Source organism: Lactuca serriola, chromosome 4, assembly GCF_051521515.1.
Source record: "Lactuca serriola cultivar US96UC23 chromosome 4, Lser_US96UC23_V15, whole genome shotgun sequence".
Lineage (NCBI taxonomy): Eukaryota > Viridiplantae > Streptophyta > Magnoliopsida > Asterales > Asteraceae > Lactuca > Lactuca serriola.
This window is the reverse complement of record NC_136411.1, coordinates 337,075,479-337,147,567: the sequence shown is the minus strand read 5'-3', so window position 1 is coordinate 337,147,567 and position 72,089 is coordinate 337,075,479. Positions and strand designations below refer to the sequence as shown.

General features: G+C 38.1%; 1 non-coding gene and 1 pseudogene across 1 annotated transcript; both read left to right on the top strand.

Moving 5' to 3' along the window:
• Window positions 1–20,863: 20,863 nt before the first annotated feature.
• Window positions 20,864–68,967, top strand: LOC145099613 (ras-related protein RAB1BV-like; annotated as a pseudogene).
• Window positions 24,235–24,341, top strand: LOC145103624 (small nucleolar RNA R71). Its single transcript, XR_013706705.1, has one exon. It is a non-coding gene; the product is annotated as a small nucleolar RNA R71 (small nucleolar RNA).
• Window positions 68,968–72,089: the final 3,122 nt, after the last annotated feature.

Here is a 72,089-nt window from a genome sequence, read left to right as displayed (position 1 = left end):
ATGCTGCTATCTTAAACCTGCTGAAGTGATCCATAATATTTGTTCTCTCTGATGTTCTCTCTGAAGATTCTCAAGCTAAAAGCTCTATCTTTTAAGAATCAGTACGTCAAACCTCCTCACCCAATGGGCGTGCAATGTCAAATTCTGAAGAAAAGCCCAACTGCTCAAGATGAAGTCATTCATTGAAGATTCATCAAGTTCATCTTGAAGTCGTGAAGAATTTGAAGATTAATGCTGAAGCCATGCTCTCGATGAAGATTGACAAGAAAAAGACAACTACTTTTTAGGGGGAGCTTGTTGGGTTAATTTAGAAAAGAAAGTTATAAACCAAGGGGGAGATTGTTGGGTCAAAAATATGGTTTATACTTTGCTTTTCTAGGAAATTGTATTTTTATGTAATGTTTTTTGAGTTTACGGTCAGGTTTATGGCCAGGGATGTCACACCCCCAAACCAAGGATGGCGGAAACGTTCGGGGGTGGAGGACTTCATGTAGAGTATCACAACAACGAGTATAATAGTGCTCAAAGTAAATACAACCATCATAAATATAATTGAAAAAGTTACACCAAAGTATATGTTTACATGATTCGAATCAATTACATTATGATACAAAATGAACTGTTTGACGATTTATCGTCCCATCCTCAAAACGTTGTTGATTTCCTGTTTTCACTGAATTCCTGAGAATACAAGTAGTTTTGAAAAGTGTCAACACAATGGTTGGTGAGTTCATAAGCTTTTGACAGTAAGAGTTTGAAAATCGATCTTTGTATAGAGATGTATGTTACCAAGAAAAATCCAATATTTTCCTTATAAAAGTTATGTGGTCCTAAATGCCAGGTCCGAAAATGAACAAGTATTTGTCATACTTAAGGATGTAAATGTGGTTTTAAATTGGCGTAAAACCCTTTCTGATTTGAGAAAAATCCCGAAATGAATGATGCGTAGTCTTAAATACCAACACTGAAAATATACCATAATATCTGTAATTATTGATATAAAAAGTGATTTTAAATCGACATAAAACCCCTTTTGATTTATGAAAATCCCAGTAAACTTTATGTGTTGTTAACTCTCGATGTGAGCCGCTATAACCATACTAATGACTGAATAAACCTGCCACGACGTTTCTCAGGCGTCGCGAAACTGAAATGACACTTGTCACCTCAGACCTGCCGGTCTAGCTGTTGCAAGCAGCTCTGGTGTGGGTTTGTCAAACCCAATATAGATCTATACACAACTATCACGTTCTCCCTCCAGGAGACTCTGATTATAACTACCAGGAATTTAGATTCCGCACTCGGACGTACGGAAGAGATTGTCTCACAATTTAGGTTAAAAAGTTTACGTGTGGTGTGCATGAGTGTAAAACCTTTTTCTGTGGGAATAAAACCTTCCGAAATGTGTTTGTTGTGTTAATGGAAACATAAACCATACCTATTATAGTTTATCCCAAAACGTTTGTAATGTATAAGAACTCTTTTATGAAAACGCATTTGTGTTATGAATCCATAAACTATACTTATTATAGCTTAACATACGTGTTCTAAATGAATGAATAATCTTATCATGAATGACTAAGTTTCAGTTTATGATGATAAACTAACAAGGAAACACATTCAATATTTAGAACTTATTATTATACACTTTGCTCAACATAATACAAAGTGTTATGAAATTTATATGCTGTTAACTAAATTTAACCTTCCTGCACTGTTTTAGAAAAGTCATAGAAAAATCATACGAAGTCGAAAACTAAATCCGTAAATTCTGAGAGTTCCCAAAATGTGTCTAGTTTACTCATAATTTTTATCATGATTTTTAATGACCTCCAACTTGGGTGAAATAGTCCATAATCACAGACTGGTCCGGATTGGTGTTTGAAATGATAGGCAGATTTGTAAAAATCACCATAAATTGTATAAAAATCGTATGGAGATGTGCAAGTAGTCATTTTAAAGCTAAGAACTGGAAACACTTACAACTAAAACAGTTTTTCAAACAAAAATGTTTAAGTTGTCCTAAACAGTCCGTGAATGGAGTCGAACTTTTCCAATGAAAGCTGTTAGAAAATTTTAGTTATGTTCTTGGTGTTTTAACTTGTATTCCCCCCCCCCCCCCCCCTAAAAACTTGAGAAAACATGAAAATGTAGGGGTATGAACTGTTGAAGAAGAGAAGTATCCAACTCAAGAACACTTGAAGAATCACTTGAAGATTCGAAGATCTAACAAGAATGTGATGATGTTTGTGTAAGCAATCTATGATTTTGAGTAGGAGGATGTGTAATAATCATAAGAAAGATGAATTATACTTACCAAGAGTGTGAGAAAGCTTGATAATCAGCCTTGAATCTCGAATTTTAGAGAGAGAAGATGAGAGAAAGTGAAGTTTGTTCTTGATGGAGGAATGAGAGGAAATGAAAGAAATGTGAGGAGAGAGGAGGGTTTTCTTACCATTGACCAAGTGTATGGCTGAAAAATGGTGGGAAAAGTACCATGAAATGAATAGGTATGGGCTGATGGTGAATAGTGACATGGAGTGGGTATGGGAGTGGTTGCTTGTGTCATAGAATAAAGGAAAGTCAACACTCCACCTCTTGTACTTCACCTACTCTTCTTGGATAAGTTTATCCTTAAAAACGTGATTAATCATTCATTAAGGGGTCTTATATGTTAAAATAAAGTTTTGGGTGAAAATCCCGCGTTAAAATGATGAAAAACGAAGTTAAAATGAAGTTGTAGTTGAAAACCGGAAAGAATTGATCTTCCAGTGAGGCCTCTCGGATTGGGTCGGAGGTTCGGTCCTCCTGAGGCTAGGCGCGAGGCGAAGCGAAGCGGTACAGCGAGAAGAGTAGGCTCGGTCCGAAGCAGTCAGAAGCGAACTAGACCGAAGGCATCATGGAGCGAAATGGACCGAGGCTTCGGGTTCGGGTCTTGTGCGAGGTTCGGGCCCGAGAGGACCCTTCGGGTTCGGTTCAGCAGCCTTCGGATTCGGCTCAGAAGGGTTCGGTCCCTAAGAGGACTTTCGGCCCTAAGAGGGGTTTCGGGTCCTTAAGGGGGTTTCGGGTCCTTAAGCCTATTTTACTCGTTTTTACCCCGTTTCAAGCCGTTTTTGACCCGGTTAAGGGTCCGGATGGCCTGAATGACTTCAAAAAGTTACGGGAACTTTTGAGAGAGATTTGGGAGAGATTTCACATTCTTGGAGAGATTTCTCATACAAAGAGAGATTTGGGAGAGATTTCACATACTTAGAGAGATCTAGGAGATATTTTATATTCTTGGAGAGATTTCTCATACAAAGAGAGATTTGGGAGAGATTTCACATACTTAGAGAGATCTGGGAGAGATTTCATATTCTTGGAGAGATTTCTCATACAAAGAGAGATTTGGGAGAGATTTCACATTCTTGGAGAGATTTAGGAGAGATTTGACATTCTTGGAGAGATTTCACATACAAAGAGATATTTGGGAGAGATTTCACATACTTAGGGAGATTTGGGAGAGATTTGACATTCTTGGAGAGATTTCACATACAAAGAGATATTTGGGAGAGATTTCACATACTTAGAGCGATTTGGGAGAGATTCTCGATAAGGAGAGATAGGGTGAAAACGATTGAGAGCGTTTTCGTGTGTGACGAATGTGAGTGTCCGATTTTGCAATGCAAGGTCCGTAAACCCTGTTAAGCCTTGTTTAAGGATCTTACACACTCCCGATGAGTATGCAACATTGTTTTATCGGTTTGGCTTGCCACGTACCAAAGTTTTAGGTTAAGGAGATCTAGATGTACGTACTTTTCGATTAATGATCTCTCATTAGAATAGTGAGTTGTTTAGAAATTACATAACGTAAACTCTAGTACACAAGGGTTAGTTGAGTTGAGCGGTTTGACTTGTTGACTTTATTTGACTTTGAATTGACCAGAATTTGACGGTTGTCACATCATCCCCCTGTTAGAGGGAATTTCGTCCCGAAATTTGAATTTAGGCAAGGAGTAGGCATGAACAATCGAGCCAAGAAGTGGGGATACTTCCTAATCGACTGATTCTCGCGCTCCCAAGTGACTCCAGGTCCTTGGTTAGTACTCTAGCGAACTTTCACTAATAGGAAGCGGCGTTGCTGCATTCACTTGACCTCTTGGTCCACGGTAACTACGGTTCTTCCACGAAGGTGAGGCTCTTGTGGAACTCGATCTCTTCGAGGGGGATTACAAGAGTCTCATCGGATAGATACTTTTGCAAGTTCGAGACGTGTCGAGTAGAATGTACTTTACCAAGCTTGCGGGAGTAGATTGAATTAGTGAGTTATAGGGCTGATTCTGACAAGAATCTCGAAAGGCATAATTATATGGGGTTTTGGCTTTCCACGCTTTCCGAAGCGTACTAAGCCTTCCCAGAGTGAGGCTTCCAGAGGAATTTGGTCTCTTATTATGGAGTTCTAAAGGAATTAAGACGGTAGGTCAGCGAGACCCGGAATTTTGGCGTATTCCTGTCGACGGCTTTGGTGCTGACTGTTTCTCAACGATTTTGATCAATTGAAAGGGTCCTTAAGAATTTTCACATTGATAATAATGTGTCTTAGGAATTTGACTCCTCAATTCCAAACTCGTATCTAGAGAATTTCGGGTAAAGCTTCTCTGATCGTATTGCTTCCGCAGTTTGTTGTAGCTGCTCTCCTTGGTTTCCTTCTTACTATGAGGGTAGATAAGCAAGTCATTTACAATGACAATGAGTAACGGATCCTAGTAAGAATGGCATATCCTATGAATACTGCGAGCGGGTTGGTCTTATCCGAGGGGTATCACTACGGACTTGCAGCGTCCGCATCGAATTTGGAGGATTGTCCTCGGACATCCTTCTCCAATACTCACGACTGATGATATTCAGATCTTAGGTCCAATTCCTGAAGGGTACCTCGTTCCTTATGGTTGGTCGGCCTATTCGCCTATGCGAGGCAAATAGTAATGGTTTCTACTGGAGATATTGTCGGGGCCTCTGAGGTTGATGGGCCTATGAGCAATTTGTCTTTCTATTTGAAGAATAAGACCGGAGTTTTCCAGGGTGAGAAGCTTGGTTCTTCAATTTCATTGTTGATTAGTTCGACAAGTTTGACATGGCAGTTCTTGTAGCTCGGTAGGAAGCATGTGGGTCTGGTTTACGCGACTAGGAGTTGGCAGCATCTTTGAGAGGTACGATTGCTAATTGGTTTGTATTTGCATATATAGTTATTAGACTTATCCAAGTGGGAGACTGTTGGATTAGTGTCTAAGGCTGTAATTATATTTGGTAAGTATTTGACCCGGTTGAGCATGGTCCTTTTGGGTTGCCTTCACCATAGCAACTTGACAGGATGATTTATAATGAGAGAAGAAATATTATTAATATATTATGACAATAATATAAAGAATAATAATATTGTTATTTGATTAATATAAGTCATAAATTAATTATGAATTAATTTGGTGACTTAAGGAGGTTAATTAAATAAAGGGACATAAACTGTCAATTGTATGATAGTTGTATTTTGGGCTATGATTCCTTATGAATAAGAGGGTGGACGATTTTAGGGTTTGGAAGAGACTAGAAATTCTCCAAAGGCTTATCAATAAGGATATTGGATTGCTTAGGGCCTAAGTTATCCAATTAGGGTTTTAAGGGTGAAACCCTAGGAGGCTCACTAGTATATAAAGACCCATGGGGTTGAGGAAATTGGCACCTTTGTTATTGGAGTAACCCTAGCAAATTTCTCACCCTCCTATCTCTCTCTCTCTCTATTATCATCCTCTTGCTAGTTGGTGTTTATAAGCCATTAGAGGAGTGACAATTGTGACTCTAAGCTCCAAAGACAAGAAGATTCAAGCAAGAAATTCAAGGTATTCCTTTAGATCTGATTTCTTATGTTATGATATGAATGTTTACACTAGATCTATCAATAGAAGTCTTAGATACATTGCATGCTCAATTAGAGAAACCTAGATCCAAGCATTAGGGTTTGTATGTGCACATTAGAAAGTTCTTATGGCTCAAACCCATCAGTGGTATCAGAGCATTGATTGGTTTCTATTGAATTGATGCATTGGTTGATTGCTTGTTGAGTGCAAAATTCGATTTTTGTCCCTCTGCCTGATGAACTCGGCGAGTTCCATAGTGGACTCGGCGAGTAGGCCTCAACTCGGCGATTCCATTGTGGTACTCGGCGAGTTCGAGCGTCAGAAGGAGCTTGTTTCGGGATTTCTTGCTGTTTTTCTTATGGAAACTTACCTTAATCTTTATGGGTTAATAAAATTTGAATTTTAACATATATGTGAGTATATTCTTGACCTAGAAAAAGTGTAACACCCAAGTTTTGAGGACCAAGAAAGGAAAGAAAACACTACGTTTAGGGGTCGACTCGGGGAGTCCAAGGAGGGACTCGACTGAAGGGTGACCGACTCGGCGAGTCGGCCAAGGTGACTCGGCGAGTCTGGTCTGTGTGAGGAAAACCCTAATTCCGGGAGTTGTATCCTATATAAAGGGTGCTATGTCCCTCCCTCAGCCCCCATATCACTCCAGAAGACTTGTAAACCCTATAATTTGTGTGAGCTTCCATTATTGAGAGAAATAGCTTTGGGAGGAAGGAAACTTTGGAGAGAAACTTGAAGATCAAGAAGGTTGCTTCAAGGGAGGGGTGTGTGCTCGAGATCTACTTCAGTTTGTGTTCATCTTGGAGGTATTAAGCTGCCATTTTCCCTTCTTTGCATCTAGATCTATTTTGTCATGAGATTTGGGGGTTTTATGGTTGTTTGAGACCCAAATCGGGTTAGGGGATTTGATGTGTTGTTACCACTTCATATCTAGTGTTGGGTTGGTCCTTTATTTCCTAAAGCATCAGGAGATGAGTAGTTAGTGAAGCCCTTGTTTCCTTAAACCAAACCCTAATGTGTTTTGAGCCTAGATCTCTTTAGTTATACGTAAAGTTTGCAGCTTTACGTAGGGGTTGAGTTTTGGAAGTATGGATCTATGGATTGGAGTCCCTACATGACTCAAAAGCCCTCTGCATGTTGGGAGATCTGAATGGACTCGGCGAGTACCATGAAGACAAGGAGGAACTCGACGAGTGGGATGAACAGCTCGTCGAGTCGGATGAAGATAGGCATGAACTCGGCGAGTTGGATGAACAACTCGACGAGTTGGATGAAGATTAACGTGTGCTCGGCGAGTCTGTTCTTAGACTCGGCGAGTCAGGTCGCGTAGTCCCCAAACCCTTCGAGTTAAGACTCGAGTCAGCGAGTCGAGCAAGGACTCAATGAGTTGGACAGGACAGGAATCGGGAATCAGTAGGCTTGGCGAGTCAGGGGTTGACTCGGCGAGTAGAGTCGCGAGTGGGAGGACTCTGGACTTATGAACTCGGCGAGTCAGTAGGGTGACTCGACGAGTAGGGTTGACCTGGAAGGTTGACTTTGACCAGGACTTTGACTTTGACCAGGGTTGATTTGGTTGTCTTTCGGGGGTCAGTTAGACTCAGTGTTGCTTTGATATTGGTAGCCCGAGGAGCTAGTGGAGCAGGAGTTCAGAGAGTTGTCGGTCAGCGACAAAGGATTATCAGCAGAGTTCAGCAGTGCGAGGTGAGTCTCCTCACTGTTTGTATGGGTCTAAGGCACCAATGCCGGCCCATTTAGAATATGCATGAAAGACCAGGGGGCGGCTCCTAGCATACAATATGTTATTATGGATGATAGGAAGACCCGGGGGTTAGCCCTAGGCAATATGTATGAAAGAACGGGAGGTGGCTCCTGGCACATTGTATGCTAGAGATATGAAAGACCAGGAGGTGGCTTCTGGCACACTGTATGCTGTTTAGCTAAGTAGAGTAGTATGTACGGTTGTCTTTGTGATACTTGCATAGAAGACCAGGGGGTAGCCCTTGGCACTTGTCTGCAAGACCAGGGGGTGGCCCTTGGCATTTGTCTGTAAGACCAGGGGGTGGCCCTTGGCACACGTCTGTAAGACCAGGGGGTGGCCCTTGGCACTTGTCTGTAAGACCCAGGGAGCGGCCCAGGCTTGACCAGGAAGACCACGTGCGGCCCGTGGCATAATGGCAAGACTATGTTTGGCACATAGCACCTTACTTGGTTATGGATAAGTCAGTTATGTATGGTTCTTGGTTATGAATGGTTTGTATGGTATGTGGTATCTGGGGAACTCACTAAGCTTCGTGCTTACGGCTTTCAGTTTTGGTTTCAGGTACTTCTGGTAGCGGATGATGGAGCTCGGGATGATCGCATGGCACACACCATAGATTAGTCAGCCTGGGAATGTTTTACTCTGATAATGAATATGTGTTTTGAAAACTAATACTCTGTTTATGTTTTGAAATGATGATTTTACTTTAAGTGATACTTTATTAAAAGAAATTTTTAGTCTTGTATTTTGGGACGTTACAAAAAGATATTTACCAATTAGTTGAATAATAATTTCCTTATATGATATTAATTGATTATTTTAATTTGAATTGGTAAATTGTTTTGCAAGAAACATTTAAATAAATCAAATATGGATAATTATGAGATTAAATGGTTAATTTAAATTATTTGTTATTTGATCCCTTATGTTTTGAAAAAGTTTAAAACTTATCCTCAAGTTTTGAAATTTAAGTTTTGTGATTCAAAGTTTAATTTAGACAATTTAAATTTCAAACCCTAGAATTTTACAAGTTTAAAATTCAACCCTATACTACTATATGATTACAAGCTTAATATATATATATATATATATATATATATATATATATATATATATATATATATATATATATATGTATATGTATATGTATAATTAAAATGCTAGTCTTACCGTTAGTAGGCCTCATTCAAGAAGCCGGTCTATAAGGTGGGTATAAGGTTGCTGCCTATTAAATGACGCTTAATGGGTGTACACTCACACCCACCGCTTGCTTGATCGGTGGTGGGTCGTTAGCCGAACGGGTAGGATAGGGCAACCTTATCTCCTCATTAAAAGTATAATATTGAAATAGAAAGTAACTACATGTTTTTCAAATTCCCAATCCTAGTTACTTTAGGAAAAGTGAATTGATGCAAACCCATGAAATTACACTTTGCACCCTTGCTAAGAAGTTAGTGGAGCGTGTGTGGTTTACCGGCACACTAATTGGTTCTAAGAAAAGGTGGCAAAGGGTTATTCATTGTTTATCATAGTTCGGTGGAGCATGTGTGGTTTACCGGCACATCGAATAGGTGATTGTAACAATGAAGGCACCGTGTAGATTTGCATGGTTATTTACACCCACTTTGTGATCCTCGGCATCCCAGTCACAAACGAGAGCGGCATATCGAGATTTAAACATGCCATTAAAAAGTTCAATGAATCTCATCGAAATCTAGGAATTCTAAATAAAACTTAATGTTATGTTTTGTGGTGGAGAATTAGTGAATTATCATTCACTTACCTTCAAATTGTTTGCATGTTGGATTACGACATCCCTTTTCTAATATGTAAATAATGTTGTTGGATCCTAGCCCTAATTTTTCATATTGGGTGATAACTAGGGATTCAATTCTAATCAAACTTTGTCTTTTCTATTTGTAGATGTCGAACGCAAACAATGCTGCTGCTAGCTCGTTCACATTGATGAGCCTTTGCCAAAAGGTGACTTTCGATGGAACGAACTTTAGCGAATGTATAAGATACATTCGCACGATTGCTCGCTATGAGGACAAGAAGTATGTCCTTGACGAGAAGCTTCAAAAGATCAATCCAGAAATCGCTACTCCGACTGAAATGACTGCTTTTGAGACTCACGAGCGCGATGCAACGAAGGTTCATTGCATCATGATAGCCACAATGAACGCCGAATTCCAAAAGTCCAATGAGGACATGTATCCGTACGAGATGCATCAAGACTTATTGGAGAGATACCATCAAAACGTGAGGCATGAGCGTTACGACATCTTCACTAACATGATCACTACTGAAATGGGAAATGGAGAATCTCTAACCGTACACTTGCAAAAGATGCAAAGGTATGTCGATCGTCTTCGCAAGTTGAATGTCGACTTTGGGGAAGACTTGGCTATCTTCACTCCTTGCCTCCGTGTTACAACCAATTTAGGATGACCTACCACATGAACAAGGAAGATGTCACCCTAAGCAAACTCCAAGGGCTCCTAAGGGTTGCTGAGAGAAACCTTAAGGACAAGTCTGTTGCACAAACTCCCAATCCGTCCGTTGTTCCTGTTTTGGCTATAGGGCAGGGAAAGGGAAAAAAGAGGAAGGCTCTGTCAAAGAGCCACCACAAGGGAAAGTCCCGAGATGGTTCCTCTTCTAGTGGGACCAAGGTTGATCCTGCTAAACCCAACCCTAACCTAAAGGAGGCAGAGTGCCATCATTGCCACAAAATAGGGCATTGGAAGAGAAGCTGCCCGGAATATCTGCAGGCCATCAAGGATGGAAAGATCAAGCCGTCTTTTGCAGGTATATACACAATTAAATCTAGTAATTCATCCCACACTATTTCTTGGGTTCTTGACACAGGATGTAGTTACCACATTTGTTCTGATTTGCAGGGACTAGGAAGAAGTAGAGATGTGGAGCTCGGAAGAATAAATCTAACCATGAGGAACAAAAGATCGTCGCTTGTTACCAAGATTGGAGTGTATTCTTTAGGGCTTAGTAATGGATTGAATTTAGATTTGAATAACTATTGCTACTCGCCAGATATGGCACGAAACATCATTTCTTTTCATGGGTTGTTTAAACAAGGATTTAGATATTCATTTAATAATATGAATGGTTCTATTTATGCTTATCTAAATGGTGTTTTATACTTTGAAGCAATGCCTTGTAATGGAATTTATGAAACTGTTATGATTGTAGATAACCTAGGAAATGATGTGTTGTGTATGGATTCTTCCAATAGTATGGATAGAGCATCCTTGTGGAATTGTCGTCTTGGACATGTCAACAAGAAGCGCATAGCCCAACTCCAAAAGGATGGAGTGTTAGAGTCATTTGACCTTAGGGAAGATGACATATGCAAATCTTGTTTACTTGGAAAGATGACCAAGTCACCCTTCACTAGCACATGTGAAAGGGGTGAGGGTTTATTGGACCTCATACATACCGATGTATGTGGACCCTTTAGATCTACCACAAAGGACGGGAACCGCTTCTATGTGACTTTTACCGATGATTATAGTAGATATGGGTATATTTAATTAATCAAGCAGAAGTCAGAAATGTTTTAAAAGTTCAAAGAATTCAAAAATGAAGTGGAGAATAAATTGGGCAGGAAAATCAAGATGCTTTGATCCGATCGAGGAGGAGAGTACCTAAGTCTTGAATTCCACGACTATCTCAAGGAATGCGGAATAGTTTCGCAATTGATGCCACCTAGGACACCATAATTGAATGGTGTGGCAGAAAGGCGTAATCGAACCTTGTTAGACATGGTTCGTTCTATGATGATTCGTGCTTCACTACCTATCTCATTCTGGGGGTATGCCTTAGAGACTACCGCCCATATCCTTAACCGAGTCCCTAATAAGAAGGTTGCCAAAACACCTCACGAAATGTGGACAGGGAAAGCTCCCTCGTTGGCACATATCAAGGTTTGGGGTTAAGAGGCTTTCGTAAGACGAGATACTCACGACAAGCTCGAACCTCGTAGTGAGCGATGTATTTTCATTGGCTACCCGCAGAAATCCTTTGGATATCTCTTCTATAGGCCGAATGAAAATATTGTCTTCATTGCGAGGAGAGGGGTTTTCCGAGAGCGAGAACTCATAAGCCAAGGAGACAGTGGGAGGCAAATCGAGCTTGAAGAGATTCAAGAATCGATTGATGAAGGAACCTCTACCGCTGGCATTCAACCCGAGGAGGAAACTCCGGTTGAACCCGTTGACCAGTCCTTACCTCTTAGACGTTCCGAAAGAGTTAGAGTTCAACCCCAGTTTTATGGTTTTCATATTACTACCGAAGGGGACACATATATTAGTGATGGTACACTAATAAATCTAGATGAACCTAATAGCTATAAGGAAGCCATGGCAGGCCCAGAGTCTGCTAAATGGAAAGAGGCAATGGACAGCGAGATCCAATCCATGTACGACAACGAAGTTTGGAATTTGGTTGATAATGTGCCCGGACGTAAGACCGTTGGGTGCAAATGGATCTTCAAGAAGAAGACCGACGTGGATGGGAATGTACACACATATAAGGCGCGATTGGTTGCGAAGGGCTTTACTCAAACTCCTGGAGTTGACTATGATGAGACCTTCTGACGAGTTGTGAAGATAAAGTCTATTAGAGTGATTCTAGCTATTGCCGCATTTCATGATTATGAGATTTGGCAAATGGATGTCAAGACTGCTTTCCTTAACGGGAAGTTGGCTGAGGATGTTTACATGGCCCAACCAGAGGGTTTTGTTGATCCGAAGCATCCAAATAGAGTGTGTAAGCTTGAGAAGTCCATTTATGGACTTACGCAAGCGTATCGCAGATGGAATCTTTGCTTTGATGAGAAAGTCAAAGAGTTTGGATTTTTACGAAGCGAAGATGAATCATGTGTATATGTAAAAGCCAGTGGGAGCATAGTAAGCTTCCTCGTTCTGTATGTCGATGACATACTACTCATAGGAAACGACGTCCCGACACTACAAGAGGTTAAGTCCTGGCTCGGGAAGTGCTTCGCTATAATGGACCTCAGAGAGGCTTCCTATATTTTGGGAATAAGGATAGTGAGAGAACGAAGTAAGAGACTAATAGGACTTAGTCAGAACACTTACTTAGATAAAGTACTAAAACGTTTTAGTATGGAGAATTCGAAGGAGGGAGAATTACCGATACAAAGTAATGCCAAGTTGAGTAAGACTCAAAGTCCGAGTACCGATGCCGAGATAGCAGAGATGAGCCGAGTACCTTACGCTTCCGTAGTTGGCTCAATCATGTATGCTATGACTTGTACTCGCCCTGATGTGGCCTTTGCTTTGAGCAAGGTCAGTAGATATCAAGGGAACCCTGGCAGAGCCCATTGGATTGCGGTCAAGAATATCCTTAAGTACCTTCGGAGGACCAAGGAATGGTTTTTAGTCCTCCGAGGGAGTGATGACTTAAAGGTGCGAGGGTATAGTGACGCCAGTTTTCAGACCGACAGGGACAACTACCGTTCGCAGTTGGGCTGGGTCTTTACCCTTAATGGAGGAGCAGTAACTTAAAAATGTTCCAAGCAGGAAACCGTAGCTGATTCAACGTGCGAATCAGAGTACATTGTGGCAAGTGAAGCATCGAAGGAGGCAATATGGTTAAAGAACTTCATTGGTGATCTTGGAGTTGTACCTGCCATAAAGGAGCCTATGGAAATTTTCTGTGATATTGAAGGAGCGGTTGCCTTGACCAAGGAACCGAGGGATCATGGTAGATCTCGTCATATTGACAGAAAATATCACTTTATTAGACATCGAGTAGAAGAAGGACATCTTGTGGTTAAGAGGATATCATCAGAAGATAACCCAACAGATCCGCTTACGAAGGGACTGAGTAGGGTTAAACACATGCAACATGCTAGGAGTATTGGGCTGAAGGATGATATTAGTTTAGATTAGATAGTTTTAGAAACTCATAATAGATAAATGTAATTGACATTTGATGATTAAATAAAGGAGTATTATTCATGAGTAAAGTTACTGTCTTATGTAAATTGTTTAACTATTGTTTCAACTTTGCATGTTTTGACTTCCTGAATAATTAAGTTATTAAGAATAATTGAATTATTCAAATAATCCACAATCGTTCATATGTTGGAAGTAGATATGAAAGAAGATTGTCATGAATTGGTATGTAGATTGTCTAAATGGTATTAGACATATCAAATGTTTGCTGCAACATTCATGAGTGCTTATGAACTAGTTTTGAGCATTGGAACAAACCCATGTTTGTTGGAATCACTTTAAGGTATATATATATATATATATATATATATATATATATATATATATATATATATATATATATATATATATATATATATATTGTAAGTGATCGCAAGATGATAATATCATATGGTCTTAAAACCTAGATATATGGTTTGTTATTTGTTAATTGGTTGTACATTGATGATGCGAAACCGCATTGGTAAATTGATGTTATAAAACGCATTGTTGTGTATGATTGATTAGCGAATAAGTAAATGCATATAAGTCGAAGTTTATATGTTACTTTTATCCTAAGAGGGTAAAAGCGATATCTCGGCCGCTCGATGATTTGATTTGACTTATGTGCCAGGCCCGGTGAGAACTGAATTGATGTGTTCGATTAAGTTCTATGTCGAATAAATCTGAGATCGAGAAACTAAACACTGGACTATGATTATGTCTGCATGATATCTGAACAGAGGACTATACGATCCCTTATCTAAAGGACAGAACTGATAAGATAAGAGTTGGCAACATCTTTGAGAGCTATGATTGCTAATTGGTTTGTATTTGCATATATAGTTATTAGACTTATCCAAGTGGGAGACTGTTGGATTAGTGTCTAAGGTTGTAACTATATTTGGTAAGTATTTGACCCGGTTGAGCATGGTCCTTTTGGGTTGCCTTCACTATAGCAACTTAACAGGATGATTTATAATGAGAGAAGAAATATTATTAATATATTATGAGAATAATATAAAGAATAATAATATTGTTATTTGATTAATATAAGTCATAAATTAATTATGAATTAATTTGGTGACTTAAGGAGGTTAATTAAATAAAGGGACATAAATTGTCAATTGTATGATAGTTGTATTTTGGGCTATGATTCCTTATGAATAAGAGGGTTGACGATTTTAGGGTTTGGAAGAGCCTAGAAATCGTCCAAAGGCTTATCAATAAGGATGTTGGATGGCTTAGGGCCTAAGTTCTCCAATTAGGGTTTTAAGGGTGAAACCCTAGGAGGCTCACTAGTATATAAAGATCCATGGGGTTGAGGAAATCGGCACCTTTGTTATTGGAGTAACCCTAGCAAATTTCTCACCCTCCCCTCTCTCTCTCTATTATCATCCTCTTGCTAGTTGGTGTTTATAAGCCATTAGAGGAGTGACAATTGTGACTTTAAGCTCCAAAGACAAGAAGATTCAAGTAAGAAATTCAAGGTATTCCTTTAGATCTGATTTCTTATGTTATGATTTGAATGTTTACACTAGATCTATCAATAGAAGTCTTGGATACATTGCATGTTCAATTAGAGAAACCTAGATCCAAGCATTAGGGTTTGTATGTGCACATTTGAAAGTTCTTATGGCTCAAACCCATTAGTATGAACTATCCAGCCAGTTAAACGAACTTATCAACAAAGGCTTCATTAGACCGAGCTTCTCTCCTTGGGGAGCACCGATCCTATTCGTAATGAAGAAGGATGGATCGTTCCGAATGTGCATAGACTACCGCGAACTAAACAAGATTACCATTAAGAACCGGTAGCCTCTACCACGAATAAACGACATCTTCGATCAACTTCAAGGGGCAAGTTTCTTCTCCAAGATTGACCTGAGATCAGGATACCATCAATTACGAGTACATGAGGCTGATATTCCAAAGACTATTTTTTAGAACTCGCTATGGTCACTACGAATTCATAGTGATGCCCTTTGGTCTAACAAATGCACCTGCAGTATTCATGGACCTGATGAAGCATGTGTGTCGACCTTACTTAGAAAAGTTCGTTATAGTTTTCATCGATGATATACTAGTCTATTCCAGAAGTAAGGAAGAATACAATCAACACTTACGACAAGTCTTGGAAACCTTAAGGGCAGAGAAATTGTCTGGTAAGTTCTCAAAATGCGAATTCTGAATTCGAAAGGTGGAATTCCTAGTTCATGTAGTCAGCAAGGAAGGGATACATATTGATCCCTCCAAGATCAAAGCTATCAAAAATTGGGTGAGCCCAAAGATTCGTTAATTTCGAGGTCTCGCTGGCTACTAAAGCAGATTCACCAAAAATTTTCAAAGATTGCGAAGCCACTCAACACCCTGACCCATAAGGGCGTAACCTTCAACTGGGAGGAGAAACAAGAAACTACTTTACAGACACTAAAGCAAGCCCTCTGCAGTGTACCGATCTTGTCCCTCCCAAAAGGGATAGAAGATTTTGTAGTTTACTGCGATGAGTCAAAGCAAGGGCTAGGATGCGTTCTTATGCAACGAGGAAAGGTCATATCCTACACCTCGAGACAGCTTAAGAACCATGAAGTCAACTATACCACACATGACCTCGAACTGGGAGCAGTGGTTTTTGCTCTAAAGATCTGGAGGCATTACCTGTATGGTATGAAATGCACAGTCTTTACTGATCACAAAAGCTTCCAGAACATATTCGATAAGAAGGAACTTAACAAGAGACAATGACGATGGGTGGAACTACTCAATGATTACAAATGTGAAATTCGTTATCATCCTGGTAAATCCAATGTAGTAGCAGATGCCCTTAGTCGAAAAGAGTACTCGGGCCACCGAGTAAAGTCCCTAACTATGACTATCCATTCCCACCTATCCACACAGATCAAGGAAGCTCAACTGGAAGCCTTGAAACCTGAGAAGGTGACGGGTGAAGCCTTAAGAGGAATGGAAAAGAACTTGGAAATCAAGGGTGATGGAGTTCGTTATCTCATGAATCGGATCTGGACACCGAAGTTTGGTGGCTACAGAGATGCTGTCATGAACGAAGCCCATAAAACTCGATACTCCGTTCATCTAGGTTCAGAAAAGATGTATCTGGACCTTAAGAAACTATATTGGTGGCCGAACATGAAAGCTGGAATTGCTACCTATGTGGGCAAGTGTCTAACTTGCGCCAAAGTCAAGGTAGAATAATAGAAGCCCTCAGGTCTACTACAACAACTAGAAATACCCGAGTGGAAGTGGGAGCGGATTACAATGGATTTCATAACCAAGTTACCCAAGACAATGGGTGGTCATGAGACTATTTGGGTAATCATCGACAGATTAACCAAATCCACACACTTCTTACCAATAAAAGAAACTGACAAAATGGAGAATTTAACAAGGACGTACATTAAAGAGATATTACGATTTCATGGTGTGCCAATATCCATTATCTCTTACCGAGATAGTAGATTTACCTCATGGTTTTGACAATCATTGCAAAAGTCCTTGGGAACAAATCTAGACATGAGTACAACGTACCATCCTCAGACTGATGTGCAAAGCGAGAGAGCCATACAAATGCTGGAAGACATGTTAAGGGCTTGTGTGATAGATTTTGGTAAAGCTTGGGATACCCATTTACCACTTACTGAATTCTCGTACAACAATAACTATCACACTAGCATCAAAGTTGCACCCTTTGAATCCCTCTATGGCGATAAGTGAAGATCTCCTATGTGCTGGGCTGAAGTGGGTGATACGCAACTAGCCAAAAACCAAATACCCGATAGTACCCTAACAGGTCCCGAGATCATTCGAGAAACCACATAAAGGATTGTAAAAATCCGGGAACGGATGAAAGCTTCTAGAGACAGACATAAGAGTTATGCGGACAAACGACGAAAACCCTTGGATTTCCAGGTTGGTGACCACGTTTTGTTAAAGGTCTCACCCCGGAAAGGAATGATACGTTTCATAAAACGTGGAAAACTAAATCCAAGGTACATCAGACCATTCGAGATTCTTTCTAGAATTGGTCCGGTTGCTTATAAACTCAAACTACCGCTTGAACTCAGTAACATTTATCCCACTTTTCATGTCTCTAATCTCAAGAAGTATCTGTCTGATGAGACTCTTGTAATCCTACTTGATGAAATCGAGTTAAACAAGAGTCTACATTTCGTAGAAGAGCCAGTGGAAGTCATGGATAGGTAAATAAAAAGAACAAAAAAATACGTATACCAATAGTGAAGGTTTGCTGGAATGCCAAGCGGGGACCTGAATTCACTTGGGAACGGGAAGATCAAATGCAACAAAAGTATTCACATCTTTTCCCTAGTTCATGAGTACCACTTTAGAAACAAATTCTGGGACGAAATTCCTTCTAATAGGGGGACAATGTGGCAACCCGTTATTTTCAAGTCTGTAAAAGTCAATAAAAGTCAACCCAAGGTCAACAAAAGTCAAACATGTCAAATAAAAGTCAAAAATTTTGAATTGTTATTTTAACAAGACTAAATTAATAATTTTGATGTATATATTATTAAAGTGTTGCAAAAATTGAAAATGAAATCATAAGAACCGAAAACCTTCGGATTAGCCATTTGCCTCGGACCGCAAACTCCATTCTCGGCCGCAAACGTCCTCGCACCGCAAACCCCTTGTTCTCCACCGAAAACATGCGAAGACCATGTCTTCTTTGGAAAGAAAACCCTTTTTTGGCCAAAAACGTGCGAAGCCAACATAGAGTTCTTGGCCAAAATCACCTTCCTTGGGCTGAGTTCTCGGCCGAAAACCCTTAAGCCGCCTTATGTTTTCCTTCATACTTAAGCAACCAAAAAGTGATTCTTCTCATTTCCTACATGCAGTAAACGAACTTCCTTCATTTTTCTCTTAAATATTAGCCCATTTTCTTTCACTTCCAAGAACAAAAACAACTTCAAGAAGTATTTTGCTTCTATTCTATTACAAGTTTTAGTAAGTTTTAATTATAAAACTTATAATTATACAAACATATATAATTCTTGTATCATTTTAATCACCCTTTATTATGTGATTAAAACCATTAGGATAACAATATCCTTCCCGTGTCCTAGCCCGAAGTCATTGTTTTCTACCCGTTAACAAAACCGTTATCACACAAAAGGTGAGTTCATACCCCAATATTTTCATAATATTTCACTGTTTAGGGGGGAATACAAGTGTAACACAATAAAATTTGTGTTAATATCTAAATGTTTTCAGTATTTCATTAACTGTTGCCGTTGTTAAATATATATATATATATATATATATATATATATATATATATATATACATGTATAAATTATATAATTACGGTTCAACAGGCTTAAAATTGATAATTTGGCTCCATTTCCTGTTCCTTGTTTGGTTGTGGGCTTGGGTAGAATTATTTATTTGATTGTCTATTTAATCATAATTATATAAATATTATATTTATAAAAGTATAAAATGATTTCAAACTTGTTAAAAAAATATAATTCTTGCAAACTGTTTTAGTACCATTTTGACATAAATATTGAATTTCAAGGAATAAATATATTACAAATTTTACAATTTAAACAAAGGTTTTCATTGCAGTAAAACACAAACATATAAACTATAATAGGTATAGTTTATGAAACCTACATATTGCTTTCAAAGTTCAGATTACAATACAGATAACAAACATATAAATTATAATAGGTATAGTTTATGGATCATTTGCAATACTCTACATATTCAGAATACAATACGGAAAACAAACATATAAACTATATTAAATATAGTTTATGAGATATACATGCAGTTTATTCATTACAAGGTAACTTTTCATTATTCTACATGTAACTATCAATATAACATTTATCCGACATACTTCAAGTACTTATCTAAGTACCAACCAAGTCCTGAAATTATAACCAGAGTCTTCTGGAGGGAGACCATGACACCTGTGTATAGATCTATACAAGACTGACAATCCCGCACCTTAACTGTTGGTTACAGTTAGGCCGACAGGCCTAGGGTGAAAATTGTCGTACCAATTGCGACGCCTAAAAAACGTCGTGTTCAGGCCATCTTAGGTCATCAAGCATGGTTATGATAACTCACAGCTTGGTATTGAACAATACGATTAGTGTATGAATAAGTAAACAACTTCACATAGTTTTATTTAATAATAAAACTATAATACAATATTTTATAAATACAGCTGGTAAATCCAGGCACTTATAATTACATAGTTTCATACAAGTACAAATGTAGATTTCCATTCCAGTACAGAGAAAACATACTTTTCATGGTTTTAGGTGAGTTAAAACAAGATTTATCTATCTCAGAGTACTATAACATTCATACATTTTGATTTCAAGATATTATAATAGAAAATATAGGATTTTCTAGGAAAACATACTTACATTTACAAGAAACAAATAATATATTTCAATTCCAAACATGCTTATGAACTCACCAACTTAATTCTTGACACTCTTTTCAAAACAACTTGTATTTCTAGGAAATCAGTAGACAGGTACATCCACGAGTTTTTGAGAAGATGGAGCTTCATAGACTCATGTCTTTTAACTTTTGATATACATTTTGGTGTCATATATGCAATGACTTGAACACATATGTAAAAACTTATATTTTACCAATACATGGTTGTTTTACTTTGATTACTATTATGCAATTGTTGTGATATTGTACATGACGTCCTCTGCCCTTGAACGTTTCTTCCGTTTCGGTTTGGGGGTGTGACACTTAGAGACTGCTTCCCATATACTTAATCTAGTCCAAAAAAAGAAGTTTGCCAAAACACCTCACGAGATATGGACAAGGAAGGTTCCCACGTTAGCACATATCAAGGTTTGGGGTTGTGAAGCGTTCGTTAGACGAGAGACTCACGACAAGCTTGAACCTCGAAGTGAGCGATGTATTTTCATCAGTTACCCACAAAAGTCCTTTGGATACTTGTTCTACAGACCTAGTGAGAACGTGATCCGACTCAATAAAATTATACTACTACCAAAAAGGAACCCCTTGCTATGGTTTATGCTTTTGATAAATTCTGCCCTTACTTAGTTTTATCTAAAACTATCATGTTTACTGACCATTCTGCCTTTAAGTAAAGTTTTGATAAACAGAATGCCAAACCAAGATTGATATGATAGGTCCTACTTTGAAAAGAGTTTGACATAGAAATAAGGGATAAAAAGGGAATGGATAATGTGGTGGTCGATCAGTTATCGAGACTAGAAAACCCGGGATTGAAAGAGTTAAAAGACAACAACATAGGAGATGACTTTCCTGAAGAATATTTGATGGTAATAGCAGGAGAGGTGTCATAGTATGCATATATAGCCAACTACTTGGCTAGTAATTATCTTCCAAAAGGACTGACTCAACAACAAAAGAAGAAACTATTTTCAGAAGTCAAGTATTACTTTTAGGATGAGCCATACCTCTTTAGAAGTTGTGTGGATTGAATGATAAGAAAATGTGTGTTCGGGAAAGAAAGTTTAGAAATCTTGAAACATTTCCATAACGAGTCCACCGGAGGACTTCACGGATCACAATACATGACAAAGAAGGTCTTTGATGTCGAAATATTACTACACCTAATTTTACCTACTATCTGCTAGCTATTCGGCTAAAGACAGTGCACCTTTTCGCAAATATTATACGCATAAACAGTGGGGTATCCATCATAGGGAATGATTTTAATTAACTAATCTATCAACTAAAATTAATTCTAAGAAAAGCAAAAGTAAATTGGGGGTTTATCCGATTTTCAAGTTCAGACAAACTTATTCACTCAACTATCAAATTCAATAAATGACTAAAAACACTTATATTTAATTTGAATCCATTTCTCCTCAATGGTTAGCTACTAATTATGGATAATTCATGTTGGTTACCAATTATTATATTATTAGTAACTTAAGTCCAAATATACTAATGTTTAACTAATTCATTAAGAACTATGCATGGTCACACATAGTTTAACACATAATCAATTATGAATTATGAATGAAACCATGTAAGATTGATTAAACAAACGCAATTATGTTCATAATCTATGTTCTCCAGCACAACTAAATTTAATTACCTTAATTACTACTTATCTAAGATTTTATCGATCCTAGCTCTAGAAATTCAATGGTCACTAAATTACTAGGTGTCAAGTGTATGTAAATTAATAATCACTAAGCTATACAGAACATGACTTCAAGCAATTTAAGTATCAAGTATTTGCATGCTAGGTATTAACAATCAAACACAAGAATTTAACCAACAAGTAAAATCCATAACTAATAAACTAATCAATGAGTTGAAGTTTCATCTAGCTAATCAGAAGTAGCAAGATTCAGCTAATCATGGCTAAATTCAAACACACAAACTCAATAAATAAGAATATGTATAAATGTACCGACTTAAAGTAATATTTATGATATTTTATCACTTCTTTTTCCTTGGATGCTTCACACTTGAATTCTATGACTTATATTCCTTCAAAATTCGTCTTCTATACCCTTCATTCTCCAGAAGTCATCTCAAATTCGTAAGCACCAGGGATTTATATGGCTTGTTTTGGAAATTACACTGTATACGTCGTGAGATAGGGAATCTCACGTCGTGAACTTAGTCATAATCCATATCGAACATGGATTCTATCCTCTGAATGTTTATCTTCTACAATGTTGTTACTCACATCGTGAGAGGTTATATCTCACGTCGTGAGGTCATCTTTTAGCTAAAATATTCATCTGTTAAGCTTGAATCCTCCAAAGTTCTGAACCTTGTCGCTTTTGGTCCTTTTTCTTCAAGAATGCTCATTTTAGGTGCGAATTACAAACAAATCTGATAAGTACCACATATCTTTGCAAATCACCAGAATATTAATAAAAAGGTATTAAAATATTGCCCAAAATTTGTATAAATATGGCAATATCAAATACCCCACACTTATCTTTTGCTTACCCTCAAGTAAAACTAGTTAAATTGAAGTCAAACTCTCATTACCAACATTACATAAGACAATCCATTTTGAACTCAACCATTATATCAACACTGCAATGCACATATTTGTGTCTATAATCCTAACAACTTCCCAATCCTAAATACTTACAATCCTTATGAACCTTCACCCCTTAGCTTATACGACACTCATTTCTGCAACTCTCTGAATCAATACTCAGAAATCTTTCTTAACCTCAAGGTATTTTTCGTTAAGCTACACAAGATAACATAATCTAGAAAAATTACAAATTTAGATACCATAATGGAGCTCTTGGAATTCTTCACTTCTTTGAATAATTGATCTTTGATTTCTTTGACTTCACCACATTCTTGTTTGATTTTTTTGGTATCTTCAACTTTTGATTTTCTTCAGAATTTTTGATATTTGGCTCTTCATACTTTGATAGCTCCAAAAAATCTTTCAACTTTTTTGTAATTTCTCTCTCTCTCTCTCTCTCTCTCTCTCTCTCTCTCCCTCTCTATAATATAACTCACTTTTTTCGCTCAAATCCTACATGCCTAGGCAAGGGAGCTTAACTTCAATCTTTATTAGTTAGAGGTATTAGTCTAATTGCAATGACTACATAAGCTCTCCTGGATAAATTTCAGGTACAAGCTGCAAAACTTATTATGCTACTATAAACTACCAGATTCCCTTTCATATCTCATGACTTTTCACTAATGCGTGGGAAGCTACAAATATACTATAACATATGTTGGCTCGGCTAAACATTTGAGCTCGCATTCGATCATCCCATGCAACACTAGCAACTTAAGTTTAAATTATCACTAGATTCAATTTTTAGATTATTATTTCAAATCTATTAGATTTTTTTTTAAATTTTTCTAGCAATTTTCTTTTTTGCTCCCTACCCCACACTTATTTCATACAATGCCCTCATTGTATGCATAAAATAATTTAAAAGCAATAAAAGGGAGAAAAAGGAACAGACTCCCTTGGGGTAGTAGTGGCGAGATCGATTTCCGTACGGCGAGATCAATTTCTGTATGTGTGTGGAAAACTTAGAACATCTTGAATATGAGCATGGAACTCGGATCTTCAGAGAGAAATAAATGTGTCGGCAAAATGTGAATCCAAGACTTGAATCTCCAATAAATGTGGTGCATATAGTCTTGAAATCATATCATTCATCATATGACAACCACTCTATCTTTCGCTTTCTTTAATCTTAATCATATTTATCTCCACTTGAGTAACAAACTTGAGCCTTCTTATTCCCGTTCTCGTCCAAGTGGCAAATGTGGACCATTGCATCTTTCACAACCAACTTGCATAACATGTATGGATTGGTCCATCTTCATCATCATTTGGTCCATAGTATTTAGCATAGCTAAAACAACTGCCATATCTTCAGAAGTGCCACTCCTAATTCCTTTAGCTCTATCATGTCGAGGATTGTGATATTCACGCGAGTGCTTAGAAAACTCTTCAATTAATTCCTTGATTTCAACAAAAAATTTCTTTGTTAAAGGTTGTTGAGAATCAAGGAGTTGCCTTGTCATCACATTTACCCCATTGTAGAAAATTGATACATCTTGTTGCTCATTTAAATCATTTTGGGGACAATTTCTTATCAATCCTTTGTAGCGTTCCCATGCCTCGTAGAGTGACTCACCCAGTTGTTGCTCAAAGTTTATGTTGTCTTTCTTGAGTTTAGCAACTTTAGAAGGTGGGAAAAATGTTCAAGGAATTGTTCATGCATTTTCCCCCAAGTAGTAATTTCACCAGGTGGTAGTGCCTTCAACCAATCTTTAGCAGCTCCCTTAAAGGTAAGAGGAAGCATTCTCAAAAGCACCGTCTCTCTTGGAACATTCAGGATGTTGAAGTAATTAGATATGTCATTGAATTCATCAAGGTGCTTGTAGGCATCCTCATGATCTTTCTCGGAAAATGGGACTTCCTTAAGCGAGGAAAGAATATGTCCCTTCAGCTCAAAGGTTGTGGTGGCAGGAATTATAGGTTGCACGAGACCCGAACCGGTGTCCTCTCAGATTCTCTTCTTGTATGCTTCCATAGACATGTCAGCAATGTTTGCCATCTCGTTTTTCAGATCGGAAGACGAGGGCCTTGCGTGACAAGGTGGTGTCTTTGGTCAAGGTTCAGTGGCAACATCAAAAGAGTTCCAAATGGACATGGGAACCCAACATAGAGATGCGGGAGCGTTACCTTGAGTTATTCACATTAGCAAACTTCGAGGATGAAGTCCAGTTCAAGTGGGGGAGAAATTTAACATCCGTATATTTAGGTATTTACATTTTAACCCCTTAGAATGAGAATTAATTACAATTTCACCCTTAATATGAGAATTGATTGCAAATTGGTCCATAATGGCATTTTCATAATTATTAGGAAAATATCGCTAACATTGGGCATTCCCTCAGGAACTCTGGGCATTCGTACCAAAATCCCAAACACCAATATTTAGGGTTTGGACCATATTTAAACTTCCTTAAGTCCTAAGCCTCCATTCCTTCAGTAGCCTCTAGCTACAACTTTAATCTTTGCTAACCCTAATCCATTTGAGAACTTTTTGAACCTTAGAGTGTGTTTTGGTAATCTTGAAGGAGGGAGAAAGGAGAGAATATCATCTTGGAGGAGTGGAACACTTTGGATCTACAAAAACAACATCATTTGACACATTTTGATGGTAAAAAGCTCTGAACTTGATGAAGCATTGATTACATCTTTTTTAGCCATGAAATTATGTTCTTTTGGTCCCATAAGCATTGTATTATGAGTATAGATTACTCTAATCCATATAAGCTGTCCTTTCAGGAGCATCTAGATTCATAAAAATGTGATCTTCATGAGTTACAATGTCTTAATGGGTTAAGTAGTTATAGTTTTTGTGTTTGGGCACTTAATGGAAATGCAAGAGCATAAAGATGGAAACTTTATGGTTAAGGATGTTATCTTAAGGCTAGATCTGGAATACGGGCAAATAAGCTTAAGGATTAAGATCTTAATAAGAAGGAAAAAGACATAGTTATGAACGTTGGGCATTCGTGGTGAGTAATCGCATTTCTAGTCAAACTCGTGTATGCTAAGCATACAAGGTGAGTACACTAGATGTAATCAGCTGTGTTGACCAGGTTTGACCAAGTTTGACCTAAGGGTATTTTGGGTATTTTGAGTTATATTTGAGATTGGTCACTATCTCATGAATAGGTGATAGTGAGAGGCGATATTCGGAGCAGAGTCCTAATCATTTATTTGTTTAGAATGAGGTGAGTTTTCTTTGCTATACTTCTTGTTCGAAGGCACCAAGTCCGGCCCATTGGATTATTATCATGATATATAATGATTGATGATATATTGAGTATGTAGTAGATCTACGTGATTGTACAATGTCTGCTGATGTCCGTTAGCCTAGTAGATTTGTAGGACTACATGTGATTTCTGTCTATATAATTATATGTATGCTGAATATTCTTGTTATCTGTAATATGTTGACATGTTATATTGGGGTTGAGACTATTACTTTGTTCTGTCAATCAAAAAATCACGACAATCTAACCGGGAGGTTGTGGGCTAGGGTATTCCAACCAGGAGGTTGTGGGCCAAGGTAATCCAACAGGGAGGTAGTGGACCTAGTACGTGACATACATGGTAATCCAACCAGGAGGTTGTGGGACAGGGTAAGCCAAGCGGGAGTTTGTGGACTCATCATGCAAGATTGTATATGTTATATGTTGTGTGGTGGTACTTTAAGGGAACACACTAAACTTGGGCTTACACTTTCAGTTTATTATTTTAGGTACTTCAAATAACCATGGCAAGGCAAAGGAATGATCGTGCACATCCTTAACTTTTTATGTTATTTGGATTTTGGGATACTCTGATTATTAAAATACACTTTTGACACAATGGTTATTGTAACGCCTGCATATTCGGGTTAGTCAATTTAGAGATAATAAGCATTAAAGATGACTTTTTGATAGAAGATTATTTAGAATAAATAGCCTTAACCAGAGTACAATATATGTCACAAGGATTATGTACATATAAAGAATGTTGAAATCCGACATATAACGAAGAATTTATGACCCGTCAAAGTTTTGCGACAAAACCAGTATGGCTCCGCGTATCGTAAAAAGAAAATTTTTGAAAAATAATTTTTAGCCATAGCGATCTAAACAAAAGACATAGTTTATGTTAAACCGAGAGCGTGTATATAGAGAACATTCAAATCTTACTTCATTTGAGGAAGTTATGAAAATTTTCTAAGATTTTGCATAGCAGTATACAACCTGGAAGTCAAATTTTAGATCGTTTAATTTTTAGACGAGACAACCTAAACGATAATCGAAGATCTCGTTAATAGGATCTCAACGATATAAAGACAGTCGAAAACGGACGTCAGATGACAAAGTTATGAATTTTTAACGGACTTTAAATGTCTAAGCATGTTAAAATATAACATTAAAAATAAATTTAAAATCATCTGACGGAGTCTATATAAAAATTGTGGATCCCGTCAATACCTACGCATGGATATAAAGAACATAAAAAACAAAGCTCGTATGTGAAAGTTAAGGATTTTAGAAGATAATTAGTTTTTAGAGTAATCAACGAGTGACACGTGGCATGATCTGAGCCACTGCTTCTTCCCCACGCCATGCCACCATAAGGAGACACGTGGCCAATGAACGCCTAGCATTTATCTTGCATTCGACATATTCACAACCTATAAATAGAAGGGGAAAATCACTCCATTCTTCACACCTTTCCCATACATTCTCTTCCAAACACCCTCAAGCCCTCTAAGCATTTCCCTAGCACCTCCTAGGTGTTTGTAGCGAGTCCCAGAGCGCCAGAAGACACCGAGAAAAAGAGCCTTCAGCTCAGAAGTTATGTCCGCGCAGAGCCCAGTTCCTCACTAAACCCCATTGTAAGTGAGTTATGCTTACCATAATTTAAGTGTAACTTATGTTTATGTTCATTATCGTTATTACGAACCTATAAAAAAGATTTATTAGTGATTCCAAGTCATTATACTGATTGGTCTACTTACATGGATGGTGTCTAGGTTGTGATTAAGTTAGGTGTTTAAAGTGGGATTTCCAAACAGCGTACTTTGTATACCAAACGAACCCTACCTCCAATATGATCCTACCTACTTTTTCCTTACCTGATAGATCATGAAAGTAGACTTTGAGTTAATGATAAATCTAGACTAATAATTAGTTGCAATAAATAATAGATTAAAATGTAGTGATGATACTAGGTTTCATCAAAGGAAAAGATAGTTACAAGAAGTGAAACATTGTCCGAGTCTCGAGTCGTCACTTTATCAAGTGATTGCATAGTCCCTTTCATGAACATGATTTTAATACAAGTATTAAATATATGTTTATGTTTGAAATATTCGTTATTGCCTAAAATATAGGTTAAGAGCATATCTGATAATATATGATGATTTAGGATAGATAATAAACCTAAATCAATTAAGATGAATATGGGTAATATGTTTTGATGAGTACGCGTGAGATATACACGGAGGGTAGAACTTTAAAATTTCATTGATCCGTGAGAATATATTAGACATAGTCATTCATCCTTAGTCCGAGAGTATGGAAAGGGCATGGTCATTTGTCATTAATCCGAGAGCATGGATTAGATATAGTCATTCGTCCCTAGTCTGAGAGTACGGAGTGGGAATATTCATTTGTCATTGATCCGAGATCAAGGATTAGAGATACCAGATCCGAAATTATGGATTAGGTAAGTCTATTAATTTTAGAGCCTAGAGTATGGATCGTGTCGTTGTGAGGATCGACGGGGTGCGGTAAAATTTCTTATATAAGGTGAAATTATATAGTGCGAGTTCTTATATATATATATATATATATATATATATATATATATATATATATATATATATATATATATATATATATATTATAACATTGTGTGATTGAAATCCCTACGAACTCATTAGGTTTCCCAACCTGACCCACTCAGTTTATTGTATCATATCTATATGAAAGATACATTATCCTGAGAGATTCTAGTTTAATTACTGTAGGGCTTGTAATATTTTATTATGATTATGTTTCTTTATTGACGATGGCATCCCAATGTCTTAGTATAAATAAAATACATTTCTTTGGAAATGATGTGGTAATATAATTATCATGTTTTCTGGGAACAAATTCCGAAATACTACTTTTCAAAAAGCATTCTCTATTTTTTTAAATAATCACAAACGATTCGGTATTTTCTGGCCATGAAATTGGGGATGTCATAGTTGGTATTAGATCATTAGTTTAAGCAAACTAGGAATTTTTGGAAATGTTTAGACTTAAACTTAGAATGATAAGCAATGATTGTGAGATGAGTGTCTTCTAGATTTAGGAAGTATATGCCTGAATACACACGAGCACTAGCTTATTTAGGGAAGGTGCCTGAATTGCTTTTATTTGCTAAATGATTTATGCTATAAAATGCCTTATATGCTTTATGATTCTATCCTTTGATCAGATCTATGGCCTATTTCCGACCAGATCTGGAAATTTTATGTGCTAAGGTTTCTAAATGTTTAATGACGATATTAGAACTTGCATATAACTTTTTAGAGTAATAAGGAGGATTATGTGTCTTAACCTTCTCTATCTTAAATTTCTCGTCTCGAATAACTATTACAGTTCGTACCAGACTGAGCAAATAGTGGAAATAAGAAAGCCGATGAAAGTGAATGATACCTATCAGAAGATACCATAAGTGAGGTATCTTGACTTTAGAAGGCATCTAATAAATAATACATCTAGTATAGGAGAAGTACACTTTCGATTAGTAGAAAGAAATATTTTTGGTACAATCCAGGAAGGTATCCCATCATCTGGAATTGTCACCGCCAAGCGAGTTGAAGCAAATTTGATGATTGAAGATACGCAAGGAAGAAGTCCCAGTGGAGTCTAGGGAAAATTTTATAATTCTTTGGACACATTGGTATGTGTTAAAAATTGTTTTTGTGATAATAGTTTGGTGAACTGAGAGGAGATACTAGGGACGAGTATGACTAGGTGTGAAAGGTAGTTGAGGCCTATACTATCGGAAGCACAGGACTTACACTTGGATCAGGGAAAGTGACAAGGTTAACAAGGCATTGTTAATTGATTTTATTTTGTTCATATCTGTCCTTATCATCGTTTTGGTAATGACTAAGAAGATGTTTGATATTTTGACCCTAGTGATCATATCAAATCGAGTCCGACTAAGATAAGTATGTTACATGGTTCGAAGAACCACGTTCGATGTAACATCTGACTTAAGCCAAAAGATTGAAGTGAAAGATAATCGAAGCGATCAACAGAAGTATCACAATCCTTGTTAAAGTAAGAAGCTTGTAGCTAGAAGTGCTACATTCTAGAATGTGATTATAAAACATTAGAACATAAAGGAAGCTATATTACATTTTGGAATTTGGATCTAAAAGACATGAGTCTAAGCATTGCATCATACGATGAGAGGTCATTAGAACATGACCCATCGGTCTGTTACGATGTTAGAAGTAAAGAACTTCTCTTAAGTTATGTCTATTTAAGAAAAAGAAAAATCTATAAGAAAGATCGAGTTTGTAACTCAAATTTCATGATTGAAAGTCCAACATAGTACGAAGCGTGGGTGCAAGATTGAGCACCGCCAACAGTTAAGAATCCACGAGTTCGATACTCATTTAAAAAGAAATAAGAGTTATAGTTATTACCTAGGATGAAGAGATAACGTATGGAGTTAATATACAAGCCATGTCTCTTTGATGATTCCGGGATGTAATCATCTTAATGGGGATATTACTTGTAAAGACCGTAGATTCGGGCTGATCAATTTAGAGATAATAAGCGTTAAAAATGACTTTTTGATAGAGGGTTATTTAGAATAAATAATCTTAACCAAAGCATAGTATATCTCATGAGGATTCTGTACATATAAAGAATGAAAAAGTTCCGACTTATAACGAAGAAGTTATGACCTGTTGAAGTTTTGCAACAAAACTGGCACAGCTTCGCGTATCGTAAAAAGTAAATTTCTAATAAAATAATTTTAGGCTTAGCGATCTACACGAAAGTCGTAGTATATGCTAAACCGAGAGCGTGCATATAGAGAATGTCCAAATCTGACTTCACTTAAGGAAGTTATGAATTTTATAAGATTTTGAATAGTAGTGTACAACCTGGAAATTGAATTTTAGATCGATCGATTTTAGCCTACACAACCTAAACGAGAAGTGAAGATCTCATTCAAAGGAGCTCAACGATATAAAGAAAGTCGAAAACGGACATCGGATGACAAATTTATGAATTTTTAACAGACTTTAACTATCTAAGCCTGTTAAAATATAACTTTAAAAATTAATTCAAAATTAGCCAACAAATTCAAAAGTTAAGGATTTTAGAAGACAATTAGTTTTTAGAGTAACCAGCGAGTGAAACGTGGCGTGATCTGAGCCACTGCTGCTTCCCCACGCCTCGCCACCAGATGGTGACACGTGGCCAACAAACGCCTAATATTTATCTAGGGAATGCCCCACATTCAACATATTCACAGCCTATATATAGAAGGCGCAAATAACTCCATTCTTCACACCTTTCTCACCCATTCTCTCCCAAACACCCCCAAACTCTCTAAAAGTTTCCCTAGCACCTCCTAGGTGTTTGTAGCGAGTTTCAGAGCTCCAAAAGGCATCGAGAAGATTATCTTTCAACTTAGAAGTTCTGCCCATGCAGAGCCCGGTTCCTCGCTAAACCCCCTTGTAAGTGAGTTCTGCTTACCATACTTTAAGTATAACTTATGTTTAAGTTCATTATCGTTATTATGAACCTATAAAAAAGATTTATTAGTGATTCCAAGTCATTATACTGATTGATATACTTACGGGGATGAACCTATAAAAGAATCGTCTTTCTAGTCGTGAAATTGGAGATGTCACAGTTGGTATCAAAGCATTAGTTTAAGCGAATTAGGAATTCTAGGAAATTTTTAGACTTAAACTTAGAATGCTATGTGATGATTGTGAGATGAGTGTCTTCTATATTTAGGAAGTATATGCCTGAATAGACACGAGCACTAGCTTATTTAGGGAAGATGCCTGAATTGCTTTTATGTGCTAAACGATTTATGCTATAAAATGCCTTATATGCTTTATGATGCTATCGTTTGATCAGATCTATGGCTTATTTCCGACCACATTTGGAAATTTTATATGCGCAGGTTTTTAAATGTTTAATGATGGTATTAGAACTGGCATGTTACTTTTCAGAGTAATAAGGAGGCTTACGCGTCTAAACCTTCTCTATCTTAAATTTCTCGTCTTGAATATCTATTACGGTGTATAGAACGTCATGATAATAACTCGTACCAAACTGAGCTAATAGTGGAAATAAGAAAGTTGATGATAGTGAATGGTACCTATCGGAAGATACCGTAAGAGAGGTATCTTTCCTTTAGAATGCGTCTAATAAATAATACTTCTAGTATTGGAGAATTACACTTTCGATTAGCAGAAAGAAAGATTTTTGGTACAATCCATAAAGTTATCCCATCATCTGGCATTTCTACCACCAAGCGGCAAGCGAGTTGAAGCAGAATTGATGATTGAAGATACGCATGGAAGAAGTCGTAGTAGAGTCTACATAAAATTTTATGATTGTTTAGACACATTGGTATGTGTTAGAAATTGTTTTTGTGATAATGACTTGGTGAACTGAGAGGCAATACTTCGGATGAGTATGAGTAGGTGTGAAAGGTAGTATAGGCCTATACTACTGGAAGCACAGGACTCACGCTTGGATCAAGGAACATTAAAAGGTTAAGAAGGCACTAGTAATTAATTTTGTTTTGTTCATATCTGTCGTTATCATCGTTTCGGAAATGAATAAGAAGATGATTGATATCCGACCCTAGTGATCATATCAAATCGAGTCCGACTAATATAAGTATGTTACATCGTTCGAAGAACCAAGTTTGATGTAACATCCGACTTAATCCAAAAGATTGAAGTGAAAGATAATCGAAGCGATCAATTGAAGTATCGTGATCCTTGTGCACACAGAGAATGTCCAAATCCGACTTAATTTAAGGAAGTTATGAATTCTATAAGATTTTGCATAGTAGTATACAATCCAGAAATTTAATTTTAGATCGATTGATTTAGCCAACACAACCTAAAAGAGAATCGATGATCTCATTAATAGGAGTTCAACGATATAAAGAAAGTCGAAAACGGACAACGGATGACCAAGTTATGAATTTTTAATGGACATTAACTATCTAAGCCTATTAAAATATACCTTTAAAAATATATATTCAAAACTAGCTGACGGAGTCTAAGTGAAGGTTGTAGATCCCGTCGAAACCTACGCATGGATATAAAAAATGTGAAAAAGGGAGCTCGTATGCAAAAGTTACAGATTTTACAAGATAATTAGTTTTTGGAGTAACCAGTGAGTGACACATGGCGCGATCTAAGCGACCGCTTCTTATCCCCGCCTTGCCACCAAATGGTGACACATGGCCAACGAATACCCAACGTTTAGCTAGGGAACGCCCCGCATTCAACATATTCAAAGCCTATAAATAGTAGGCATAAATCCCTCTATTCTTCACACCTTTCTCACCCATTCTCTCCCAAGCACCCCGAAACCGTCTAAGCCTTTCCCTAGAACCTCCTAGGTGTTAGTAGCGAGTCTTGTACCGCCAGAAGGCCCCAAGAAAAAGTGTTTTTGGCTCAGAAGTTCTGCCTGCACAGAGCCCGGTTCCACGCTAAACCCCCTTGTAAGTGAGTTATGCTTACCATACATTAAGTATAAGTTATTTTTAAATTCATTATCTTTATTATGAATCTATAAACAAGATTTATCGGTATTTCCAAGTCATTATATTGATTGATCTACTTACAGGGATGATGTCTATGCTGTGATTTAGTGAGGTGTTTATAGTGGAATATCCAAATAGTATACTTCGTATACCAAACGGACCCTACCTCCAATATGATCCTACCAAGTTGTTCCTTACTTGATAGATCATGAAAGTAGACTTTCCGTTAATGATGAATCTAGACTAATAACTAGTTTCAATAAATATTAGACTAAAACGTAGTGATAATAATACTAGGTTTCATCAAAAGGAAAAGAGAGTTGCAAGAAGCGAAACAATGTCCGAGTTTCGAGTCGTCACTTTATCAAGGGAGTGTATTGTCCCATTGATGAACATGATTTTAATACAAGTATTAAATATATGTTTATGTGTGAAATATTTGATATTGCCTAAAATACATGTTAAGAGCATATCTGATAATATATGATGATTTAGGATATAGAATAAACCTAAATTAATTAAGATTGACTATCGGGTAGTATATTCTTATGAGTACGGGTGATATATACTTGGAGGGTAGAACTTTCAAATTTTCATTGATCCGAGAGCATGGATTAGACATAGTCATTCATCCCTAGTCTGAGAGTATGGAGAGGGCATAGTCATTTGTCATTAATCTGAAAGCAGAGATAGTTATTCATCCCCAATCAAGAGTTTGGAGTGAGCATAGTCATTTGTCATTGACTTGAGAGAATGGATTAAACATACCTTATCCGGGAGTATGGATTAGTTGAACCTGTTAATTTTAGATCCGAGAGTAAGGATCGTGTCGTTTTGAGGATCGATGAGATGGGGTAAAATTTCTTATATGAGGTGAAATTGTATATTGCGAGTTATATATATATATATATATATATATATATATATATATATATATATATATATATAATGATATAACATTGTGGGATTGAAATCCCTATGTACTTACCAGGTTTCCTAACCTGTCCTACTTAGTTTATTGTATCATAGGTGGCTATATGAAAGATAGATTTTAGTGAGAGATTCAAGGAATATTAGGCCGCTAATTTAATTACTCCATGGCTAATAAGATTTCTCTTATGCTTATGTTTCTGTATTGATGATAACATCCAAATGTTTTAATATAAATAAAATACATTTTTCGAAAATGAATTGATAATATCATTATCATGTTTTCTGGGAACAAATTCTGCAATACTACTTTTCAAATAGGTTACTCTGATTTTTAAATAAGCATAAATGAATTGGTCTTTTCTGGCCGTGAAATTGGGGATGTCACAGTTTTGTAAACAATTATGGTTTTTGGTTGTTTTTGAAAAGTTAAAATGTATTGTGATTTTTGGGGTGTAACATGGAGGCTGATGAAAGGTAGAAGATATAAAGTTAAGGATGTTTAAATAGGGTCCAAACCCTAAATATTAGGGTTTGGGACTTATGCACGTATGCCCAACGTACCAATTTGGACATGCAGCATACTCAAGGCCTGCCTAAAATTACGAAAATGTAACGACGAGATTTTTAAAACAAAATTTTCATTTTTCAACAACCAAATTTAGAAAAAACATTCTCAAAAGTATTCAACAATAGTTATCAAAATATAACATTTCCCAAGATCACATGAAATCGAATCCTTTCTCTAATGTGTACGGGTCACGCCGACGCCTTCCCACGGTCCTCGCTAGTACCTGAGACACAAAACACAACAACTGTAAGCATAAAGCTTAGTGAGTTCCCCAAAATACCACATACAACACATACGCCACTCAAGGCGACTGTACGACCCTCCGGTCGATGTGTCTCAGCGGAACCCTCCAGTCCCATAGTTCGTTGGGCCCTCCGGCCCGGTCTAAATCGTTGGACCCTCTGGTCCGGTCTGTATCGTTGGACCTTCCGGTCCGGTCTACACAATCATATAGCATACAAATATCACATAGCACATAGATTCACATAATCTCCTACATAACACATAAGACCCTCCGGTCCGCATAATACCACTCTAGGTAACGTATAGTGAGAAGACTCACCTCGTGTAGCTCGGTAACTCGTAAATCTCGAAAATCTCGGACTCCGTGGGATAAGACCTAGCCTCCACCTAATCATATGAAATAAGTACTCGACATCAACACATTTTCCCAAGGCTAGACCATCCCTTCTCTTAATACTCTTATGAGGGTAAAAGACCATTTTACCCCTCACATGGCTCAAATACCCTAAAATTGACCAAACCCTAAAAGTCAACAAAAGTCAACCCTTTGGGTTACGCTGCACGTACCAAACATGTACGCTAAGCGTAACCGATGTCTTTAGAGGATCGAGGTGCGCCACCCCCTACGTTGCGCGTACTGGAATTACGCCCGGCGTAATACCCAGTTTCAGTCCTTCAGCTCTTGGGGTCTTAAACAGTTAAGACCCACGCCCAACTTTTAGATCTGACCATTTCTAAGCCTCTTAAACCATAAAGTCGATGACTTTAAGCCCTTGCATGGCTTAATAAGTCACTAGCACCCAAAACATTTCATTCTCTAACCCTAGAAAGCATAGAACTCAAGCATGACGTCATATCAACGACCAAGATGGGAACTTTATGGATCTATACCACAAATACTACTGAAAAGGGACAAATCTTGGACCATGGAGCACATTACACTCATAAAGTCTCCACCTTTGGGGTTTTTAACCCTAGAAATGGCCCATGCAACAACAACCAAAAAGAAGAGGAAAGTTTTGAACTTTATACCTCTAAATGCAGCTCCTTTCTCTGTAGATCTCAGATCTAAACTTGCACTTCAAGCTTTTAGTCTCCACAAGCTCCTTTCTTCCTTCTTCAATAACACACCAATGCACTATAAGCTCCAAGAGTACACACACTCACTAAGGACGATGGAAGGCTCTCTCTTAGGGTTTTACTTACATATATGGAGGCCGAGAAATGAGCCTTAACATCCTTTAAATAGTGCACAAGTCTTATTAGGGTTTTGCATCTGGGTCAGGTACGTGCAGCGTACCCCTCTGGTACTCCCAGCGTACTCACTTGCAAGGCTTCCTCCACTCAACGACCAATCACGACCAATTGACAAAGAATATGGGTTGAATAAATGTACCTGAAACTCGGGGTGTTACAATTCTCCCCCACTAGAACCAAACTTTGCCCCCGAAGTCTCATTCCACGAACAACTCTGGATGTTGCCCTCGCATCTCCGACTCTGACTCCCAAGTCATCTCGGACCCCTTCCGATGTTGCCACCGAACCAGAACTAGAGGTATCTCCTTGTTTCTCAGAATCTTGATCTTCCGATCCAAGATTGTGATTGGCTTCTCAGCATAATTTAGACTCACGTCCACCTGGATATCCTCCAATGGAACCACTGCCGACTCGTCGGCAATACACTTTCGCAGCTGCGACACATGGAATGTGTCATGAATCTGACCCAACTCCGCAGGTAACTCCAAACGGTAGGCTACCATGCCTACCCTCGCGATCACCCTGAAAGGACCAATATATCGGGGCCCCAACTTGCCCCTATTTCTGAATCGAATCACTCCTTTCCAAGGAGAACCTTCAGGAGCACAAAGTCGCCGACCTGAAACTCGAGCTCGGACCGGTGTCTGTCCGCATAACTCTTCTGACGACTTTGAGCGGTCAACAACCTCTGTCTGACCTGCTGAATCTGCTCTGTCATCTGAAGCACGATCTCAGTACTACCCATCACACGCTACCCTACTTCTCCCAAACAAATGGGGGTCTGACACCTCCTCCCATACAACAGCTCAAAGGGCGGCATACCAATGCTCGAATGATGGTTGTTGTTGTAGTAAAACTCCGCCAAGGGAAAATACGTGTCCCAACTCCCGCCGAAATCCAACACACATGCTCGGAGCATGTCCTCGAGCGTCTGAATTATCCACTCACTTTGCCCGTCAGTCTGTGGGTGGTATGCGGTACTAAAATGCATTTTCGTACCCAATTCCTCATGAAAATTCTTCCAGAATTTGGAAGTGAAACGTACATCTCGATCTGAGACAATTGAGATTGGCACTCCATGCCGCGATACCACCTCTCTCACGTACATCTCTACCAACCTCTCCGTGGAAGAGCTCTCACTGATAGCCAGGAAGTGAGCGCTCTTCGTCAACCTGTCCACAATCACCCAAATTGCTTCGACACCCCTCAAAGTCCTCAGCAATTTGGTGATGAAATCCATGATAATCTGTTCCCATTTCCACTCGGGAATCTCAAACGGCTGCAACTTACCATGTGGAGGCTGGTGCTTGGCCTTAACCCTGCGACAGGTCAAGCATCTCTCTACAAACCATGTGACATCCCTTTTCATACAGGGCCACCAATACTCCCTTTTCAGGTCCAAATACATCTTAGTGGCCCCGTGATGGATTGAGAACTTCGATCGATGAGCCTCTTCCATCAAAATTGTATGTGTTCCGCCCACCGACGGTACCCATATCCGACCCTGAAATGTCATAAGCCCCCGACTATCGGTAACGAATTCCGATACTAGCCCGACAACTCGTTCTCTCTTCTGGCTTCCTGGCCTTACGACCTCAGCCTGGGCCCCACGAATAGCATCCAACACTGGGGTCATCATTGTCAATCTCAAGAAAAACATCTCGCATCGAAGCGCCCTCCTCCCTACGGCTCAGTGCATCGGCTACAACATTAGCCTTGCCTGGGTGGTACATTATCTCACAGTCATAATCCTTGACCACATCCAACCACCTCCTATGGCGCATATTCAGGTTGGGCTGATCCATCAAATACTTCAAGCTCTTGTGGTCCGTGTATATCGTACACCGAACCCCATACAGATAATGTCGCCAGATCTTGAGGGCGAACACTACCGCTCCCAATTCTAGATCATGAGTGGGATACCTCGACTCATGAGGCTTAAGCTGCCTTGATGCATATTCTATCACATGCCCCCTCTGCATAAGCACCGCTCCCAATCTGGATATCGATGGATCACAATATACCACAAAATCCTCCATCCCTTCCGGAAGGGCCAATACTGGGGCTTCGCATAATTTATGGCGAAGTGTCTCGAACGAGGTCTGCTGCTCCGGACCCCAAGAAAATGCAGCACCCTTCCGGGTCAACTTGGTGAGTGGTACGACGATCTTGGAGAAATCCTTAATAAATCTCCGATAATAGCCGGCCAAACCCAGAAAGCTCCTGATCTCGGTGGGTGATCTCGGCACCTCCCACCTCATGACCGCCTCAATCTTGGCCAGATCGACCAATATCCCATTCTGGTTGACGAGATGCCCCAAAAACTGAACCTCCCGTAATCAGAACTCACATTTGGAGAACTTGGCATAAAGCCTCTCTGATCTCAGAACTCCGAGGATCTCCCTCAAACGCTCCCCATGCTATTCTTTGGATCTCGAATACACCAATATGTCGTCGATGAACACCATCACTGAGCGATCCAACATCGGTCTGCACACTCTGTTCATGAGATCCATGAACACCGCCGATGCGTTGGTGAGTCTGAAAGGCATCACCACAAACTCGTAATGCCCAAAACGAGTCTGGAATGTTGTCTTCTGGGCGTCCTCTTCTCGCACCCTCACCTGATGATACCCAGACCTCAAATCGATCTTTGAGAACCAAGATGCTCCCTGCAACTGATCAAACAAATCGTCGATCCTCGGCAATGGGTAACGGTTCTTGACCGTTAGCTTGTTCAACTCCCGGTAATCAATACACATCCGGTGTGAACCATCCTTCTTCTTGACAAAAAGGATAGGCGCCCCCCATGGCGAACTGCTTGGCCGAATAAACACCTTCCCCAGCAGCTCCTGGAGCTCCGAGGATAACTCCTGCATCTCTGGAGGCGCAAGGCAATAAGGCGCCTTGGCGATAGGCGCAGCTCCCGGAACCAAATCGATACTGAACTCTACCTGCCTCTCTAGAGGCACACCCAGCAGCTCCTCTGGAAACACATCCGGAAACTCGCGCACGATCGGGACCTCATCAACTGACTTTAGTCTCTCTGAATCAACCCTCGCATCCATCACATATGCCACAAATCCCCTACAGCCCTGCTGTAGACTCTGTCTCGCCCCGACGGCCGAACAAAATGCTGACCCAACATGTGTACCCTCGCCGTACACCGTAAGAACTCCCCCACCAGGGTCTCGAATAGTCACCAATTAACACTCGCAGTCTATCACAGCTCCATATCGGCTCAACCAATGCATACTCTCTATAACACACACATCCCTCATCGCAATCGGAACCAGATCTATCGGAAACACCACACCGAAGATCTCAAGGACACATCCTCGAATCACATCTGAAGCATACATTGCTCACTCATCAGCTATGGAAACTCGCAGAGGTCAATCCAACGCCTCTCGCCGGATACTAATGTGCTAACTAAATGCTACGGACACAAACGACCGACTTGCACCCGAGTCAAATAGTACCAAAGCAGGCACATAACTCACAAGAAAAGTACCTACGCACATCATCCTATAAGCATAATAACTCGACTCAAATAAAAGATGAATATAGAATACATACCAGCCACAACATCGGGCGTCGCGCGGACCTCCTCCGCAGTCAACTGGAATGCTCTCCCACGAGCCTTCGGTGCCTCGGCCTTCACCGGCCGAACCTCAGTAGCCCTAGTAGCAGGCGCAGATCCCTGAAGTAGCTGAGGGCACTCAGCCTTCCGATGGCCAGTCTGGTTGCAATGAAAGCAAACCGAAAATCCCTTGGGGCAATCCCTCGCGATATGCCCCTCCTTCCTGCACTTGTAACATACTCCAGCCCTGCACTACCCCTTGTGACTCTTGCCGCACTTCCCACAAGTGCGGCCCTTCACGCCCCCAGATCTCGAATCAGCGGGCTTAGCCCACTTGGCTGCCGGCTGAGACTGAGCCGGCCGCCGATCCATCCTCTGTGACTCGGCCTCCTCCCTGGCCTGAGTCTCCAATTCGATCTCCCTATTCTGGGCATTTTCCTGGAGCTCAACAAATGTCCGGTAATTCGAGTTCGCCACGAACTCCCAAATATCTCTCCACAGAACACTTAGATACCGGCTCATGCGAGCCTACTCAGTAGACACCTGCTCAGGGCAAAACATCGCCCTCTCGTGAAACTTCCTGGTAATGACTGTAACAGAATCGGTACCCTGCTTGGGGGTCAAGAACTCCTGAATCAACCGTTCCCTCTCCACTGGGGGAACATACTCGTCTCTGAACATGGCGGTGAAACTCTCCCAGGTCACCTCAGAAATCTCTGCCAGAGTGAAGCTTGCCGTCACGAATTTCCACCAATCCTTCACTCCCAAGCGGAGCTGGTTTAGAGCGAACCACACCCTCAAGTGTTCTGGACAAGAACACGTATAGAAACATCCCTCGATGTCAGAGATCCATCTCATCGCAACAATCGGTTCCTACGTCCCATCGAACTCTGGTGGCTTCATGTTGCTGAACTCCAGAAACAACAACGAGTCACCTCCCTGAGGTCTGGCAGCAGCAACAGCAGCAGTAGCTGCAGCAGCCGCAGCCTCAGTCACCGCTGCATACCGCTCATCAAATGTCTCAATCAGTGTGGTCTTGATGTCCCCGAACATCTTTGGAATCTCACCCCGGATGACAGCTGCCACCTCCTCATGAATCAATCGACGGATCTCCTCATCACTGACCCCACTGCTCTTAGGTGTGTGTCGTGTCCCAACCATGATGCCTTTGAAATACAACATAAAAGTATCAGAGACTCGATCGAGCATACTCGCACTCGATAACGCAACCCTACTCGTTCTCCAATACCCAAAGGATTCTTACTTGGGCTGCTTACTGATCCGGTATCTTTAGTAGTACGGGCCCTATACTACTAACCACGCCACATCAACATTCAACCCAAGTCCTCCTCCTTGGATCCCGGATCGCAAGTACTCTACTCTCTCTATGCATTGGCAACCCTCCGATAGACCTCTCATGAGCTCCTAACTGCTACCTACTCGCTCTCCAGGCATCTTATAGCAGCATAAATCTCCTAGGCTAAGGCATCACAAATCAGGCCACTTTAGTCCTAATATGAATACCTAGCCTACTCTAGCATGCATAACATAACATAGCATATCTTATAACCCATACAACACATACGCCACTCAAGGCTACTGTACGACCCTCCGGTCGATGTGTCTCGGCAGAACCCTCCAGTCCCATAGTTCGTTGGGCCCTCCGGCCTGGTCTAAATCGTTGGACCCTCTGGTCTGGTCTGTATCGTTGGACCTTCCGGTCCGGTCTACACAGTCATATACCATACAAATATCACATAGTACATAGATTCACATAATCTCCTACATAACACATAAGACCCTCCGGTCCGCATAACACCACTCTAGGTAACGTATAGTGAGAAGACTCACCTCGTGTAGCTCGGTAACTCGGAAATCTCGGACTCCGTGGGATAAGATCTAGCCTCCGCCTAATCATATCAAATATGTACTCGACATCAACACATTTTCCCAAGGCTAGACCATCCATTCTCTTAATACTCTCATGAGAGTAAAAGACCATTTTACCCCTCACATGGCTCAAATACCCTAAAGTTAACCAAACCCTAAAAGTCAACAAAAGTCAACCCTTTGGGTTACGATGCGCGTACCAAACATGTACGTTGGGCGTAAACGATGTCTTCAGAGGATCGGGGTGCGCCACCCCCATACACTGCGCGTACTGGAATTACGCTCGGCGTAATTCCCAGTTTCAGTTCTTCAGCTCTTGGTGTCTTAAACAGTTAAGACCCACGTCCAACTTTTAGATCTGACCATTTCTATGCCTCTTAAACCATAAAGTCGATGACTTTAGTCCCTTGCATGGCTGAATAAGTCACTAGCACCCAAACCATTTCATTCTCTAACCCTAGAAAGCATAGAAATCAAGCATGACCTCTTATCAACGACCAAGATAGGAACTTTATGGATCTATACCACAAATACTACTGAAAAGGGACAGATCTCGGACCATGGAGCACCTTACACTCATAAAGTCTCCACCTCTGGGGCTTTTAACCCTAGAAATGGCACATACAACAACTACCAAAAAGAAGAGGAAAGTTTTGAACTTTATACCTCTAAATGCAGCTCCTTTCTCTGTAGATCTCAGATCCAAACTTGCACTTCAAGCTTTTAGTCTCCACAAGCTCCTTTCTTCCTTCTTTAATAACACACCAAGGCACTATAAGCTTCAAGAACACACACACTCACTAAGGACGATGGAAGGCTCTCTCTTAGGGTTTTACTCATAGATATGGAGGCTAAGAAATGAGCCTTAGCATCCTTTAAATAGTGCACAAGTCTTATTAGGGTTTTGCATCTGGTCCGGGTACGCCCGGCGTAACTATGGGTATGCCCAGCGTACCTAGTGACTCCGCGTCCAAAATAAGCGCATGAGTACGCGCAACGTACCCCTCTGGTACGTCCAGCGTACTCACTTGCATGGCTTCCTCCACTCAAGGACCAATCACGACCAATTGACAAAGAATAAGGGTGGAATAAATGTACCGGAAACTCGGGGTGTTACAGAAAATGCCATTGTTGGCCAATTTTGCAATTAATTCACCAAGGACTAAAATGCAATAAATTCTCATACTTAGGGTTTAAAATGGAAATACCTCAATATCAATATGTTACATATGCGTTCAACGAAGTTTACCTAAGAGGGTGTCCATTTAGGGATGAGTGGATGAAGCGATTCTAATACTTTTTTGAGAAGCAGTTGTTGTGGAAACAAACTTATCCCTTTTTGCTATTGAGACACTTCCTTCGTGATGAGGCGAAAAATGTATTTAGGTTGATCTAACCCGACGGGAGGTCTTTTATTGCCCTAGACTATTGAGAGTCGGTAGTGTTCAATAGGATATGCCTTTTGGGTGTATGAAAGAGAATGGTTGAATCTTTTTGTTTCTTGTCTTTCTTCTTCTTCTTCTTCTTCTTCTTCTTCTTCTTCTTCTTCTTCTTCTTTGATATGTGGTTTCCTTGTGGAGGAGTTTTTTCGACTTCGGACCTGGAGGCTTTCTGGATAGTTTTTGTTGAGGATGGGGTAGGACGTTCCGGTACTGGTTCATCCGGAAAAAAAATCCTTTTCATTTAACGAGTTTGAAACTGAAGGGTTTTGAGCATTCTAACACTCCTAATGTGTACATGCAACCCTACATACTTTGGATCCATGTTTTCTCTATGATACATGCATACATTCAATATTCCAAAGCATCATCCTAACTAGCATACAATGGAGTATAAACAACATGAAATACAAGTTAGATGACATTCCTTTTAGTGTAGTTGAAGCCTTGGACCTTTAAGAACTTAGTGCCCCAAGTGTTGCACCTCAAATGGAATCGCATAACACCACCAAAAATGGAGGAACCTGAGAAGATGTCACTTGCACTCATCAAATCGGCTTTCCATCTTGTGTTTCCACTAGTCACTCCTTACTTCCAATTTCATTAGCTAGAGGGGTTCTTATATAGTGTGGCAAACTAGGGTTACACCACGTAAACCCTAATAACTTTCCATATCCCTCATGCTCCATGGGTTAAAACCTCCATGGAGTATCCATGGGTTACCAGTTACCACATGGATTTAGCCCTACATGAAGAACTATTGATCATAAGCCCATTTTATAAGAATGAATGATTTACCAAATCAACCCCCTATATTTAATTAGTCTCTTTTGATCACAAAATTAATTTCAAATTAATTCTTGATCAGTACTAATTAAATAATATGATTTCATATTAATATATTAGAACTTATAATATATTAACAAACAATAAATAAACTCTTCTCAATTATCCATCCTTCAGATTGTTTCGGTGGCATGCAACCTAAATGGACCATCCTACTCTCGGGTCAAGTACATACCAACAATAGTTATGGGCTTAGACACCTAATCCAACAGTCTCCCACTTGGATAAGTCTAATAGCTATTACTGCAAGCATGACTCCATCCTGACTAGCCATCGTAGCTTTTAAAAGCCATTGTCGAACTCTGACCTAGTCAATGGCGCGTCCATTAGATAAGGGATCATATATTCCTCCAATTTAGATATCATATGGACTGATACATGGATTATAATCATTCTCTCTGTCCATCGGTTGTTTCTGGATTCCCGATTTATGACGAGTGACTAGTTGAACAAATCAAATCAGTCTAGGCTTGGCCAAGCACTTAGGGGCGTCATCACTAAATCATTGAGGGGCCCACATATATCACTTTTATCCACATGGGGTAAAAGGAATGGATAAATTTCTATCCAAATGCTTGCTCATACTTACTCATCAAATTACACACAACGATATGTTTTATAACACCAAGTTACTGGTGCGTTTACCTATGTCAATGTGCAACTGACTCGTAACTACAACTCACACATCTCCATTTCAAGAATATAAGATATTATCATCTCACAATCACTCGTGATAAAATCCATGAAGTGATTCAGATGAGCGTGGGTTGAATCCAATACTCGAATTTTATTCCAAGAGTACTCACGCACATTGCATCCACTTTGTCCTAGACAAACTACAAACCCATTCATGACAATCTTGCCTCAATACCTACTTCCAAAGTATGATCGACTATGGATGGTTTGAATAACCTAGTTATTCGGGAAGTCAAAACATGGAAAGTGAAACACAAGAATAATACTAATCCTATATAGCCCCAATGATTTTGAGTCACATTGATTACTCATTATTCATTTTATAATGTTTCAAATAATCAACTTAATACTTGAATTAAAACAATAGTTATGTTATGCTCCAAGCATGCATACAATGTTTGTCTAAACAATAGCTATGCCATGCTTCAAGCATGCACACTATGTTTGTGTATGGTCCTTACTTTGTGAACTAGATCGATTGAAAAACATTTCAATGATGCTCATTTCACAATTCCAAATCCTTATTGCAAGTGTGAATTCCAAATTCTTGTCAATGCTAGAAAGTGTTATATTATATACTATCATGCATTGATTCTTTTGTAATGTCTAGGTACCAAAAGTCACAGAGACTTGACCAATGATATTACAAAATATTCCTTTGGAGATTGTTACAAGACAATTCCATGGAAATGAAGTCTTAAATTCATAGTACAAATCCTTCTTGCATAAAAGTTTCTAACATTCTCATCTATTCTTCAACTTCCAATATGGAACCATTCCATATTGGCCCTATGACAACTCATTATTGATAGACTCCAGTCTATTCATAATAATGTCAATATGGTCCATCCGTTACTATACTTCCAACTGTCCTTAAGTGATATGTGTATTTTTATACATATTTTTATATGTCATATCTTAATATTTTAGCCTTTATTATTCTTATTTAGAGCTAAAATATACTTAATATTCATTTAAATATTCAATTACAGTTGAAATGGGAGCCGAAATGCAAAAGGAAGAGAATGGAGCTGAAAAGATGCAAAAAGGATATTGTTGGCAGATTGACCCCTCTTTAATGTTTCGTGTATACCTGATGACTCATAAGTCCAATTAACGAGATTCAAAATTTTCTGAAAACTAGACGAAATTTCCTACGACTTATGTGAGAGGGCCATTTTCTAATTCGGAATTTATCTTATCCAAAATTGGCCTTGAAGGTGAAACATAAAAGTTGGATGGAAATTCTTTCCAAGTTACTTATTCCCCAAGCACCACTTACCTTATTTTTATTTGCTTAATCCCTAAGCCACCATTAGTTTCCTTATTACAATCCAACTATAATATTCCATATTAATTCCATCTCCCTTCAGCTATAAATACCCTATATCATTCCACCATTTTCATCATCTATGATATTCCACTTCGACTTGTGCAACAAGAAAACTTTGTAGCTTCCGTTTTGAGGGTCTAGAAGGCGGCCAGAGGGCCGTTAAACTGATATGGAGCAAATATCTAAGGGATTGGTGAGTAGATTCATGTCGGTAATCATGTGGTTTGTTATCATGACCATGTTTAGCATTCCATTATGATTCCATTATGTGTTTACTTTCTAATTTAGGTGTAAAAACCATTTGCTTTGTGTTTATGATTAGATGAAACCTTGATTTATAGATTAATTGATATATTGGATTGTTTCATTTATGTTTAATTTATCTTGTCTAGCTTGTTAAAAGATCCTTATGTGTTAATGACAATTATTTTCTATTAATTATTAAGTATATTGAGCTGTATGAACATCTACTTGATTGCTTGCCTCTTATGATTTTGATGACCATCAAGATTATATGCCTAGGAATAGTGAAGATGAAACTAGGGTTAACTAGAAAATAAGTAAATTAATGTGTGAGCATGTGTGATGACCAACCACATATGAGTTAATTGAACCAACCAATTTGATTAACTATTATTACAAGTCTTGCTTGATACGAAATGAACACTAGGAAGCATGTTAGTTTAATCAACTGATCACTGTTTGAATTGACTTGTTTTCTAAAGGATTAGTAATAATGAACATGAACCTAATCATTTTAGAAATCGGTGAACATGAATAAATAAATCTTTGTCTGTAATTATCTATGATTTTAAGGTGTAATTTGTCTAAACCAAAGTACTTAATGAGATTTGACTTCCTGTCGGTTTATCGAGATTTGCTATTTAGTTATTCATTTTTGATTTAATAAAACATTTATTTATTCCTTTCGTGTGATTTGTAATTTATATTAAAATAATTTAAATTAATTCACTACCGTTCCCCTTGTGTTTGACACCCTTGCTTACCAAAGCTATATTATACTCGATCGGGTTCACTACCTGTAAGGTGTAGTTTAGATGCGATAAATTAGGAATTATAAATAAAAAACTAGTGCATTAAATATTCACATCATTAAGTGACTAATCCTTGGCAAACCTTAGATTGTCCTTAACAGTTGTTTAACCACTTTAGTCATATCCAGTTCTATTCCTTTTCCCTCTAAATGCCCTAGGCATTTGGAAAATTAGAACACGAGAATATTATAGCATATGTAATCGATCCTATACCCGAAGCATATGGGACACGATTCATAATGTTTAACATAAAGACATGATACTTAATCATTCTTTTGATATAATATTTCTATTTGCCATGTTCTCAAAATTTTGATTATGAAGAGGTATGTCGTAATCATAACCAAATTTTGAGAATGAAATTAACCTTTCCATATATGGAATTTCCTTATGTTGAACCATTCCAACATAACATTCATATATATATTTGACTAAATGTTATTAAAATCTCAATCTAAGGTATTAGAATTGAAATGAAGTACAATTTCCTGTCCCTTAATTATAGCAAAACAACTTTTCAAACTCTGCAAGTTCCAAATTGAAACTTTTGTTTTCTATAAATAACATTGCTAACTTGCAACATTTACCATAATTGACTATGCTCCCAATAGCATAATAATTATTATCTTACTAGCATAATACTTATGCTCCTACTAGCTTTGACATGTAGTCAGAAATCAGTTCGACTTCTAGAAATCAATACTTATTGACTTTTTTTACCAAAGTTCAGATTTTTCATACGAGATGCTTCGATAAGACTTTATCTAGGCTTCTCAAACTCACACACCTTTCCTTGGATAGCTCACATGTGTGTCTAAACAATTGAATAAATTATAGCAATAAGTCTCAAATGTTTATCCCTTTTTCTGTTTCTCGCAATTCAAATTATGAAAAGGGATGTCGTAATCATAATTGAATTGGAGAATGAAAATATCACAATTCTATCTCCTTAAAAATCTACTTAGTGAAAGAGTTTCCCCACAATCATTTTCATGAATTGGAGAGAAACCTTGTGACACTTAGATTTTATGGTGTATATGTTCCTATCCATGTGAATTTGTCAAAACCATAATGACAGGACAAGGTTAGTGACAAATTTAAACTCATATGGACTGAACTCATTCAATCTTAATTTCTTGCCACTTGGCAACACAAGGGCCTACCATGTCTTCCAAGTTGTTAAGCACCTTACCCTGACTGATCATTGAAACTTTCATTGATCCAGGTGCTTTGCCTTATGCAAACAAATGAGAACCCATAGAAATCACATGCATGGTCAACTTTAACTGGAATGAGCATAGAAATAAGAATATGTCAACACGATAGGTTACAAACCTCAAGTCATGTGCTAGTGATAAACAATAGGTTTTATTCTTAATTAGTTTTTGAAACTTGTCAAGATGTTTATGACTCCCACTGACCTCTTGACATATAATATTCTCTTGTCAAGAATCATTCCTTGACAAAACAAATATTCAAGAGTTAGTGCGGATTCTTATCAAGATAAACACTTCATATAATTGGTCTTAGTTGGTCTCTGTCCTTACCAAGACATCACAACTTACCAATGTCAAATATACAAGAGTAAGAAACATTTTACTCTACATTTGATGAGTGTTTTAAACCTTCCTTAAGATTATGTCACTCAAATTATAATCTTGGAGTATGACTCTAAGACTTGTTTTTGGAACAAAGTATGACTCATCTTATTGATTTAACCACTTCAACAATTCACGATTCCTCTTCTTAGCCATACAAATGCACTAAGATATACTTAAAGGATCTATTGTGATATGATTTTTCATAATCATTAAGATGATCATAAAACATGATACTAAATATTCTCCCATCTTTTCAGATTGGAGAAACTTTTATCTTTCTACCTAATTTGATTCTTCTCATTTGTTCTGCCATACATTGAAACTTTTCCAATGTTTCAGAATTATACTTAATCCTGTAAGTATAACCATATTTACTAAACTTTAGCAAATCATGACGAATAGTCTTATCGATCTTTGTGGTGGACCTGACTAATGCACAACCAAGTGTACCCCATCCCCTAATCCTTCACTTGACTCACATATACATGTGAACAATGAATTAGTCTTAATTTCCAAAAGACAAAGGTTCTCATTCATCACACAATCCGAGTTGCATGATTTCAAGTTTCTATCCAACTGAAACTTGGGTGATGAGAATCTTTCCTTATTTGACAAATTATCGACACTACCACAAACGAAAGAATAAAATTCATATTTCTAACACATTAAATTTTCATAAATGCCATTTTAAGGAGATATAATAAAATAAAAAACAAAATTTTATTTATATATAAAATGCGGAAAAATTTTCCTTACAATGCAATTACAAATGAAAATTATGTTATTACATACTTCCTAGCAATCTATCATAACTCCTAAGCAGCAGCTCAAAAATCCGATCTTCGAACCATGTCTTCGCAATTAGATTCAACATGCTCTTACTTTAAGCTTCCTTCCTTTTACATGATCCTTCAAACATCAAAACGCAACCTTGTCGCATCATGTATTAAGAATCATCAATTAGGAACTTAAACGAGTTAGATAGTGGACTTAGCTGAAGCAGAGTCAAACTTTTTGATTCTACCTTCTCTCAGATCTTTCAGGTAGTCGGGGCAGCTTCGCAACCAATGCCCTTCTCTTGGCAATAGAAACATATAGACACTTTTGGAATGGTACACGAGACTATATCAGACTTAGCCTTTCTCTTTACCTTTTGGTCAACCGAGTTGAACATGGCCGATCCCTTTCCATTGGGAAGAGAAATCTTTTCTGGACTTCCAATGTCTCCATTTTCAATACCCATGGAAGTTTGAGAAGTAGATCTTCCAATTAAATTTGCTTTTCCAGTGCGCCAAATCATTTTTGATTCAACAGCAACAAACAAATAGGTATGATCAATAAGGGTCATGTCATTGTCTATCACATGGTAGTCATTAATGAACTCACTATATGACTCAGGAAGTGATTGAAGAACCCAGTCAACAACCAACTTCCTTGAGAGGACGACACCCAATACTCTCAGCCTGTCAATATGTGACTTCATCTCCAAGATGTGAGTACACACATGCCTTCCATCTTGATGTTTCATTGCAAGCAGGGCTTGAGTGACTTTGAATTTTTCAAGTCTTCGAACTTGTGGGTTAGGGAGAATAATTAGAGGAGGTGGAGGAAGTGAAGCATGATATTATGGGACATCATCTTCAAGAGGAAAGCTTGTTCCAAGAGATTTGGGAAGACCATAGTTGTCTGAACCAGACATCTACAATGGGAGAAATTCAAGTTAGTTGATTTGAGTCCTTAGTATAACACCCAAATGAAATATTAAAGCTAGGACCAAACACAATATTTTATAATTCGGAAGAGGGATGTCGTAATCTGAATGCAAAATATTTGAAGGTAGGTAAATGACGATTTACCAATTTCCACCATGAAAAATGAAAAGAATTTTAGGTTTTAAGTGAATTGAAATTCCTAAATCCTTTGAGATTCATTGAAACTTTCAATGGCATGTTTAAATCTTGATTGTGACCTTTAAATTTGTGATTGGGATGCCGAGGATCACAAAAAAGGTGTGAATAACCATGCAACTTAGCTTGATACACTCAATGTTACAACCACCTAATCATTGTGCCGATTAACCACACACGCTCCATTGATCTTTGATTAACATCAAGCTACCCTTTGCCAAGCACTGTCAGTCCAGATTAGTGTGTCGATTAACCACACACGCTCCACTAACGACTTAACAAGGTGCAAAGTGCAATTTCATGGGTTAGCACCATATTCACATTTTCCTAAGTAACTAAGATTTGGGAATTTATAAGAGTTTAGTTACTTTATATTTATTATTATACTTTTAATGAAGGGAGAATTAGATTCATGTCCTACCCGTTCGGCTAACGACCCTCCACCAGTCAAGGAAGCGTTGGGTGAGAGTGGACACCCATTAAACTTCCATTTTATAGGCAGTAACTTTATACCCCCCCTTATAGACCGACCTCGTGAATGAGGCCTACTAACGGTAAGACTGACTTTACTCTTATACATATATATATATATATATATATATATATATATTAAAACTATAATATTATAATAGTATATGGGTTGAATTTTAAACTTTTAAAATTCTTGGGTTTGGAACTAAATGTTTCAAATTAAGACTTTGCATTTACAAATTCCAAAACCTGAGGGCAAGTTTTAAAATATTCAAAAACCTTTGGAATCCATAACTTATGAGTTTAATATAGGTTTTATGAAAATACTCTTGACATTCCATAACTTGATGACAAGTTATGGAGTTCATAAAAACATTTGGAAAAAAAAAACTCATCAAGTTCTTAACCTATAAGTTTAATGATCTCTTTAAAAGAAAAACTTTTCATTTTCCATAACTTGAGGACAAGTTATGGAATTTATCAATACACTTGGATCAAAAATTGTAACTTACAAAAACAATCAATTTGTCTATGATCTAAATTAAACTTATAAGAACAAGACAATTCATATCAAACAAATTTCATGTAATTAGCCTAACCATATAAACTAATACAAAACATGAAACTTTGACAATTATCTTTTAAATTTGATTAGCATGATCATTACCACATCAAAAATAGGTTTATAAGTTCAAAAATAGTTTAGGGTAATGATCCTAGCTCAATTCCAGCCTTAAAAGTCGAAAATCTACACTCTGGAGCACCAACTCGTCGAGTGTATTAACAAACTCATCAATTTGGTCAGTTTTGTGCTTGGACTCGCGCGACTCCACCAGTGGAATCGGCGAGTCCACTGTCTAGACAGCCAAAAAATCAATTTTTAAAGCATGAACAACAAGTAGCATCTAGTATAATTGAAAAAACCCCTAGGCTATTCTAACACTCCAAATGTGTACATGCAACCCTAGATACTTTGGATCTATGTTTTCTCTATGATACATGTATACATTCAATATTCCAAAGCATCATCCTAACTAGCATACGATGGAGTATAAACAACATGAAATAGAACTTAAATGACATACCTTTTAGAGTAGTTGATGTAACATCCGGGTTCACAGGTATATTATTTTATTCACTTATTTCGGAGTTTGTGGAGGGACTCGGCGAGTTGGTGCTTAGACTCACCAAGTAGGGTCGTGGATTCTCATCCGGGTTCATGACTGGACTCGACGAGTCCACGCTGTTTAATGAAACCCTAATTTCCCGGGTTTGGGACCTATTTAAAGGCCCTTAGGGCCGTCATTTTCGGCTACCAAACCCCAGAGAGAAACCCTAAAAGAGATAGAGCGATTGTGAGAGGAAAGGAGCCATTTCTTGATCATTGTGGTTGATTCTTGCTAGAAGGAGGTGTTTCCAGCTTAGAGGAGGCCAAGGAGGTGGTTCATTTGTGGATTTCGAGCTAAAGACATCATCCTTGAGGTAATATATCGCCCCTTTATCTGTTGTGTTGAAGGAATCCATAGATGTAGAGTTTTTCATGTCCTTTAATGGAAGAAATTGTGAGAACATGGCCCTTATTCACTTTGAAATTTCAGATCTGGGCCCATAGTGGTCTAAAGAACTTATCTCAACTTGCTTTATGTTGAGTTATAGAGGTGTTGAGCTTAGAATGTTATTTTTGGGGATAAATCACTAAGCGAAACCTTTTAGACGTCCCATGAGTGTCAAGATTCGAGCTTTACGTGTTTTTTAGGCTTGGGAAGGTCAGATCTATGGACCAAAGGAACAGATCTGACCTCAGGAGGTCAATTGAGTTTGTGCATGACATGAACTTGCCGAGTCCAAGGGCAGACTCGGCAAGTAGGGTTAGGGTTTCCCGTAAATCACTCAGCGAGTAGACCCGCCGACTTGGGGGAATAACTCAGTGAGTCTGAGAGGGATTAAAGGACTGGAGTTCAAGGCGGAACTCGCCGAATTGATCTTGAGACTCGGCGAGTTGAGTCGGGGTAGCCCCGCGATTCATGCCTAGTGTGACTCATCGAGAAAGGGGAAGGACTAGACATGACAAATGAGACTAGAGAGTTAGTGGACACGTGTAGACTCGCCGAGTTGCCCAAGTGCACTCGACGAGTCAGGTCAAAGTTTGACCGTTGACTTTTGTTGACTTTTAGGGTTTTGTCAACAATGGGGCCTTTGAGCCAAAAGAGGGTTGAGTATAGTCCTGTGAGTTATATTTATGAGAGTATTTATTTTATGTGATTAGGCGGATGCTAGATCGTATTTCTACCGAGTCAGAGATTTGCCGAGACATCTGAGGTGAGTCTTCTCACTATACTTTACCTTGAGTGGTAACTAGAGTTATGTGACAGAGTTATTGTATGTTATTTATGTGATGTGTTGCACTACATTATTTCTATATGATTTATGCCATGTGTATATCAGAGTATATCAGAGTTAGAACCGGAAGGTTCACAGAGCTAGGACCAGAGGGTCCACAGATTTAGGGCCCAAGGGCCCACAGAGTTATAGCCTCGAGTGGCTAGTATGTGTTATGTGTGGTATTTTGGGGAACTCACTAAGCTTTATGCTTACAGTGTTATGTGTTATGTGTTTTAGGTACCAGAGATGATCGCGGGAAGGCGCCGGCATGATTCGTACACACACATGGGATTTTATGTATTTTGATCTTGGGAAATATTTTGTAAAACAAAGATATGATACAATGAGATTTTGTTAATAAATGTGTTTGGAAAAATGTGTTTTAAAATGCGAAAAATTGTCTTAAATTTTATGTTGTTACAATTTGGTATCAGAGCCTTGGTTTGAGGGATTCGGATGCATCTTCGGGCGTATGTGGACTCAAACTGAGGATTTCAGGAGAATTTTGATAATAAAGTAAAATTTTAAAGAGTAAAAAGATTTTTGAGACAAACAGAGCAGAGCCGTGTGTATGATCAGCCAGCACCCGAATGGTGATTTCCCAAAATACCCTTACAATAAGTGTTAAAAGATACGTTATGCTATGCTATATGATGAATTATGTTATGCATGCTAGACTAGACTAGGTATTCTTATTAGGACTAGAGTGGCTTGATATATGATGTCTTAGTCTAGGGGTTTTGCTGCTAGAGATGCTTGAGAATGTTTAGATAGCAGCGAGGAGTTTATGAGAGATCTGCTAGTGAGTAGCACATGATTAGAGAGAGTAGCGTACTTGGGATTTGGGACTCTGGGAGGAGCACTTGGGATGAATGTTGATGCGGTATGGACGGTAGTATTGGGCTTGTACTACTAAAGATACCGGGTCAGTGCGCAGTCAAAGTAAGAATACTTAGGGTACCAAAGATCAAGTAGGATTGGGATATTGAGTGTGTGTACATCCGAGCAAATTACTGATATCTTATGTTGTATTTTAGAGAGGCGTCATGGTAGGGACACGCCACATACGAGGGACCAGTGGAGGGGGTGTGAGCGACAAGGACCTCCGCCAGATGATTCATGATGAGGTGGCTGCTGCCATCCACGATGAGATTCCAGAGATGTTTGGGTCTATCAAGACCAACCTGATAGAGACATTCGACGAGAGATACGCTGCTCTTTCTGATGCTGCTGTTGCTGCGGCCACTGCAGCTGTAGCTGCGACTAGACTGCAGGGTGGTGATACGTTACTGTTCCGGGAGTTCAGCAACACAAAACCACCGGAGTTTGATGGGACCCAGGACCCGATTGCAGCGATGAGGTGGATTTCAGACATTGAGGGGTGTTTCTTCACCTGCTCAGCTCCAAATCATTTGAGAGTCCGGTTCGCGTTGAACCAGCTTCGCTTGGGAGCGAAGGACTGGTGGAAGTTTGTGACGACGCATTATTCGCCTGCTAAGCTTGCTGCAGTGACTTGGGAGAGGTTCACTGCTATGTTTCGAGATGAGTATGTTCCCCAGGTGGAGAGGGAGTGTTTGGCCAAGGAGTTTCTGACCCTCAAGCAGGGTACCGAGTTTGTTACAGTGATTATGAGGATGTTCCATGAGCGGACGATGTTCTGCCCAGAGCACGTGTCCTCTGAGCAGGCATGTATGAGCCGATATCTAAGCATTTTGAGGAGGGATATACGGGAGTTCGTGGCAAACTCAACGTACCGGACATTTGCTGAGCTTCAGGCAAATGCTCGGAAGAGGGAGATAGAGCTGGAGACTTAGGCTAGGGAGGAGGCTGAGTCTCAGGGGAGTGATCGGCGACCGGCGCAGTCCCAGCCGGCAGCCAAGCCTGCTGATTCGAGACCTAGGAGTCAGAAGGGATGCACTTGTGGCAAGTGCGGCAAGAGCCACGATGGGGTGTGCAGAGCGGGGTCTTGCTACAAATGTGGCAAGGAGGGGCATATGGCCAAGGAGTTCCCCAAGGGGTTTGCAGTATGCTTTCACTGCAACCAGACCGGACACCGCAAGGCAGAGTGTCCACAGTTACGAGGGACAACCCAGGGAGCACCTCAGGGATCTGCCCCTACTGCTATCAGAGCTACTGAGAGCCGGCCAGTGAAGGTCGAGGTACCGAAGGCATGAGGGAGAGCCTTTCAGTTGACTGCAGAGGCGGTCCGCGCGGCGCCCGATGTCGTGGCTGGTATGTATCCTTTCTTGTATTTATTTTGATGTTGGGATATTGTGTTTACTTTATGTTATGCGTAGGTACTTTTCTTGTGAATTCTATATCTGCCTTGGTGTTATTTGACTCGGGTGCGATTCGGTCTTTTGTATCTTTGGCTTTTAGTCAGCACATCAGTTTTAGTCGAGAGGCGTTGAGTCGACCTCTGAGAGTTTCCATAGCTGACGAGAGAGCGGTGTATGCCACCGAGGTGATCCGAGGGTGTGTACTCGAGATTTTCGGCGTTGAGTTTCCGATTGATCTAGTTCCTATCGCGATGGGTGACGTCTGTGTCATAGTGGGCATGGACTGTTTGAGCAAATTTGGAGCAGTTATCGACTGCGAGAGACAACTGGTGACCATACGAGACCCTAGTGGGGGAGTTCTGATAGTATACGGAGAGGGTACGCGTTTTGGGTCGGCATTTTGTTCAACCACTAGAGCGAGGCAGAGCCTACAGCAGGGCTGTAAGGGATTTGTAGCGTATGTGATGGATACGAGGGTTGATTCAGAGAGACCGAGGTCAGTAGATGAGGTTCCGATAGTGCATGAGTTCCCGGATGTATTTCCGGAAGAGTTACCGGGTGTGCCTCCCGAGAGGCAGGTTGAGTTCAGCATTGATTTGGTTCCGAGGGTTGCGCCTATCGCCAAGGCGCCTTATCGCCTTGCGCCTCTAGAGATGCAGGAGTTATCCTCGCAGCTTCAGGAGCTGCTGGGGAAGGGGTTTATTCTGCCGAGCAGTTCTCCATGGGGAGTGCCTATCCTCTTTGTCAAGAAGAAGGATGGTTCACACCGGATGTGCATTGATTACCGGGAGTTGAACAAGCTAACGGTCAAGAACCGTTACCTGTTGCCGAGGATCGACGATTTGTTCGATCAGTTGCAGGGAGAATCTTGGTTTCTGGATATCATCAGGTGAGGGTGCGAGATGAGGACATCCAGAAGACAGCGTTCAGGACTCGTTATGGGCATTACGAGTTCATGGTGATGCCTTTCGGACTCACCAATGCACTGGCGGTGTTCATGGATCTCATGAACAGAGCATGCAGGCCGATGTTGGATCGCTCGATGATCGTGTTCATCGACGACATATTGGTGTATTCAAGGTCCAGAGAGCAGCATGAGGAGCATTTGAGAGAGATCCTCGGAGTTCTGAGATCAGAGAGGCTTTATGCCAAATTCTCCAAGTGTGATTTCTGGTTGCGAGAGGTCCAGTTCCTAGGGCACCTCGTTAACCAGAAAGGGATATTGGTCGACACAGCCAAGATTGAGGCAGTGATGAGTTTGCAGGTGCCGAGGTCACCTACCGAGATCAGGAGTTTCCTAGGGTTGGCTGGTTATTATCGGAGATTTATCAGGGATTTCTACAAGATCGTCGTGCCACTCACCAAGTTGACCCGGAAGGGTGTTTCTTTTTCATGGGGTCCAGAGCAGCAGGCCTCCTTCGAGACACTTCGCCAGGGACTATGCGAAACCCCGGTGTTAGCCCTTCCGGAGGGGATGGAGGACTTCGTAGTGTATTGTGACGCGTCGATATCGGGGTTGGGAGTGATGCTTATGCATAGGGGTCATGTAATAGCATATGCATCGAGGCAGCTGAAGCCTCATGAGATGAGGTATCCCACCCACGATCTAGAGTTGGGGGCGATGGTGTTCGCCCTCAAGATTTGGCGTCACTATCTGTATGGGTTCGGTGTACCATATACACGGACCACAAGAGCCTGAAGTATCTAATGGATCAGCCCAACCTGAATATGCACAAGAGGAGATGGTTGGATGTGGTGAAGGATTATGATTGTGAGATCCTGTACCACCCGGGCAAGGCTAATGTTGTAGCCGATGCACTGAGCCGTAGGGCGGAGGGAGCCCCGATGCGGGATGTTTGTTTGAGATTGACAGTCATGACTCTAGTGTTGGACACCATTCGTGGGGCCCAGGTTGAGGCCGTGAGACCAGAAAGCCAGAAGAGAGAGAGAGATTTGTCGGGCTGGTATCGGAGTTCGTTACCGATAGCCGGGGGCTTATGACATTTCAGGGTCGGATATGGGTAATGTTTGTGGGCGGGACACGTACCATTTTGATGGAAGAGGCTCATCGATCGAAGTTCTCGATCCATCCCGGGGCCACTAAGATGTATTTGTACCTGAAGAGGGAGTATTGGTGGCCCTGCATGAAGAGGGACGTCGCGTGGTTCGTTGAGAGGTGCCTAATCTGTCGTAGGGTTAAGGCCGAGCACCAGAGACCGCATGGTAAGTTGCAGCCGTTAGAGATTCCCGAGTGGAAGTGGGAATAGAGTACTATGGATTTTATCACCAAATTTTCGAGGACTGCGAGGGGAGTCGATGTAATTTGGGTGATAGTGGACAGGTTGACGAAGAGTGCCCACTTCCTTGCTATTAGCGAGAGCTCTTCTGCGGAGAGGCTGGCAGAGTTATACGTGGGAGAGGTGGTATCGCGGCATGGAGTACCGGTCTCGATTGTTTCAGATCGAGATGTACGTTTCACTTCCAGGTTCTGGAAGAAGTTTCATGAGGAATTGGGTACGAGGCTGCATTTTAGTACTGCATACCACCCACAAACTGACGGGCAGAGTGAGCGGACGATTCAGACACTCGAGGACATGCTCCAAGCATGTGTGTTGGATTTTTGCGGGAGTTGGGACACATATTTTCCCTTGGCAGAGTTTTCCAACAACAACAGCCATCATTCGAGCATTGGTATGCCACCCTTTGAGCTGTTGTATGGGAGGAGGTGTCGGACCCCCATTTGTTGGGGAGAGGTAGGGCAACGTGTGATGGGTAGTACAGAGATCGTGCTTCAGACGACTGAGTAGATACAGCAGGTCAGACAGAGGTTGTTGACCGCTCAGAGTCGTCAAAAGAGTTATGCGGACAAGAGTCGGTCCGAGCTCGAGTTTCAGGTCGGCGACTTTGTGCTCCTAAAGGTCTCTCCTTGGAAAAGAGTGACCCGATTCAGGAAGAGGGGCAAGTTGGGGCCCCAATATATTGGTCCTTTCAATGTGATCGCGAGAGTAGGCAAGGTAGCCTACCGTTTGGAGCTACCTACAGAGTTGGGTCAGATTCATGACACCTTCCACGTGTCGCAGCTGAGAAAGTGTATAGCCGATGAGTCGGCAGTGGTACCATTAGAGGATATTCAGGTGGATGTGAGCCTATACTATGTTGAGAGACCGGTGGTGATTAGGGATCGGAAGATCAAGGTTCTGCAGAACAAGGAAGTGCCTCTGGTGCAGGTCCAGTGGCAACATCGGAAAGGGTAAGAGCTGACTTGGGAGCCGGAAAGCGAGATACGTGCGCAACATCCAGAGTTGTTTGTAGAGTGAGATTTCGAGGGAGAAGTCTGATTCTAGTGGGGGAGAATTGTAACATCCGGATTCCCAGGTATATTATTTTATTCACTTATTTTGGAGTTTGTGGAGGGACTCAGCGAGTTGGTGCTTAGACTCGCCAAGTAGGGTCGCGGATTCTCATCCGGGTTCATGACTGGACTCAGCGAGTCCATGAGTGGACTCGGCGAGTCCACGCTGTTTAATGAAACCCTAATTTCCTGGGTTTGGGACCTATTTAAAGGCCCTTAGGGCCATCATTTGCGGCTACCAAACCCCAGAGAGAAACCCTAAAAGAGCTAGAGCGATTGTGAGAGGAAAGGAGCCATTTCTTGATCATTGTGGTTGATTCTTGCAAGAAGGAGGTGTTTCCAGCTTAGAGGAGGCCAAGGAGGTGGTGCATTTGTGGATTTCGAGCTAAAGACATCATCCTTGAGGTAATATATCGCCTCTTTATCTGTTGTGTTGAAGGAATCCATAGATGTAGAGTTTTTCATGTCCTTTAATGGAAGAAATTGTGAGAACATGGCCCTTATTCACTTTGAAATTTCGTATCTAGGCCCATAGTGGTCTAAAGAACTTATCTCAACTTGCTTTATGTTGAGCTATAGAGGTGTTGAACTTAGAATGTTATTTTTGGGGCTAAATCACCAAGCGAAACCTTTTAGACATCCCATGAGTGTCAAGATTCGAGCTTTACGTGTTTTTCAGGCTTGGGAAGGTCAGATCTATGGACCAAAGGAACATATCTGACCTTAGGAGCTCAATTGAGTTTGTGCATGACATGAACTCGCCGAGTCCAAGGGCAGACTCGGCGAGTAGGGTTAGGGTTTCCCGTAAATCACTCAGCGAGTAGACCCGCCGAGTTGGGGGAATAACTCAGTGAGTATGAGAGGGATTAAAGGACTGGAGTTCAAGGCGGAACTCGCCGAGTTGATCTTAAGACTCAGCGAGTTGAGTCGGGGTAGCCCCGCGATTCATGCCTAGTGTGACTCATCGACCAAGGGGAGGAACTCGACATGCCAAACGAGACTAGAGAGTTAGTGGACACGTGTAGACTCGCCGAGTTGCCCAGGTGCACTCGACGAGTCAGGTCAAAGTTTGACTGTTGACTTTTGTTAACTTTTAGGGTTTGGACAGCAATGGGGCCTTTGAGCCAAAAGAGGGGCAAAATGGTCTTTTACCCTTCTGAGGGTGCCAAGAGAGGGTTGAGTCTAGTCCTGTGAGTTATATTTATGAGAGTATTTATTTTTTGTGATTAGGCGGACGCTAGATCGTATTTCTACAGAGTCAGAGATTTGCCGAGACATCTGAGGTGGGTCTTCTCACTATACTTTACCTTGAGTGGTAACTAGAGTTATGTGACAGAGTTATTGTATGTTATTTATGTGATGTGTTGCACTACATTATTTCTATATGATTTATGCCATGTGTATATCAGAGTATATCAGAGTTAGAACCGGAAGGTTCACAGAGCTAGGACCAGAGGGTCCACAGATTTAGGGCCCAAGGGCCCACAGAGTTATAGCCTCGAGTGGCTAGTATGTGTTATGTGTGCTATTTTGGGGAACTCACTAAGCTTTATGCTTACAGTGTTATGTGTTATGTGTTTTAGGTACCAGAGATGATCGCGGGAAGGCGTCGGCATGATTCGTACACACACATGGGATTTTATGTATTTTGATCTTGGGAAATATTTTGTGAAACAAAGATATGATACAATGAGATTTTGTTAATCAATGTGTTTGGAAAAATCTGTTTTAAAATGCGAAAAATTGTCTTAATTTTTACGGTGTTACAGTTGAAGCCTTAGACCTTTAAGAACTTGGTGCCCCAAGTGTTGCACCTCAAATGGAATCGCACAACACCGCCAACAAATGGAGGAACTTGAGAAGATGTCACTTGCACTCATAAAATCGGCTTGCCCTCTTGTGTTTTCACTAGTAAAACCTCCATGGGTTTGGTTTCTTATATAGTGTGGCAAACTAGGGTTACACCATGTAAAACCTAATGACTTTCCATATCCCTCATGCTCCATGGGTTAAAACCTCCATGGAGTATCCATGGGTTACCACATGGGTTTAGCCCAATATGAAGAACTATGGATCATAAGCCTACTTTAAAAGAATGAATGATTTACCAAATCAACCCCTTATTCTATTTGTGTATAGAAAATAACTTTCACTTATATTATATAAAAATAGCATAATAAAGTTGTAAATAAGTAATGGGTTCTAATGATGAATACCTTTGTATGTAAGTTTAGTTTATATATAATTTGGTGAAAACAAAACATTCATAGTATAGTGATGTTTTGAAAAAATGAAACTAAAAAAACAATATTTACCCTTAAAAATTAGAAAATAAAAAAAAAAAGGAAAAAAAAACTGTAAGTAATCCGTAGGTAAATACCTACGGCTTACCTACGGATAAATGTTATCCGTAGGTATTTACTTACGGATTACCTACGATTTTTTTTTTTATTTTCTATTTTTCAAGGGTCAAAAGTCATTTTTTTCGTTCTATTTTTTTCACAATATCATTATACTTTGATTGCTTTGTTTTCATAAAGTTATACATCATATAAATGTATATAAAACCATGTATACACATAGATACACATACACACATACATATACATACTCAAATACACATACATATATACACACACATACGTATACATAAGCACACATATACACACATACTCGTACATACATGTACATAAACATACGTACATATACTCAATACATACTTACATTAATAAATACATACATACACTTACTTATATAAATTAATATACATATTTCCCCTAGCTAATTATCATCATTTTTCGTTGTTCGTACATTAAATGTATATATTATTTCACCTTATTGATGTGTTAAACTTTGTTTTTTTTTCGTTTGCTCATTTGTTTATGTGTTAAACACATTCGTTATGATTATTATATATTATCATTATGTATATAAATATTAATATTAATAATACCATTAGTATGATTTTTAATTGTTTGTTTTTAATCGTTTGTGTTTTAAATATTTAAAACAAAACGATCCATAAAAGAGTTTTAACTTGAATAATAATAATAATAATAATAATAATAATAATAATAATAATAATAATAAAAAAGTCGTTGGTATTTTGTAGTTATTCTGTAGGTATTTTTTTCTGTGTGTAGTCTGTAGCTATTATGTAGCTATTTACCTATGGAATACCTACGTGCTTACTTTCGTCGCAATTCTGTAGCTATTATGTAGCTAATTACCAACAAAATAGCTACGGATGTGCGTCCGTCGTTATTCCGTAGCTATTCCGTAGTAATTCCGTTACTAATTTAGGGCATCCCATTCCGTAGGAATTCCATTGGTATTATGTAGCTAATTACCTACGAAAATTTTCCGTTGCTATTTTCGTGTGTCAAAACTCCTCCTTTGTGTGGGTTTAAATAAACTATAACTCACCAACTCCTGTATTGGTGTAGTGTACAAACAATAGAATCAACTTCTGACATTGATCAACTTTTTCGCTTGAGTAGTAATCCCATATGTTTATCGAAAAGTACATTAAGTTCTCTTTTTTACAATTTTTATATCTTTCACTAATAAGTTCCTTAATTCTATCTGTGCTACCAAATATACCCCTTTTACTAGCATCAACTCAAGGTTTTAGCCGTAGGATTTATAGTATTTCCATATAACACCATTTATCCTACACTACTACCTTGTATTTTTTAAAACTTCAATTGCAATAATATCTTTATCAAAACTAATTTAGGAGTTATCTCTAATAGTTAATCCACTCTCACCATTATATTTGGCCTTTTGCAGTAGTGATATGTTTCAAATCGAAAGGAAAACGATCCCCTTGATTTCAATCTAACACCTTTGTTTTTTTTCTTCATTCATAACATTACTTCTCTAAGTCAAATCCCTCACAATACTCTCGAACAAGAAAGTCAAAAGAGTGGTAGGTTGATGTATTTAAATTAGCGGTCAATTTCTAGCATGTTTTACCGTAAATGACAATTGTTATACAACCAGATAAGTGTACTCGGTCGTATAGCAATATAGCTATGGTAAGATTGGGTTGTCGAAATCAGGGGTAAAATGTATGATTTATTAAAGATTTATAAATTTTAATTAAACTATGAATAATTAATTAAGTAGGGATCGATTTTGTTTGAATAAAACCAAAAAAAACTAGATAAAACGAAACAATACTAAAGAATTGATTTGAAAACAGTAATAAAAAGATATGTCTGGCACAAGTCATTCATAAATTTTTGGCTTCTATGGAATTCGGGAAGTTCTTGATGTAAATAGAATGCATATTAGACTATAGGGAGTGGATCATGTCATGCCATGATGACACATTAGCTTTGAAGTCAATGTCATTTACATATCATTTTTGTCACACAACATAAATGACATGCCATTTCGATAGGTAACTTGATAAAATAAAAGAAAAAAGAAATAAAGAAAAACTCTCTCTCTCTCTCTCTCTCTCTCTCTCTCTCTCTCTCTCTCTCTCTCTCTCTCTCTCTCATCGGCACAACCATGCAATTTCCATTTGCCATTTTGCCATGCCATGTTTGAGGATCGGTGTATGCAACCCACACCATGCAAATGACAAGCAAATGCCACCCTCACTCCCCCAATCCTTTTAGTATATTTATGGTGCGATTTAACTTTGACATCCCATTTTTACCCAAAGTTGGAATCTTGATGAGATGAATCTTCCTTGTATCAAACCCTTTTCCAAGACTCGCCCCCCTCCGTGTCGTACTCATGGCAATAGCAGATCAAGCTAATGTAGTCGCACTGTGGGAATATTCAATTTTCTCCCCACCCCGACGTCTAATGTAACTGTAGGGTTTAGTCAGAATTCGCTATAGTAGCCATTATAGTCTCTATAGCCGTTGTAGGGTTTAGCCAGAAGTTGCCATTGTCGCCATAGTCGTCGTAGTGGCCTTAGTAGTCGTTGTAGTTGTATCTTCCCATCTCTACGTGAAATAATTAATTAAAAGAAATCATATGATATTTAAAATGATAAAAACATATAAACTAATAAACAATGATTATTGTAAGCGGCTTATATTCGAGTATCATGCATTTCGACCATTTTTCATCGACCGGCACACATGCATGTATATACATACATGTCTATGTGTGTATGTTTCTTTAGTTTAGACTAGAAGAAAAGTTAATTTTCTCCTTCCTTCATGATATTTCTATCATTTCATTTGCCTTCTTGTGTAAACATGCATACTTAATATTGAAGAACCTGATACGTTAAATGTTTTTTTTTTGGAAGAACTACTCACAAAATTGTACCGGTGGTCACAAACATTACCAGGTAGTAACTACGCAACATATCTGACTTATTTAAAGTATATTCTAGATGTTAGACACGATCACTTATGCAAGTTAAAAAAATGGCAAATCGCATAGCAGTCTATGTCAGCCCACCCCCAGTTTCATATGGAAGGTTAATCGTGAAACACTAATTTGCCAAGATTTGAACCATTGACCTTTTGCTGAGAATTTTGCACCTTAACCGATAAGCTCCCATCGAAGAGGAAAAAATGTGTTATCCACCTCAACCGATAAGCTTCCATTGCGGGGGCAAAAAAAAAGTTAAATGATATAAGTGAATTAAATTGATTTGATTGGATTGAAATACATTACTTCGACAATCCCAAAAGTTTTATGATGTGGATGTTTACGTAATGTGTATAGTTGATGAATATCATACGTAATCGAAATATGCCCTAAAAAGGAAAAGTTTTAATTTAACGGTACGAAGTCAGCGTAGTAGTATTGAGTTGTGATGCACCTTGCCCACAAAGAATCGGAACTTCAAAGTTAGATATAGGGGTGAGCAAAAACCGCATAAACCGCAACCCCAATAAAAACCGATGGTGACGTTTTATGTTTTTTAAAAACCGCAAATTTGCGGTGCGGTGCGGTTATTAGTTTTCAAAAACCGCACCACACCGCATATATTATATACAATTTTTTTTATTAATTATTAATATATTAGATATTAAAAATAAGACAAATTTCATGGATGAAAAATGGATAAAATACTAGAAGACAAAAGTGTTGGTCTTTGTTATGTTTAACTTTGAAAAATGATGAAATTAAACAATTTTAAGATACTTATTGTTAATTACTATTGATTTGACGTTTTTAAGATATTAGTTGTTTGTTATTTAAATTAATTGTCTTATATCTTATGGTTTTTTATTATTACAAATAATATGTTTGAACTCTTAAAACCGTTTGAGCTCTAAACTGTGGTTAAAAACCATACAAAATAACCGCATCAAATCCATTCGGTTAATAACCGCAACACAAAAAAACAAAACCGCACCATAAAAATAACCGTCTAACCGCACCACAAAAATAGCCGCACCAAGTGGTTTTGAAAATGGATTAACCGTATTTGCGATTAGTGGTGAGGTTTTGGCTAATAACCGCACCGAACCGCACCGCGTTTACCACTAGTTAGATCTATTATTAATAATTCAAATATGAATTTTGATATTCTTATATCATCTTTCTAATATATTTGATATTTGGTATTTTGTTTTGTTTTATACGTTGAAACAATAATTCCAATAATTGCATCGATATTCATAAAATTGAGCATATGATATCGGATAATTAAAATAAATAATCTCATTTTACGTATGGTTATAATTAATGAATTAAAGTAAATAATCCCATTTTTGGAATCAATGGTAGAAAATAAATTGTTTCCTAAATTTTATTGCTACAAATATTCTAACACACTAAAATCAAGAGATTTGCACCATTTTTCCATCTCATCAAATTATATTTGATATCCTAAACTACAAACAATTAAAAAAAAATCACATATAAATCCCCATTACGTCTCTAACATCTCCAAGCCCTGTTCTTATAAAATTAAGCATAAGATTATGGATAATTAAAATAAGAGAAATTAAATATTTTTTAATTTTTGTTTCTACCAATCTTTTCTATCCAATTAAATAATGACATAATATAACATTTAATGATCATTTAATAAAATTTAGTGATATTTTATTATACTAATATGACATATGTCATTATTTAAATGGAATGGATAGAATGATTTTTAGGAAAAAAGAACAAATATATTTAATTTCTCTTTATTCTTTAGACGATCAATTTGCAATCAGGGTCATATTTGTACAAGGGTGTTACATATATTCCTTGCACGTGTAAATAACAACTTTCCATTAGAAAAAAACACAAGAAGTAGGATAAGTTATTGCATGGGTAAATTTTCGAAAAGTAGTATGCATACATGACACAAATCAAACACTTTCGATAAAACATAACAAAATGTAAAATATTTCGATATTTATTAGTTTTTCTATAATGAAATCAAAATAAAAGAAGAAAAATCTTTTAGGGTGTTCTTGACGGACGAAAATAACAAAAAGATAGATAATCTTTTGAGATTATAATATTTGAAAAAAATATATAAAGAAAAAAAAAGTAGTCCTTTTGTATTTTAAAATTTTAACAATAAATCACATAAAACAAATGAAGCATAATAAATTTGATTTTAGTAAAAGAAATATGCTAGAATTTAGAGAGGCAAAATCTTTTAGTAATTTTGTGATTTTTTTTATAAACGATTAAAAGTAGGAATATACTTTTGTGATACATTTTTTAATAAAATTCGAAATTGGTTATGAAAATTAATTAAACGACTGGTCCAAATATATAAAAGACACATGGTAAAAAAAATGGTGCTTCAAAGACAAATATAATAAAGATTAAAAAAAATATTATTTATTCTTTGTTATAAATGTCTTCAATTAGCAACCACAAACAATTCAAATTGTTTATCTTTTGAGCTAATTTGAGTTTGAATTAACTTTAGATCGTTAATAATCATTTAGGAATATATATATATATATATATATATATATATATATATATATATATATATATATATATATAGAGAGAGAGAGAGAGAGAGAGAGAGACTTAGGTTCAAATGTTTTTAGCAACTATTGTATGCATGAATGCACCAATAGGAATTTAGGAATAATTTAATCATTAAATAAATTAATTAGGGTAAATTAGTAAATCATGACTCTAAAATTATAGTAATTGAGATAAATGAGGGATTTGATAAAAGGAGTAAGCACGATCTGTCTTCATCTTCTGCTTCGCTTCTTCACAACCCAACCCTAAATCACGAAAGTCTCGGACACCACGACCATCACAGCCGCAATAACCCTAAAATCACCATATGATTATGAAGATTCTAAGTTCAAATGATTCTGAAGATTGGCTGCTAATCAGAATGAAGGAGATGATGAATAGGTTTCACAAGCGCAATTCCTCTTCATCATCGTATGTTGATTTTAAATCAGGAAAAGTAATGGAGCTCCGTTTATGTTTTTAGTTTTGCTGGTCTCTGCTCATGTTCTTCCTCTCAGTAAGTTTATACAATTTCTTCTCGATTTTTCTGGATAATTTAATTCAATTGTTTCTGGGTGTACTTATAGTTCGATTGTAATATTTCTGCATGGACTGTGTTTTTTCCAAATTCCAATTTTTTGTCTTATGATGAATGTGCCTATGTGTGTTATAACAATTGTAATTAATTACAGATGTGGGTAAAAGTTGCCTTCTTTTGCGTTTTTCTGATGGTTCTTTCACCACTAGTTTCATCACTACAATTGGGTGAGTTAATTTCTTAACTACTATATTAAAAATTAATTTGTTTTTTTAAATATGTTAAAAAAATTCTTGATACAGTATTGATTTCAAGATAAGAACCGTTGAACTTGATGGCAGATAGATCAAACTCCAAATTTGGGACACAGCTGGTCAAGAACGATTCCGAACCATCACAATAGGTATAGATTTTTCTCATGTTTTTCAGATTATAATGTTATGTAATTGACACTTTTGCCCCTCTATACTCCAGCTTACTACATGGGTGCTATGGGGATTTTATTGGTGTATGATGTTACTAACAAATCATCTTTCAACAATAAGTTTTTTTTTTGTTTTTTTACCTTATAATGAATGACACATTGTTGACAAATCTCTTTATATCTCCAGACATAAGAAACTTGATTCACAACATTGAACAACATGTTTCAGACAATGTTAACAAGATTCTTATTAGGAATAAGGCTGATATGGATGAAAGCAAAAGGGTATGCTAGTTTTTTCTATTTTTTACAATTTTACCCTTGAAAAAATCCAAAAATGATGTGTCACTAACTCATGATCTTATTTTCTTGTAGGATGTTCCAATTGCAAAGGGTCAAGCTCTTGCGGATGAATATGACATTAAGTTTTTCGAAACTGTAAGTACCCTTTTTTAATATCTTTGAATTATTTATTTGAAACGGTTAAAACACAATTCAGTAAGTTACATTTTGCTTCCTGAGTATTGTTGTTTTTTTTACACTATTATTCTAACAAAATTCGATTTCAATCTCCTTATTTGTCAAGATAGGAAAAGTAAAAAACATTGCAATATAGGAAAAATGGAATACATTCTATTAGAATATGCTATCATTCTCTATTATTTACTTTCTATTAAATAAGTAATGCTTGTATTCTGTCAGAATTTATTTGTATAAATGCATTTTGTTAGAATGTCTTTGAGAATGTTTGTTAACAAAAAGTACATTAGCTTCACTGCTAATACTAACGAATAATGCATCTTATTCTTTCGGAATGACTTGAAGAAGGAATTCACTATTGATCATACAAGAGAAAGATTTAATCGAGTTCAACAACAACTATATTTTGCGAAGAATTACATTCTTATGATATATATCACATTTTCATCATAGTTTGAATCAAGTGCATTATTTGGACCATTGATGAAGATCATGTGTATTTGCTTAATAATTGTATATTTAAGAATGTTATTTCTTAATATTTTTATTCATTTTTGATGATATTCTGTTAGAATATGTATAACTATATTAAATTTTATAAGACTATGAGTTTGTAAGCATATGTATGATTTTGTATTCACATTCGAATATATATGAAGAATATATGTTGAATTATTAAATCAGGTTAATTATAAAAAATATATGCATTGGAAATATATTCCGCAAAAATAAAATTGAAAATATCTTTACTAATTAATGTTTGACATTCTGACAGAATAAAATCAGATTTTTAAATTTGAATTAATTTAAAATATTCAGATTTTTAAAAATAACAGAATTAATTATCCCTAAAAATTCGAAAATTTCTTTTTTTAATATAGGTTAATTGACTAAAATGCCCTTATGCTGGAATTTGTGTGATTATATGGTACATGTTATCACATTCTATTATCATAGACCCTCAGATCATGACCTTTGATTATATTCCATCTAATGGCCTAGATATATGCATTCTGGCATACAATAATTACTAAAAACAAAATAACCTAATATATATATATATATATATATATATATATATATATATATATATATATATATATATATATATATATATATATATATATATCCAAGAAAATTTAGGCCTCCTGGAGAAGTGATTCTTGGATGGTCGTCTGGGTTGCCTACCATCTAGAGCGGCCATGTAAACAACCACGTCAAAATAAGTCAACATCCCCTGATTATAATATGTTTATATATTCAAGACTATGATAAAAATTCTCTAAACAAGATTTTTCAACAGTTCTATAAAACCATAATTCTAATATTATTTTGAACATATGATGAATATTGTACCGAAATAATATAATGAGTGCAAAATTTCTAGAATTGTATATTTAAAAAATATTGTTTGGAGTTATTAAGATTTCACATGTAATCCTCAAAAGAACTAAACTACATCTCAACATTATCTCATGAATCAACTACCATTTAGCTCATGAGATTTGTTTGTAGGATTGCAACAAATTTATTTACCGTAACCATATGAACCACAAATTTCTTTTTTGAATTGCAACTAAAATAAATCGGAGTGTGACTTATAGAATTTCCCATATGAATTGTTTCACTATTGTGACAAATTAAGCCGTATTGAGACTTATAGAATGTGAAGAACCATGAAATGCCATATATTAATGAATAAGTCAATGGACTATCATTGTGAGATCAAGGATTTGAGATTTGCATATTGTATTCATTTCTTCTGGTGCAATCTTTAAGTACGAAATGTCCCGTATTATCAATCCAAATTTTATATTCGTAAACAATCAAGGATTAAAAATAAAATGAAAAGATGAATATATGTACAATTTAATAATCATTGACAAGGAACCACAAAATAATGAATGATTATATATATATATATATATATATATATATATATATATATATATATATATATATATATATATATATATATATATATATATATTCATTTGAGACTATTCTAATTTTGTAAGACCGTGAGACCAAATCTAAAAATAATTTTAAAATGCAAAATAAATGGAAAAATCCAAAAATTCTTTTTTTAAATATTATTTTCGGAACTTGAATTAACTAAAAAAAATAAAAAAAAATCCCGTTTTTTTTTTTTAAAATACGTGAAATATTCTAATAGAATATTACACTGACATATTCTAAAAAATAATTTTAAAATGTAAAATAAATGAAAAAATATAAAAATTCTTTTCTTAAATAATATTTTCAGAACTTGAATTAACTAAAAAAAAATAAAAAAAAAATCCCGTTTTTTTTTTTTTAAAATACGTGAAATATTCTAATAGAATATTACACTGTGTATATACTAAAAAATAATTTTAAATTGCAAAATAAATGGAAAAATCCAAAAATTATTTTATTAAATATTATTCCGATCCAAGTGTCTCAGGGGATTTCCATCCCATAATTTTGTTGACCTTCCGGCCCATACTGTGTTGACATTCCGGTCCATATCATCATACTCATATCATAACATATCACATATATAACATGCATCGCATAAACATCATACACATAAGACCTTCCGGTCACACATAATTACCCCATCGGGTATGGCATAGTGAGAAGACTCACCTCGCTGATGTCGGATAATCTCTCGTGCTCGATTCCCCGACCTATCATCCTCCTATATCATAAGTACATCTCTAATTAATACTTTCCTTACTTAGTTTGACTAACACTATTAAGTCAACACTAGTCAACCCTGGTCAACGCTGGTCAATGGTCAACCTTTGACCCGACTCGTCGAGTCTTGCATAGACTCGTCGAGTCCATACGTGAACTCAAGTCCTTTGAATCCTTTCTGACTCACCGCGTCACTCACCCAACTCGGCGAGTTATCCGCTGATCTGAGTCACAGGACAACCCGCTCCGACTCGTCGAGTCTGCTCATGGACTCGGCGAGTTCGTTTCATGCACAACCTTAAACAACCTTCTGCGGTCAGATCTATTCCTCTAATCCTTAGATCTAACCTTCCCAAGCTCATTAATCACGTAAAGTCTTTATCTTGATGCAGATGCAACATCTATATGACCATATATGATGATTTAGCCCCAAATACCCTAACCCAAGGTCATAACCTCCATTGATCTTCGTAAAGCTTGATGAGTAAGGCTCTCTAGACCTCTATGGATCCAGATCCAAAGCCTCATCACCAGAAAGGGACTATTTGGACATCAAATCAACCTAACAAAGGGCCCAAGATACCCTAAATCCACATATTCATCATAAAACAGAAGAAGAGTCGAATTACTACCTCAAATGCGATGATCTTAGCTTCAAATCCACAGAATAGCAACCTCCTTTTTGTCCTCTTGGCTAGGACCTCCTTCTTCTTGC